Below are 71,932 nucleotides of genomic sequence, written 5' to 3'. Positions count from 1 at the left end.
CACCCACTTGTACTGGTGGTGCCAGTAGAAGTCGCGCGTGAGAAGGACGTATGTCTTCTCACGTCTGAGATGTCCCGCAGTCGGGGCATCATGATTTTCGTACATGATCCTGAGTCGCAGGTCATGATCATTCTGCACGACAACGCGGATCGCGTTGTCGTCGACTGCATTGTAAAGCCGTATTCCGTCGTGCACTCGAAAGCGGAGTGCACGCGCTCGAAGGTGCTTGGGCAGCTTCTGACGGGACTTGTCAGAAGACGCTGCGCCATAGGCCAGCAAGAGCTTCGTGTCCGCGTCGTGCGCGTACGCGACCTTCACATCGTCCAACGGAGACGATGTGGGTTTGCTCGATTGCATGACGTCAATGGCATTGAAGTCAGCAGCTTCTGCGTAGTCCGGCCGACGTGATAACGCGTCGGCCACTACATTCGATCTTCCGGGTTTGTATTCGACCCGGAAGTTATACTCCGCAAAGAATGAGAGCCATCTCGCCATTCTTTGTAAAATGTGTGGCGACTTCACTGCAGTGCGCAGTGATGCATGGTCGGTGTAGACCACAAACGGTCTACTTCCAAGCAAATACACTCGGAACTTTGCGAGTGCGTATTTCATAGCAAGGAGTTCCTTGTCATGTACCGGATAGTTGCGCTCAGCTGGCTTCAGCTGACGCGATTGGTAGTAGACGACACGATCACGGCCGTCGTGATCGTGCTGCATCAACGCGCATCCGATCGCGAAATCGGATGCGTCACACACTACGTGAAATGGGCGATTTTGGTCAGCCACTGCCAAGATCGGCGCCTCAGTCAAGCCCTGCTTGACTGCATTGAATGCCTTTTGGCAATCGGTTGTCCACTTCCACACAGCTTCTTTCTTAAGAAGTTGTGACAGCGGGCGGATTTTGCCCGCATAATCCTCCACGTACTTGCACAAGTACGTGGTCAAGCCAAGGAACTGCCTCAGTTCCTTGCCAGTTGAAGGTGTTGGCCATTCGTTAATCACTCTGACCTTTTCCGGGTCAGGGCGAACGCCATTTTTCCCTACGAGACATCCGAGGACGGGTATCTCGCTCACCCCGAAGATACACTTCTTCAGGTTCGCGTAGAGCTTATGTTTTCGCATAAGCTCAAGTAGCTTTCGGAGATGCGCCCGGTGCATCTCAATCTCGGTCTTCCCGTCCACAGCCCGGCTGTGGATGAACACATTGTCGAGGTAGCTCGTCGCGCAGTCGCGCACTGAACGCAACAAGTGCGTCACGCACCTGCTGAAAGTCGCAGGGGCGTTCTTAAGCCCCTGTGGCATTACTAGCCATTCCCAGAGCATGCCGCTTCGCGTGCTCACTGCAGTGAGAGGGATATCCCTCTCACGCATTAGGATTTGGTAGAATCCATCTCGCAAGTCGAGACCACTGTAAACGGTGCTCCAAGCCATCGAATTGATGATAACATCTTTTCGCGGTATCGGCGTCTGCGCCGGTACCGTCGCATCGTTCAGCTTGTTGTAGGTATGACTGATGCGTCATCCGTCCTGTGGCTTTTTGACACAGAACGTCGGAGCACTGTGCGGGGACTTTGATTCCCGCACTTGTCCTGCTTTGCGACGACTTTCAAAGAAGTCGTCGATTGCTTTTACTTGCTCTCGCGGCAGTGGCCACTGCCGCGTGACACAGTACTTCGTGCCCGGCACGAGACCAATCTCGTGCTGTATACCCTTATCCTGCGGAAGCTCCGCAGGAATCTCTTCCGGGAGTACGTTTTTGTACTCCCTCAACAATTCGTAATAGGGACTCGACTTAAGCGAGTCCCAGTCTTGTTCCTCGAAGCGCTCTCGCATCGCCTTCGCACTCAGAGTGTTTTCACTCTCAGTGGTACTTCCCATGAAGAGCTGCCTCAGCGCCTCACTCTCGCTTTCCGTTCTTTCGCTGTTCGAAAGGACGCAGATCTGCTCGATGCACCCATCGTGCAAGTCGCGCATGAAGCGCTTCCAGATCATGACTGGAAGCGAAGTCAACTCCGACGCCGTCGTCGGAGGATTAGCGAGTTCCATTTCACGATACTGGAGTCCAGTATCGGTGCGCGTCAAGACGCTTAGCGTCTCGACGTCCGGCGTCGCCGCCTCAGTCTGTTCAGCAGACAGTTCTTGTAGCGACTCGGTCCCGGACCGAGACTTGCGCAGCGTTCTTCGCATGCGCCGTCGTCTCGTTGAGCGGAGCCCGGCTCCGTTCTTGTGGCCCAGGCCCGGCCGTGGACAATCGATCGCCGGCGGGCCCAGCCCGGGTGCGCGATATCAAGCCCGGCTTGACCGCATGGCGCTTCGTCGAGCAGCTCGGCTGCACGACAACATGCAAATTGCGTCAGTGCGGTACGTTTGCAACCGTGCGCACTGTTTGCAGCGTCAACTCCCGGAGTTGACCCCTTTGTCACCTCGACACCATTCATTGGCGGAGCCCCTCATGACCGAGGGTGCGTCGTTGTCGACCTGACCTCTTCGGGTCAGTGACTGTCCCTTACACGCTTGAACGTGGGTATTGGTTCCCGGAACCGACACATCTTTTTCTTCTGACGTCGGCAGCATTGCCGACGTTGGTCTCACTTGTGCGCGCCCTCGCGCACGTCTTGGGCACTCCGGGACAGCAGCATTAAGCGCTGTCTCGACTGGTGAGCCGCGCGCACCTGCTGGTGCGTGTGCTGCGGTAACATGGCCATTGTTCTCTGTTCTGCAGTCGCGACCGAAGCGCACGCTCGTGCGTTTCTTCCAGTCTATTACCGGATCATGCCGTGCCAGCCACGGCATGCCCATTACCACGTCGAACTTATCGTCCAGGTCCAGGATGATAAAGTGTTCGACAAACACCCGTTGTTTGTACGAGAAGCGCACGTTCACAACGCGCTTCTCGGTCGTCACGATGGCACCTGTTGCCAATCGAACTTCCAGTAGACTTTGAGGTACCTCTACCTCCTCGAAGTCGAGACTGGGCAGGCTCCGCAGTCGAACAAAATTGCACGACGCGCCCGAATCTATCAGAGCGCGAAGAGAGTCGCTCGCTCTATTCGACATTACCTTCAAGATGACTAGGATCGGCCTGTCATTTTGTTTCTTGCAGTGAGAGCTAATCTCACTGGGGTTGCAGTCCTCAGTGTCGCGTGCCAGATGTCGGCACGCGTGACTGCATTACCAGTAGGGCGCCCCGCGCCTACTGGATGTTCGCGTTTTTTTGTGGCCACCTCCAGGGGGCATGGGAGCTGTGCACTCCCGTGCAAAGTGACCGATCCTTCCGCAACGGAAGCATCGCACATTGCCTCCCTGCTGCTAGTAGCCAACAGCCGTTGCATACGAGAGGTCCATTGGTTCCGGACCTCCCGTCCTCGCTACCGGGCGCGGTTGCGACCTCGGTACGTTTACATGGAGTTTAGGCTGCCGCAGGCTAAACTCTTCTTGCATGGCAAGGGTGATTGCAGCTTCGAGAGTACTCGAGTACTCTCGGAAGAGATGGGTCTTCACGGGCCCATCTCTAAGTCCCTTCATGAACGTGACCACCTTAGTCGCCTCGTCAATTGGATTAGTCACGATATTTGAGACCAAGTATCGTGCGCGCTGCGCGTAAGCATGAACGTCACGCTTACCCTGCTGAAGGTCGAGAAACTCCGCCCTCGACCGGAACTCGTTTTGCGGTGGGCTCAAACGCTTGTCTGAGCTCCTATTTGAATACTTCGTACGTGCTGAAGCACGTAGGATCGGAGAGACGGCGTCCATACGCCCAACTCCTTGCGCGTCCGCCAAGGCAGGACATGGTGAACGCGACCTCCGACAGCGGGTCGACGATGCGTCGAGCCGCTATGGCTGTGTGGAGCTCGACAAGCCGCCGGAGGAGAGGCTCGCCCTCTCTTCCCACGTAATTGCTTACGCTCAACTTTAATGGTTGAGCACGCGGTGTCGTCCCTGACGACGCCGTCACTGAGGAAGCAGCATCACGCTGCTCCTTCATGATGAACCCTAGAGCAACACCATGTTGCTCCGTCGGCGATAGCGTACGCAGCATCGTAGCTGTCGCCGCTTCTCCAATGACTGTTGACAGTCGCTGGAGGGCTTTCCACTCTGGGTCAGACAGGTGGGGACAGTCAGCGCGTGCGACATGCGTTGCACGGCGTGCTGGAGCTCTCCATGGGCACCTCCGTGCTCACGTGGTTCTCGGCTCCGCGTTCGTACTCCTCGTACGAACGTCAAGCAGTCGGTCGTTGGACAGACTACAAAGTGCTACCAGGTGTAGTGGGTCTAACTTGACTCACTACTTTAGCTTACACGTTGCGCAACGTGTATGAGGAAGCGTAAGTACTTCGTAATTACTTAGGTTAATTATATTTGAATACACAAATATAACTTAAGTAAGATAGGATTCCAAGTAGCTAGTTTAAGGTAAAATGAGAACTGTATTGTTTGTAAATTGATCTTCCTCTAAAATCTGCTAAAAACTGTTTATCATCTATGAAAGGGTTGACAGCGGCTGGCTGTCAGAGCCCCGCTAATATGCATGACTCTGATTGGTAGAAAGATGCTGCTTTCTACCAATAGGATCTTTGGGTATGTGTGGACCACTCATTGTGGTGGTCCACTTCAATGTATCCATTGGTGTGACTTACACCAAAGTGAGGAAGTATCTAAAACTTTTATCAGATATTTTATCTGTTAAAATCACAAGTGGCTTCTAGCCACTTGTGCGTGTAACCCCGTTGCATTACTGGATAGAGGAAGCTCCTGTGAGTTGCTATCAGGTTTGAAGTACTTGTTAGAGCATGCCTGGCTGCAGAACCTCCATATTCATCATCTTAGTATAACTTGTAGTGGTACGAAAGACACGGATTGCGGTGCTACCTCTTGGAAAGCTAGGCCGTAGCCAGAGCGGCGGCAGTGGTATGCACTTGTTCACCGCATACACAACATGGATACGTCTGTGATAGGTCGCCCCAGTCGTAATCAAGCACTGCGCACATCGTGGGTTGTTCGGGGGGGGGGGGGGGAGAGAATCGGGAAATGAGAGATCCGCAAGGAAGGGGGGAGGCCAGGACACCCCACTTCCGTGACCTTTCAAGATCTTGGGGGGAGTGATATTACATGTAGTAGAGCTAATAGCTCTACTAACGTCATGTCTTAGTGCTATTATGCACATAGCATTACAGGTTTCACCGCTGAATCTGTAAAGGTGGGACCAAAAAGACTGCGAGGTTACAATATCTGCACACGTTGCGCATAGACGCTAATGTACTGCTTTTTAATGAAGAATGTTACGGATCGACATAGCAGAGTTTGCGCTACATACGAAGAGAGACATTTTCCAGCAATGATCTCACTAATTCAGTTCATCTCACGCGGCAAATCTTGCCTTAAGGAATTAGTACAGGTTTCCCTGCTGATTCTGCAACTGCCATCAGCTATCTACCGCGAAAACATAGTGTGGAGGAGGTTGCAAGTGCACTCAGTACATACTCTGCAGGAAGCGCAAATATTGATTGCATGAGTGTACTATCTCTGCGATGTAGATTAGACGACGCATTCCAGATCTGGTGGGGAATACTGTACGTGCATTTTCTGACGGGTTTGGATGGATACATGAAGCATCTGGTGACAGCCCGGTGTGACGTGGACGTCCGTCTGCCAATGAGATGGCAGAGGACTCCCACGTCAATTGCTAATGCATACCTTTCGGTTTACGCTGTACAGCGTAATAAAACATTGCATGGTTTATATTCGTTACATGCTATCCTACTGGTCAATGTCAAGAATAATCACGATTATGGAACGCATAAACATGGAGTTTCATGCGACCTCATTGGCTAAAAATCCTTGAGATGTGCAAGAATCAAGTTTTCGAGCCGAACTTTTGATTATGGGACGCGAGTCGCATATTTGGATCAAGCTACGCTTTGGACTAGTAGATTCTCATTGGTAGATCAGGATAAAATCAGGATCTGAGATTGATAGACTTTAGGATGGGACCTGGATACTTGTTTGCGTGTCCAGGTCGCCAAGAACTACTGGTTGTGCGGCGGCAATGAGCCGACGCCAAACTAACGATTCAATCAATCACTTTTCAACTTCCAATCTTCCTCTCAAGTGTTCGACGGGCGCCCGCCACTGCGCCCTCAAGCTTCGGGTCTTCGCATCGGTTTGTGTGACATAGTAGCACTTGCCGTGTCAAGCTTCGGTTCAAGTTCAAGAAAGGTTTACTCGTGGCCACATCGTTGGAAGCGAGTTTTACCTGTGACTATTGGAGCCAGCCACATCGTGGGGAAGCTCTAGGTTGCGAACGTGCAGCTTTTGAGGAGCACACTTCGAAGAAGTGGGTACATTATCACTCCGTGTGGCCGGTGGAAATACCACGAAGGGGCTTTGCCTCCGCCTAGATCGGATTGTACCTAACCTTCGCTGTGTGCTGGGCTTTCACTAGAAGCCGGTTTAGCACCAGGGCGCCTGCATTGTGTCTGCGAAAGCGGAACTTTGTAGAAGTATAACAGTCCTTGGTTACCCGGTGGTAGTCCCTTGCCTCTTTTTCGATCTTTGGAGTCGGTCTATGGCCCGCTACAAGAAGGGTCACAACCAAAGCAGTAAGAGGAAGCATCAGAAAGCGAGTGACGTCAAAGTATCATCGACGTCCACTCCTGTTCCTCCACCTGTTACGGCGATTGACACCAGTCTTTTCTTCTCGCCAGCCGAGGCGGAGAGTTTCGCTAAACTTCAAGTGGATCTCCTCCGCCAGGTCAAAACGGCTAAGCGGGTTTTGGGCAAGTTTCGCAAAGAGACTTTCTGGATCAAGGACGAGAGCATCGAGGCCCAGGTTGATCGCCAACTTAACCTGGCGTTTCTGAACCTTTTGGAGCGCCAAGACAACCTCGCTGCGAAGCTTAACAGCCTTATTCGCCAGAAACCGCAGCAACACTAAGTTGTAAAACACTTTTTGAGCTTTTAATTCCTTTTCCGTTTTATTTCGCCGTATTTTACGGATCACTCACCGAAAGGTCCATCTGTCCTAACCCTAATGACTATGACAAGGAGTAGGGCAGCTGATAGTGAATCGCCTAACCCGCGGCAACGCCAAGTGCCACGGACGACTCAAACGGAGGCGGCAACGCCGTAGGAAGCTCACCACGAAGTCCCACCCGCCGGAACGGCAAACGTTGCACCTGACCCAATGTCAATGCAACAGTTAATGATCTGGTTAACGCAACAACAGCAAATGTATCAGGCGCAGATGCAAACGCAATTTCAGATGCAAATGCAGCAAGCCAATAACCGTTTTGAACACTTGCTCGCATCGCAAGGTGAACGACGGAAGAAGGATCCTCCCATGTATGAAGGGAAATTCGGTGAAGATTTGGAACTATGGATCTTTGCCATGGAGGAATGTTACGCTAACAAGCGCGGATTGATGGAGGCCGATACGTCCGATTTTGCGACCATGATATCCAGCAGTTTAGGTAAATCTGTGCTAAACTGGTATCGCGCATTTTCGTCAGATTGTGAAGCGGCAGGAGTTCCCAAAACATGGCAATTGTTTAAGGCGAAGCTACGTGAACGCTTTCGTCCCAAAGACTTTGAATACAATCTACGTGAGCGATTGTTTCAGCTAAAATAACACGGGACCATCCATGAATATGTGTCATCGTTTCAGGATCTGATGTCTCAATCCGAGTTGGAGATTTCGGAGATGGAGAAGCGGTTCTACTTTGAGAACGGACTTCGGCCGGAGACAGCGAAAAAGGTGAAGGAGCTCAGTCCAAGATTCTTGCATGAAGTAATTGAGATTGCAACGAATTTCGAGTTTGCTCACTATGGAGGACTCTCGGCAAAGACCACGGCGAATCACCAGCCTTCTTCGAAAGCGGCATCATCTGTGAAACCAGCGGCTAACAATACAAGCAAGCCGCTGGAGCGAAAGCTGTCACCGAAGAGTGGACCAAAAGAGGATTGGCGAAAGTCAGCCACTTGTCATAATTGTGGACAAGTCGGTCATATCAAGCCGCAATGCAAGTCCACCAAGGAAAGCAATCACTATGTTGGCGGATCATTCTACGCCATTTTGGAAGTGAAAGCTTTAGCCTACAATCAGGAGGAGGCAGCGATTGACGTCTCAATATTCGTCGACAATGGAAGCAACCTCAACAGTGTCACTGAAGATCTAGCTGTACGACTTCAGCTGGACATCAAGGAGCATCCTGACGACATGATGACAGTTCGTCTAGGATACAACCAAACAGTGCAAAGACCAAGACGTACCGTCGAAATGATGTTGCAGATTCCGGATTTCCCGGTGACGTGTGAAACGTTTACGGTCATGCCTGTCCCGGAGGATAAGGATGTGCTTCTCGGAATGAAGTGGCTTCGGGAGAATAACCCGGACATCGATTGGGAACGTTTACTATTGCGCCCGCGTACAAGGACTGAGGAACCCCAGGCTCTTCAATTGGTGGTACCTAACAGACCTCGAACGCGTATGATCGGAGGCCGTCGTTTCAAGAACGCAAACCAGAACCGCGAAATCTTCCATTACTACCGTCGCCATGGTCACAAGGGTGCGTTCGGTGAAACGAAACTGATCACAACGAAGCAATTTCTGAAGGAACTCCGCAAAAAGAAGGATATCGAAGCTGTGTTTGTTGTCAATCCACACGACTCAGAAAAGGCTGAGCGTTTTAAACAACAAGGATGGGAGGCACTTGTGAACAACCCCGCATATGAAGTTTTGCTCAAGTATCGAGATACTGTGTTTCGCACTGAGCTGCCAACTACCACACCCCCTGACCGCGAAGGGATTGGACACGAAATTCAACTCCAGCCGGGAACACAACCGATTTCGGTGAAACAATGGCGCCAAAGCCCGGAGCAGCGAACGGCGATCCAGGATTGGACGAAAGAGATGGCGCAGGCAGGTATTATTCGACCTAGCACCTCTGCATTCAGCGCTCCGACGTTCTGCGTCAAGAAGCCCGTGGGTTGGCGCATTGTGCACGATTATCGTCAACTCAATAGTGCCACCATTTTGCCAGCGATACCGATGCCGAGAAAGGAGGACACATTTGATGCGATGGGCGGTAGTTACTGGTTCTCCTGCATGGACCTCTTGTGGGGATACTATCAGGTTAAACTTCGTGAAGCTGATATTCCATTTACTGCTTTTTCGACGCCCGATGGGCTGTTTGAGTATCTTGTAACCCCGATGGGTTTGAGCGGTAGTCCGGGCACATTTAACAGGCTGCTACAGCGAGTGTTCAGTGACTTGCGCGATGTGATGCGCATCTATTTTGACGACATCTACGTTTTTACGCAAGACAAGGACGTGCAGGTGCATGCCGACGCGTTGGACAGAGTGCTTCAACGGTGTCAAGAACAGCAATTGTACGTAAAATTGTCGAAGTGTCAGTTCTGCGTCGAAGAAATCCCCTGTCTCGGTGACTTTGTGGGTCGTCATGGTGTTCGAATGGACCCTGACAAGTGCGCGTGATCCGCGGCTGACCGATTCCACGTACCAAGAAACAAATGGAAAGCTTCTTAGGTACGACGGTCTACGTCTCACGTTTTTGCGCCGACTTTGCACGCTTTGCAGGCCCACTGCACGAAAGTACTAAGGGTTTACGCCCAAAGGAAACGTTACACTTGTCTAAGCATCAGTTGGAATGCTTCCATGAACTCAAACGCCGTCTCTCCACCCCTCCTGTACTACAACTTCCTGATTTCGACAAACCGTTCGGTATTCGTATGGATGCCTCGAATTTTGCCATAGGGGAGTCTTGTTTCAAAACGAGGGAGGGTTGGAGCATCCGATTGCATACACAGGACGCAAAATGAAACCAGCGGAACTCAACTACCCTGTTCGTGAGCAGGAGTTACTGGCTATCATGCATGCCCTTCGTGTGTGGAGAGTTTACCTTCTCGATCGCCCATTTACCGTGGAGACAGACCACAAGAGCATCGAGACTATATTGACGCAAAAGACAACCAATCGTCGTGTTGCGCGCTGGTTTAACGAGCTAGCTGAATTCCAACCGCAGTTCAAGTGGATTCCAGGAGAAAGTAACCAAGTATCGGATGCAATGTCCCGAAACCCACTCTTTGAGCATAAAGCCGCTCAGGTTAGTCTCAGCGAGCTCATCGACGCTGCTCGAAACCGTGAAATTGTTACTAGTATCCAAACGCCAAGTGCGACTGTGACGCACTCGGCCAAACAACTGTACTCTATCGACCGGAGAGTTCAGGAGTTGTTGCAGAGTATTTCTAGTGGTAAAGAGGTCCCACGCTACTCTGTGAAGAATGGATTGTTATTTTACCAAACGAGAAATGATGAAAATGCTCGACTGGTAATTCCGGATAATGAAGATCTGAAGAACCGTGTTATTTGTGAAAACCACGATGTGGTCACGGCAGGTCACCCCGGATACTTTAAGACATACTTGGGTGTCCAGAAAAAGTATTACTGGCCCAAGATGTCGAAATACATTCAACGCTATGTCAACACGTGTGAACGTTGTCAGCGGAATAAGGCACGCCAAACGAAGCCACCCGGACAACTACAGTCTTTGGAGATTCCAGGAGGTAGATGGGTTGATGTGTCGATGGACTTTATGATTGCACTGCCGAGCACGGAAACCGGAAAAGACGCCATTATGGTTATTGTGGACCGGTTGACGAAGCGTGCGAAGTTCATCGCAACCAATACGAATGCGACAGCAGAAGAGACTGCTGCGCTATTCATGGTCAATTATGTGAAAGACCATGGCGTGCAGAAATCGATCGTTTCTGGCAGAGACTCCAAATTTACGTCCAAGTTCTGGCAAGAAGTGATCAAGACTTTGTAGACGACCCACAATTTGTCGTCTGCCTTTCGCCCACAGACTGAAGGTCAGACCGAACGTACTAATAAGTTTATTGAAGATTATCTTCGGGGTGTTGTGAACCCATTCCAAAATGACTGGGATGAATATTTGCATCTCGCTGAACTCGCGTACAATAGACGTGTTCATTCCTCAATCGGTATGTCACCGTTTGAGGCTGATCTGGGTTATGTGACCTATATGCCAGATGATGTGGCTAGGGACCCGGAATTTGAACAGTTGCACAAATCGGCGCAAGAATTTCTGCTCAAGCAAGATGCAATTTTGAAGATGGCACAAGATGCAATGAGTGAAGCACAAACTCGTATGAAGTCTTACTACGACAAGAACAGGCTTGCTCAAGACTTCAAACCTGGAGATATGGTACTCCTAGATGGACGAAACTTGGGCATTCGTCATAAAGGCTTCGCACAGTCAAAGAAGCTCGCACCGCGGTTTATTGGACCTTACCCGGTTGTGAAACAAATTCATCGTGACTCATACGAGCTGAAGTTATCAAAGGGTCTCAAGTTGCATCCCGTAGTTCACACCTCATTGCTCAAGCCATATCGCAGTGACGAATCACGGAGCCAAAGTGTGAACAAAGTGGTTTTGAATGACGGTACAGAAGGTCAACTTGTGCGCGAAGTCATTGATCATCGTAGCAAGAAGAAGAAACTCCAATACCGGATTTGGTGGCTTGGTGAATCACGCGAAGAAGCAACGTGGGAACCAGTAGAGAACCTGAATCAGATTTCAGGTCTCATTGACAATTACTGGGAAACGAAGAAGAGAAAACCAGCTTCGAAATAACGGGGTCTTCTTGGAAGGGAGGTCATGTGACGTGGACGTCCGTCTGCCAATGAGATGGCAGAGGACTCCCACGTCAATTGCTAATGCATACCTTTCGGTTTACGCTGTACAGCGTAATAAAACATTGCATGGTTTATATTCGTTACATGCTATCCTACTGGTCAATGTCAAGAATAATCATGATTATGGAACGCATAAACATGGAGTTTCATGCGACCTCATTGGCTAAAAATCCTTGAGATGTACAAGAATCAAGTTTTCGAGCCGAACTTTTGATTATGGGACGCGAGTCGCATATTTGGATCAAGCTACGCTTTGGATTAGTAGATTCTCATTGGTAGATCAGGATAAAATCAGGATCTGAGATTGATAGACTTTAGGATGGGACCTGGATACTTGTTTGCGTGTCCAGGTCGCCAAGAACTACTGGTTGTGCGGCGGCAATGAGCCGACGCCAAGCTAACGATTCAATCAATCACTTTTCAACTTCCAATCTTCCTCTCAAGTGTTCGACGGGCGCCCGCCACTGCGCCCTCAAGCTTCGGGTCTTCGCATCGGTTTGTGTGACACCCGGGTCACCCCAAACAAAATGAACAAAATTTGAATGAATTATTTATTTTCCAGGTCAGACTTGCAACCAGGGTTTGGTAGCACTGAGCATATTAGTGCTACTATCGCAATAGTTCTTGCTTGGTGAAAAGTGGAGGGAAAATGTCTACTGGAGGAAAGCGACATGCAAGTGCAAGTAGCTAGTTTGCAGGGGTAAACGAAGTGTTCATAGGGAACATTAGTAGCAAGATTGGGAACATAGCGGCAGGCTCTATTCATCAAAAGCCACCATGCGATCGCCATCGAAAAGAGCGTACACGCGACACGAGCGGATAGACTGGGCAGTACGGGCGTTTGGCCAGCTTAAGGACCCGTCGCAGGCTGCGGTCTACACGGTGCTCCGCAACGAAGACAAGCTCTTCATCCTCGCCAACTTTCGACATGAGACATTCTTAGCCACTAATCGAGTAACTCAGTACATGTGCATCTTTGTATACAACTATGCAAGCTTTGCTGTCTCTGTTGGTCCGACCTTTCCAGATTTACCGAGGAATACGGTACATGTATCGGGTAGTATTATGTAGAAACACACGCCCATTGCAGTGAAATCACGCAGAGGGTGGCGACTTCATTAAATAGACGAGGCGCGCCAGCGAGGTCGTCTAGCCGCAGCAACCCCGCGCATGGTGTCCGCGAAGCAGGGCCGCGCGATATTTGCCCAGCGCCGAGCCTTCGAGCCGCACACTGTACTGGGCCGAACGTACGATCTATAAATCACGAGCGAAGCTAACAGCGGCGGAGCCGAGGGGTGCCCAGCCAAGCGTAGCGCGGCTGATCCGCTTATGAAGCACGTTATCCGTCCAGCTACTACATGTCCAGTGTATTAATACAGTTTAGCCAAGTTAAGAGGGATTTGTTGTGCGCTCCTGCAGCATGTTTGTGCATTTTTACAGTTCTTTCCAAACCCGTAATCTTCAAAGCCGAAGATAACGACAGCCAGCTCAGCGTCAGCGGCTCAGCTGGTCTTAGTACATGTAAGGCGGGCGCATGTACATGGACTTCCTCATTCTGCAATTCGCGCTCCCAGGAGTGAATAGAATAATCAGCAAGAACCATGCGCCTGCTCCATCTCCTGCTGGCCGTCGCTATCTCAGTGACTGTCGTCAGCGATGGTATCACGACCGCTGCGGCGGAGTCACTCCAAGACTCGGATCACAGCTATCAGATCGTCACCAGAGCGCTCGCTGGCGATGACACGGCTTTAGAGGAGGAGGAGAGGAAAGCGGGAGGAGGTCGCGGTGGAGGTCGCGGTGGAGGTCGCGGCGGAGGAGGGAGATCCATAAGTCGAGGGACATCTCCTCTGTTCTACGGACCTTACACCAGCATTGGGCTCCTGTTCCCCAACGAACGCTCGCACAGCAAGACGAAGAAGAAATGCGACAACGTCACGAACTGGTGGAAGCGGCTTTTCGACAAGAGCGTCGAGAAATGTCCGAAGGAGGGCGAGAAAGTAAATGCTCGCCTACTTCGGGCTTAACCTTTTGTCTACAGCGGTAGGATAGTGAGTCCCCCGCGCGTACGAGTCAGGTCAACTTTGACAACACAGTTTGAACGCTACAGAGCGCGAACAGAGAAACAAAATACACGAAGAGAAAGAGGAAACCTGGAGAATACTTTGCTTTTTCTTCGGTTGATTCAAGCTATGCGTCACGTCAACATTGCTGCCGAAAGAAGGACAATTTGATAAAAATCACCAAAATCTTGTTTTGACAAAACCAGAGATGCAACCGATAAACGGCTTGCTACAGTGGAAAGACAATTACTTAGAGAGCTAGATACAACTTAGAGATACTTGAAACGAGCAAGGGTCGCATCAAAAATCCCTATCCCAGTTTCCTCAAAGTACCTCGAAAATGTAGGCATAAATCGTCAAATCTTGGATTTCGTATCTATGTATCGTCTTTGCCGTCCATACGTAATTTAATACAAACTTTCATATTAAACTATCGAAGGCCGCGCGTACAGGTAGGATTGTATCCATGCTATACTACCCATACCAGAGGTCCGCCAATACAGTCTTATATTGAATTGGATTCACTGTTTGCCAGTAATAAAAACAACAATTTCAAGCTAAACAATAATAAAAATTGCCGCAATTTATATTGTATTGGTACAGAAATGATACAACTTATATCAATTTACAGAGCGATACCGCAGTTGAGATCGCAATTTTGAAGAGAGTAGGCTCAATCTATCGGTGCTAACTGGGAGTTGAACCTCGTCATCAACAGGTTCAGGGAACCCCAGGCGGCAGACAACTGTACTGATCTCGTCACTATCAAGATCAAACTCGGTTGATCGGCGATAGAGGTGTTGTTAGTGTTGCCAAATGTGCAGCTCAAACGGGGAATGTGCGGGCTGATCGCACGCACAGACGGAAATAGTTATCGTTCCGGAGACGCATGGCTGTGTGGATGCGCCACAAAATGAGAAGGATCTCACGAAGTTGGCGCCATTCGTGATGGACATCGCGGTCGGACGGGAAGATCAGCAGTTTCCACCCCAGGGAGCATCGACAATCTGGAGCTCATGGTTCTGCCACAACACCTGGCCGGGGTCACACTCGAAGTAGCAATGCGTAGCAGCCTCTATAGCCCGGCATCCAGGGCGCACACAGTGCTGCGCCAGCGGTGATACTACACTGGCCTATAGACTGGAGGAGGTTTATTGGCTAGACTTTTGGTAGTTGCCAGTGGGGGCACTTTTTACAAATTTATTGCCAATAATTGGATCAATTTTATATTGTATTAAGGTCGGTGAAGTCCAGTAATAAAAATAATATTGAAAAAACAGATTATTTATTGTATTGTACTATTTTTTTCAACTTCTGACCCGTACGCTTTCCTGGCCTGGAGACAAAAGGAGCCTTTTTAAGTAAGCTGCTGCAGAGACGATTGTTGCTTTACGCGAACTGAAGAAATAGCAACACTATCGAATAGGGCGCGGCAAGTCACACCCGGCAAGACAATCACCTCACTCGGGGTAATTCGGTAACTGGATGACTCCATCTCAAAAGTTATATCGTAAAGCATACGAGCATCCAAAATAATATGTATTAATACCGGAATAATATTAGAATTCCGGCCGGGTACTGAGTATTAGGAGGGAGGGGATCCATCACCAGCGTTTGGGGAAATATCACCAGCGATTTAGGGAACATCACCAGAGATTTGAGGATCATCACCAAGATTCCAGAGGGGTAAAATCACCAGCCGTTTAGGGTTTCGACACCAGCAGGAGGGGTTTTATCACCAGAGTTGTAGCGTATGTCACCAGCAAACACAATCAATATGTTTGGCAGTGTTCTTGGAAGTAACTACCAGGTAGGTACCATGCGAAGATGTACTCGAGGCACTCTTTAAAGCTCAGTTTTATGATAATAGTGATACGTGCATTAATAAGGCTGAAGTAGTGCCGTCGGGCCAAGCGATGCTAAAATCGACGCCGTTTTGTCTGTTCATATGTCTGGCGGAGTGTGAGCGGTTCTTGGGCCAAACAGGGTTGCTATTGCTATGGGAAACCAATCCCGTGGTATCTGGAGCAGGTTCGGTTGGGATCGACCGTATCGTAACGTCATAATTACCACCAGAGTTTATTGTAGGAGCAGAACGATGTGGAAATTGTGTTGATGCGTGAAAGGGGGGGGGGGGGGGGGGCTCGACGATCATGACAAGTTCTGAAGCGATTGCGGTAGGTGTAAACGTGAGAGGGAAACTGCTATGGTGGCTTGCACTGCCATATCGTAACGAATGTGCTTGCGGTGGCCTCACATACATGCTGGCAGGAAGGCCGTCTACGTTTGCCACTTCAGTAAAAAGTTGATTGACCCCGCTTTGTTTCCAATTGCACGGGAAGGGGATTTTTGGTGGGGCCCTTGAGCCACTAACCTGTTATGCGTCTCAAAATGTTGAGTAGCTCCATGTGAGCGTGGTGGAAGCGGTGGTCTGTATTTCGGACCGTCTACAGTGCTGAGCGCAGTGTCCGTGATCGATTGATGTACAATTCTCAGGGAACTGCTCGTATTCTGTGGCCTAGAGCCCGGTTTACGAGAGCCTTGCGTGGTGCCGCTACCACGTAGACGTTGCTTGCATACAATTGTTAGCTCTTGGTCTGGCATACCTGGACAGGGAAACTCGAGTTCATGGGTGCTGTGAATCATGTGGATACACATGGCAAATTTCGCGTTGAATCGGCTAGTACATGCCCGTGTGCTCCCGTCTAATATTCGTCTGTTCTCTAGTATATCCAGCCACTGCATAAGTCGAACATGAATGGATTTATATGGCTCATTTTTATGTCTTGCTTCCTCCACGTAAAAATCATCAGTTTCCAGACTTGCGGCATCGTCGTAAGGCGAGCGCAGGCGATATCGAACTTGTACAAGTTGGGCCGTGTAGTGGGTCTAACTTGACTCACTACTTTAGCTTACACGTGTGCCACGTGTATGAGGAAGCGTAAGTACGTAGTAATTACTTGGGTTAATTATATTTGAATCCACAAGTATAATATAAATCAAATAAAAACACCAAGTGAGAACTGTATTGTTTGTAAATTGATCTTCCTCCTAAATCAGCTAAACCTGTTTATCATCTATGAAAGGGGTTGGTAGGGGCTGGCTGTCAGAACTCCGCCAATATGCACGTCTCTAATTGGTAGAAAGATGCTGCTTTTTACCAATAGGATCTTTCGTATGTGTGGCCCACTCATTGTGGTGGCCCACTTCAATGTATCCATTGGTGTGCATTACACCAATGTGAGGAAGTATCTAAAACCTTTAACAGATATTTATCTGTTAAACCATAAGCGACAATTGTCATGCACAAGTGGCAGTTGTCACTTGTGACCGTTGTCATGCACAAGTGACAGTTGTCGCTTGTGACCGTTGTCATGCACAAGTGACTGTTGTCACTTGTGTGTGTAACCCCGTTACACCATCCCCCCGTTTAGCTTAGGCGTGTCGGTCTCGACACGTCAATTAATATTGACTGCTTGTCAATTGTTTGTGTTAGGGATTTCCGTGATCATCCGCAATGAGCACGACCAAGCTGAAGACCGCCATTGCAACAGAGGGTAAGCTCTCTGTTGCTGAGTACCATGCGCGGTAGGGCGAGGTGCGCCGCTACCACGGGAACATACAACACGGTGTCTGTGTACGATTCTTCGATGTCGTCCGCGTCTGTGCGTCGACAACTCTAAGCGAATTTCTGTTGCTTACCGTGATCGGGTAAGCAAGCGCCAAAGCACTTCGAGTCCTTCTCGAAGTGGCAAGTATTAGCAACTCCACGCTGTTGCGGTGGAGGCTGGTGTCCGTGCGCCGTGCGCACTGTCCGTCCAGGTGGCGGTGCATATTAGCAACCGCGACCACAACAGGTATACTATATGTATACCTGAGAGCTTCAATGATCTCCGTGCTAATTATCTAGCACGCGAGTCGTCAGGCGTTGTAGATTACTACAGCGCTCGCACTACCTTCTTGCTGGTAGTGCGTGTTGGGTTTCGTATTCCTTCACCATGTCCGGAACGTCTTCCATCAGGACGTTCCGTGGTTCCCACGTGTCGTGTTGGGGAGGGAAACCTCTCCAGCGAATGCGAAAACAATCCAGCCCTAGGATTGTTTTCCTATGATCAACAATTCGCTGGACGATCCAGCGAATTTCTCCGCGTGCGTCTCGCAGCGGTGGCGGAGGTGGTGGAAACACACCCCGATGGTCAACGCCGTGTTGACCTTCATCTCGTGTTGCTCCACGACCAAGTGACGGTCGTGGAGTACCTTCAGAGCGCGGCGGTTGCCGCTCTGTTCCTTCGTGTCCCGGCTGTGGCGGTCTCCCAGACCGCCTTGAACGTACCGGTCGGGCTGTAGGCCCGACTGTATTAACTGCTCTAGCGCGTAGTCGCGCTGGAGAGGATGGTTTCCCCTGCCGAGTCTGTCTCTTCGGGTCAGACGAGCCACTTGGCTCGTGCTGGAGGTATGGCTTTAACCGCCCGACATAGAATGTCTGGTGGAGCCGCATGCTAGACGGTATGTCTAGCGTGTATGCGTTACCGTGGCGTGCCATCACCGTGAGTGGCCCGATGAAGCGCGGAGCAAGTAAGCTTGCTCCGAAATCGGAAACTGCATGTTTAGGCAGGTTTTGAGTTGATAACAAAACCAATGAACTCACTTTGAATTCATTTGTGTTGCCCCTGCCAACATTATCGACGTTCAGCTTCTGTCTATCCACAGAAGTTGCAATCGTGTCCTGGACAAACCGAATTACGGCTTGTCTGTGATGGATGAAGTCAATCGCATCCGAGCTGAAGTCATTCCGCTCGCTCCAGTATTGGAACGAGTGAGCGTAGCTCTTCAAAATATCGACGAGCATGCGATTCACGCGCTCGGTTCGACCGTCCGTCTGTGGACGATCCGCAGTCGACATTGAAAGCTGGCTCCCAAGAAGTGTAAACACTTCTTGCGACAGGTGCGCTGTGAAGCGCGGGTCTCTGCCCGACATGATGTCGGACGGCATGCCATGGTGTTTGAACACCATGTCGACGAACAGACGGGCTGTCTGCTTCGCGGTCACCTCTGCCGGCACCGCAGCAAGATGTACCATCTTGCTGAAGCGGTCGACGAAGACCACAACACCGGTATTCCCTCCGCTGTCCGGGGGAAGACCAAAGATGAAGTCCAAAGACATGGACTTCCAACACTCCGACGGAGTCGGTAGTGATTGTAAAGGAGTCCGCGCGAATGGCGCAGGCTTTACGCGTTGACATACCTCGCAAGCACGGACGTACTGGCGCACCCACTTGTACTGGTGGTGCCAGTAGAAGTCACGCGTGAGAAGAACGTATGTCATCTCACGTCCGAGATGTCCCGCAGTCGGGGCATCATGATACTCGTATATGATCCTGAGTCGCAGGTCATGGTCATTTGGTACGGCAACGCGATCCGCGTTGTCGTCGACTGCATTGTAAAGCAGTAGTCCGTCGTGCACACGAAAGCTGTGTGCACGCGCTCGAAGGTGCTTGGGCAGCTTCTGACGGGACTTGTCAGAAGACGCTGGGCCATAGGCCAGCAAGAGCTTCGTGTCCGCGTCGTGCGCGTACGCGACCTTCACATCGTCTAACGGAGACGATGTGGGTTTGCTCGATTGCATGACGTCAATGGCATTGACGTCAGCAGCTTCTGCGTAGTCCGGCCGACGTGATAACGCGTCGGCCACTACATTCAATCTTCCGGGTTTGTATTCGACCCGGAAGTTGTACTCCGCAAAGAATGAGAGCCATTTCGCCATTCTTTGTAAAATGTGTGGTGACTTCACTGCGGTGCGCAGTGATGCATGGTCGGTGTAGACCACAAATGGTCTACTTCCAAGTGAAGTTGATACACTCGGAACTTTGCGAGTGCGTATTTCATGGCAAGGAGTTCCTTGTCATGCACCGGATAGTTGCGCTCAGCTGGCTTCAGCTGACGCGATTGGTAGTAGACGACACGATCACGGCCGTCGTGATCGTGCTGCATCAACGCGCATCCGATCGCGAAGTCGGATGCGTCACATACGACGTGAAATGGACGATCTTGGTCAGCCACTGCCAAGATAGGCGCCTTAGTCAAGCCCCGCTTGACTGCATCAAATGCCTTTTGGCAATCGGTTGTCCACTTCCACACAGTTTCTTTCTTAAGAAGCTGTGACAGCGGGCGGATCTTGCCCGCGTAATCCTCCACGTACTTGCACAAGTACGTGGTCAAGCCAAGGAACTGCCTCAGTTCCTTGCCAGTTGAAGGCGTTGGCCATTCATTAATCACTCTGACCTTTTCCGGGTCAGGGCGAACGCCATTCTTTCCGACGAGACACCCGAGGACGGGTATCTCGCTCACCCCGAAGATACACTTCTTCAGGTTCGCGTAGAGCTTATGTTTTCGCATAAGCTCAGTAGCTTCCGGAGATGCACCGTGTGCATCTCAATCTCGGTCTTCCCGTCCACAGCCCGGCTGTGGATGAACACATCGTCGAGGTAGCTCGGTGCGAAGTCGCGCACCGAGCGCAACAAGTGCGTCACGCACCTGCTGAAAGTCGCAGGGGCGTTCTTAAGCCCCTGTGGCATTACTAGCCATTCCCAGAGCATGCCGCTTCGCGTGCTCACTGCAGTGAGAGGGATATCCCTCTCACGCATTAGGATTTGGTAGAATCCATCTCGCAAGTCGAGAGCACTGTAAACGGTGCTCCCGGCCATCGAATCGATGATAACATCTTTTCGCGGTATCGGCGTCTGCGCCGGTACCGTCGCATCGTTCAGCTTGTTATACGCATGACCGATGCGTCATCCGTCCTGTGGCTTTTTGACACAGAACGTCGGAGCACTGTGCGGGGACTTTGGTTCCCGCACTTGTCCAGCATTGCGACGACTTTCAAAGAAGTCGTCGATTGCTTTTACTTGCTCTCGCGGCAGTGGCCACTGCCGCGTGACACAGTACTTCGTGCCCGGCACGAGACCAATCTCGTGCTGTATACCCTTATCCTGCGGAAGCTCCGCAGGAATCTCTTCCGGGAGTACGTCGTTGTACTCCCTCAACAATTGGTAATAGGGACTCGACATAAACGAGTCCCAGTCTTGTTCCTCGAAGCGCACTCGCTTCGTCTTTGCACCGAGAGTGTCTTCACGCTCAGTGGTACTTCCCATGAAGAGCTCCCTCAGCTCTTCGCTCTCGCCCTTCGTTCTTTCGCTGTCCGAAAGAACGCAGACCTGCTCGATGCGTCCATCGTGCAAGTCGCGTGCGAAGCGCTTCCAGATCATGACTGGAAGCGAAGTCAACTCCGACGCCGTCGTCGGAGGATTAGCGAGTTACATTTCACGATACTGGAATCCAGTATCGGTGCGCGTCAAGACGTTCAGCGTCTCAACGCCTGGCGTCATCGCCTCTGTCTGCCCGGCAGACAGTTCTTGTAGCGTCTCGGTACCGGACCGAGACTTGCGCAGCGTTCTTCCCCATGCGCCATCTTCTTGTTGTGCGCAGCCCAGCTCCGCACGGTGGTTCTTCTGGTCCAGTCCCGGCTATGGACAGTTGTTCGCCGGCGAACCTTGTCCGCGGGCGCGCGGTGTAAAGCCCGGTTTGACCGCATGTTCCTTTGTGCAGCCGGGCTGCACGGAAAGGTGTTCCTTCGCCGGCAGACCCTGTCTGCGGGCGCGAGATATCAAGCCCGGCTTGATCGCATGGCGCTTCGCCGTGCAGCCCGGCTGCACGACAGCATACAAATTGGGTCAGTGCGGTACGTTTGCAACCGTCCGCACTGTTTGCAGCGTCAACTCCCGGAGTTGATACGCCTTTGTCACCTCGACGCCATTCATTGACGGAGCCCCTCATGACCGAGGGTGCATCGTCGTCGACCTGACCTCTTCGGGTCAGGGACTGTCCCTTACACGCTTGAACGTGGGTGTTGGTTCCCGGAACCAACACATCTTTTTCTTCCGACGTCGGCAGCATTGCCGACGCGGGTTTCACTTGTGCGCGCCCTCGCGCACTCCTTGGGCACTCCGGGACAGTGGCATAAAGCGCTGTCTCGACTGGTAAGCCGCGCGCACCTGCTGGTGCGTGCGCTGCGGTAACAGGGCCATTGTTCTCCGTTCTGCAGTCGCGACCGAAGCGCACGCCCGTGCGTTTCTTCCAGTCTATTACCGGATCATGCCGTGTAAGCCACGGCATGCCCATTACTACGTCGAACTTATCGTCCAGGTCCAGGACGATGAAGCGTTCGACAAACACTCGTTGTTTGTACGAGAAGCGCACGTTCACGATGCGCTTCTCGGTCTTCACGATGGCACCTGTTGCCAGTCGTACCTCCAGAAGACTTCGAGGTACATTTACCTCCTCGAAGTCAAGTCTCGACAGGCTTCGTAGTCGAACAAAGTTGTTCGACGCGCCTGAATCTACCAAAGCTCGAAGAGAGTCACTCGCTCTCTTCGAGTAAACCTTCAAGATGACTAGGTTCGGCCTGTCATCTTGTTTCTTGCAGTGAGAGCTAATCTCACTGGGGTTGCAGTCCTGAGTGTCGCGTGCCCGATGTCGACACGCGCGACTGCATTACCAGTAGGGCGCCCCGCGCTTACTGGATGTTCGCGGTTTTTGTTGGTCCGCGGCGATGCCTAGCATCGCCACGACGGCCACCTCCAGGGGGCATGGGAGCTGTACACTCCCGTGCAAAGTGACCGATCCTTCCGCAACGGAAGCATCGCACGTTGCCTCCGTGCTGCTGGTAACCAGCAGTTGTTGCGTTCGAGAGGTCGATTGGTTCCGGACCTCCCGGCCTCGCTACCGGGCGCGGTTGCGGCCTCGGCACATTTGTATGGCGTTTAGCCTGCCGCAGGCTAAACCCTTCTTGCATGGCAAGGGCTATTGCAGCTTCGAGAGTACTCGGGTACTCTCGGAAGATATAGGTCTTCACGGGCCCATATCTAAGTCCTTTCATGAACGTGATGACCTTGGTCGCCTCGTCAATCGGGTTAGTCACGATATTTGATACCAAATATCGTGCGCGCTGCGCGTAAGCATGGACGTCATGCTTACCCTGCTGAAGGTCGAGGAACTCCGACCTCGACCGGAACTCGTTTTGCGAGGGCTCAAACGCTTGTTTGGGCTCCTCTTTGAACACTGCGTACGTGCTGAAGCACGTAGGATCGGAGAGTCGGCGCCCATACGCCCAACCCCTTGCGCGTCCGCCAAGGCAGGACATGGCGAACGCGACCTTCGACAGCGGGTCGACGATGCGTCGAGCCGCTATGGCTGTGTCGAGCTCGACAAGCCATCGGAGGAGAGGCTCGCCCTCTCTTCCCACGTAATTGCTTACGCTCAACTTTAATGGTTGAGCACGCGGTGTCGTCCCTGACGACGCCGTCACTGAGGAAGCAGCATCACGCTGCTCCTTCATGATGAACCCCAGAGCAACACCATGTTGTTCCGTCGGCGATAGCGTACGCAGCATCGTAGCTATCGCCGCTTCTCCAATGACTGTTGACAGTAGGGATGGTTTTGGACGACTTCTAAACAGTCCAAAATGCTTCCAGAAAATGTCCGAAATTCCGTTCAAAATCCAAATTTGTCCAAATTATCAAATAGCATATTCTCAACAAGAGGTCCGAGTTTTGACACTGGTGAGGCGCACAGCATTCATATTGTCCGTCATGTACTTTAGCAAAAGAGGGGAGAGGACGCACTAAAGCATAGTCGAGACCTGCGCTCCTGCCAACGTTACAACAACGAGAACGACGAATACGGCGGCGTGATGGGGAACCGAGTTGACCGAGGCGATCAAGTACTTGGCCAAGCTGCTCGCGCAGATCTTGTCGCTCGAGAGCAAGGTACCCCCCCAGCCATAGCTCGTACACGTGCACACGCAGCCGCTGGGCAAGGTGGCCGTGGTGCACTCCAGCCGCGAGTACCGCGATGTGCTCAAGACTTGTGGGCTCGCGTTGCAAGACCTCCTGAAAGGTACCTCCGATGCTATGAAATCTGTACGAGTTGGTGCTGCTGCGCGTCGTTGCGCGTGGGGACGACCGCCCGCTGGTTAGCGACCTGGTGCTGTGGCAGCAGGAGCACTACTGCAGCGCGCTACTGGAGTGGATACAGGAGGAGAGCGAGCGGTTGACAAAGTAGCCCGAGCCCAAGCAGACCCGGCCTTCTGGGCAATGATCCAGAGTCTCGTGATGGCTGGTAGTGGCCCGAGCGCTGCGACGGTGCTGGAGACCCACTCAAGCTACAAGTCGCTGTTCTCGTGCGACGCCAGTTCGCTCACAGGCATGTCCGTGAATGTGGCGTTCCACGTTGTGCAGAAGCTGCTGCTGTCCATGCTTCGACACGCAGGAGCGGACGGTGCGGAGTGAAAGACCTGGATTGACTAGTGCCAGTACTTGCTCAGCACGGATTTATACATCAAGCCGAAACAATGCTACTAAAGCTGCGGGAGATATTGGCAGTCAAGCAGGAGGCGTTGAAGAGCCACGCGACAAATTGATATGAGTTCATGATGTCGCGGCTGTCCCTGGACGAGTCCAAGACTTTCGCGCACCGAGTTTCCTGTGCCCAACCGCTTCCGCGCCTACCACCTCGAGGAGGAAAAGATACGCAAATTCGACTGCATTATCCTGGTCATCATGCCGTACGACATCAAGAGTACGATGCAGGACATCACTACGCAAGGCTTTTCGGGGACGGCCGCGCACCTTACAGACCTGCTGGGAAAGGGCAACGCCATCGCGGCCGACGAATTGGTATCGCTGGCTGGTCGCATCTTGCGAGAACGTTTTCTACTGCAGTACGCCATGGATATTGGCGCGAACAGCGGTATGTGGCAGTTCCGTGTGCGGTACTACGAGTACCACCCCCAAGTTTGCTACCCGATGCGTGTTGACGGACGAGCCTCTGTAAACGGATTACAAAATGGAGCAACTTCTTGCATTGTGCCATGGGAAATGGCTGCTGATTCAAACTCATCGGTACATTACACTTCAGAGAGCGCAGTAGTGCACGACCAAGAAGCAATACGCGTCTAATTTTCAATGAATGCTGCGTGGAAACCACCTCGATGACTTTGATGCATTTTGCGACGTAGTTATGCAAGAATGCAGCGACACAAACTCCCTCACTGTGTTGCACAACGCAGTGCGGTTTATGCTTAGTCGCCAATTGCCTTTTCGATCCGCTCTAGTCTGACTGGTTTCAGACCTTGTGGGTTGCAGGCCTGAATCGCTTTGATGAGAAGACTGACGTCGCGAGAATATGGTCAAGCAGATACAAGACAATTTGCGTCATATTGCTTGATGAAATTTTATGATTCTGTATCTACACTCTCGGGACATGACTGGTGGCGTGCAAGGTCTAGTTCATCCTTCTGGAGCGCGCCGTAGTTGATGTAGACAAAAGCCAGCATGTCGACCTTTTCCACAGACAGTCGGTTTCTTCTCTTTGAGTGAATGTGGTCAAAGATACTCCACGCTCTCTCGCTTGCTGCTGAAGAAGTCGGTATCGCAAATACAATGTCAGCTAGCTTCTTCAGAAGAGGATATTTTCTCTGGCTTTGTGCACCCCAGTAGTCTCGCGGGCTGGATTCCGCATATTTTACTCGTAGAGCTTCGCCACCACTCCGTTTCAAGCTTTTGAAACTGAGAATTTCAGCGGGTAACGCAGCAACACTCGTGGAGGATATCAATCCGAATCGTTCGGCCAGCATACACACTTGATCGTCTACTTGCTCGTCGTCAGAACCCACGAAATCGTCGATGTTCATCGACGGATCCAGCAAGAATGCTACTGCCATTGCGTTTGTGTGGACGTATCTCCACCGTTTCTGAATCTTCTCGCGAAAAAGACCTTGAAGATGATCAAGACTAACCGGGGTGAGATTTGTGTTGGCAACATCGGCTTGTGAGGCCTCACCAATTGCTACTCCGTTGTCCGCAGGGGGACACACGTCGCTGAGCGCCCCAATGCCAGTTAGAGTTTGCTGTTGTGCAGAATCATACTCCTCGTAGTCGCTTTCGTCTGATTCATTCTCCGACTCGGATGAATCTGGCTCCTGTTCGGGGGACGCCACACCGTACACGGTGTGATATCGCAACCACCTAAACCATCGATAGATCCCTGACACAAACCCATTGTCAGCCTCCAGAGCACAAAGCGCCTCGATTATGGGATCAAATAGTCGAACTATAGTTCTTAGGCTGTTCCAGAAGACATCGTCACGAACCAACGCAATCACATAGAGAAGTTTATTCCGGTTTGACGCAGTTCCAGGATATCGGTCCATGAACCGCTCATAATCGGGATTCAAGAAAAGTTTCTCCAGCGTCTCTCGGCTATTCAACACATTGCGAAGACAAGCATGCGCCGAATACCACCGCGTTGGGACTGGCAAAACCAGATTTCTGGCGTTGGAACCCGCGTCTCGTAAGCCTTGCTGTAGCGGCTTGAACTCGTCATAAAGTGCCAAATGATCCCGTACAAAGCGAGTGAGAGCCACGGCTTTTGATAAAACAGCTTTAACGACAGGAAACTTGCTGATGTCTTGCATCAATAAATTCAAAACATGGGCCGAGCATCCACCACTGATTACATTTGGGCGCCTACTCTGAACTTGGTTCGTCGCGGTTCGTATGTTCTTTGCATTATCAGTGACAACTCCAACCACTTGGGCTGTGGTCTCGTGCTCCACTTCTCCAATTACTTTGTCAATTTCTCCCGCAAGATAGCGCGCGGTATGTCTTTTTGACCTTGTCGACCATGACGACCAATAGAGCGAAGGCAACCCGGGTGCAACTACCATGAAATTAATAATGCTTGAACCGTTTGTATCCGTCCATCCATCAGTAACGAGTGACACGTATGTGTGAGAATTTATCATCTGGATGACCTTCAAACGAATCTCATCCCTCACTCGTTTTAACAGCACCATACTGAGCTTGTACCTCGACGGTATTTTGACAGAGGGAGCCACCAAAGCAATAAAGTCTCGAATACTTGAGCTTCCACAAGAATGAAAGGCAGTGCGCAGACAAAAAACACTCGAGCTAGTGCCAGATCAAAAGCATCTTGATCAATATCATGTAATGCAGGCTCCACATTTGGTTCTTTCGTCGTCGCTGGTACTGGAACCGATACAGGTCGTAGTGAAGTTTGAATAGCTATAGGGACGCTAGGGCACTGGTTAGGCTTCACCAAGTAGTTCAACAAGTTCCCACTAGGTTTACCATTTTTCTTGAGCGTACCGCAGTAGATGCAACGCCTGTGTTTTTTGCCGTTTTCGCGTTCAATGGTGTAGTGCTTTCAAATCATGTCACGCGGTCGCCCGGTCTTCAACGGTGAAGGCCTAGATCGCCTAGACGATGCTGGAGTACACGGAGTACGGGGAGTACGGGGTGGTCGTGTTGGAGTTGACAATATTTTTGTACGAGGAGTTCGGGGTGACCGCACGGGGGTTGCTGACCTGGATGATCGAGCCGGAGTCGATTGACGGGGCGACGCTACAGGAGCTGGTGGTGTGAGCGCGTACGCTGAAGTATGTGAGCCTTGCTGAGGTGAGAACATCACCCTGTGCGCGACTGCCGGGGATGTCAAGACGTTCCTTGACGAACTTGGCTCTAGATTTTCTCTTCGATAAGGGCTGTAGCGATTAGATCTCCGTAAGACGGAGCCAGGGGGCGATCGCAACGCCCTTCTTGATGGGAAGAATCCAGCAGATCATGAGGAGGAGGCACCGGCGATAAGTTCGCTGGCAAGTCGGCTGCACTTCGTTGTGATGTCGCCATGGTGAAGCTCTTTTCGCACTGCTAGACGTTTATGGGTTCGCGGTAGCTTCCAAAGATCCTGGCACATTGACTTTTGGACTTTTGGACACTTCAAAACGGTTTAAAACGTTTTGGGACATTTAAAACGTTCTTTACTCTTCCAATCCAAAACCATCTCTAGTTGACACTCGTTGGAGGGCTTTCCACTCTGGGTCAGACAGGTGGGGGCAGTCAGCGCGTGCAACATGCGTTGCAGGCGTGTTGGAGCTCTCCATGGGCACCTCCGTGCTCATGTGGTTCTCGGCTCCGCGTTCGTACGCCGCGTACGAACGTCAAGCAGTCGGTCGTTGGACGGACTACTAAGTGCTACCAGGTGTAGTGGGTCTAACTTGACTCACTACTTTAGCTTACACGTTGCGCAACGTGTATGAGGAAGCGTAAGTACTTCGTAATTACTTAGGTTAATTATATTTGAATACACAAATGTAAGTTAAGTAAGATAGGATTCCAAGTGACTTAGATTAGGTAAAATGAGAACTGTATTGTTTGTAAATTAATATTCCTCTAAAATCTGCTAAAACTGTTTATCATCTATGAAAGGGTTGACAGCGGCTGGCTGTCAGGGCCCCGCCAATATGCACGTCTCTAATTGGTAGAAAGATGCTGCTTTTTACCAATAGGATCTTTCGTATGTGTGGCCCACTCATTGTGGTGGTCCACCTCAATGTATCCATTGGTGTGTCTTACACCAATGTGAGGAAGTATCCAAAACCTTTAACAGATAACCTATCTGTCAAATTCACAAGTGGCTTGCAGCCACTTGTATGTGTAACCCCGTTACAGGTCCCATCCTAAAGTATATCAATCTCAGGTCCTAATTCTATCCTGATCTACCAATGAGAATTTACTAATCCAAACGTAGCTTGATCCAAATTTGCGAGTCACGTCCCATAATCAAAGGTTCGGCTCGAAAACTTGATTCTTGAACATATCAAGGATTTTAAGCCAATGAGGTCGCACGGAAGTCCATGTTTATGCATCCCATAATCATGATTATTCTTGATATTGACCAGTCTTTTTACGCTGTACAGCGTAAACAGAAAGGTAATCATTAGCAATTGACGTGGGAGTCATCTGCCATCTCATTGGCAGACGGACGTCCACGTCACAATTGACAACCTACGTGCACGCGGGAGATATCGGGATCTACAAGTCGTTCAAGGACAAACTGTCGGCCGTCATTGACAGCTGGAAGAAGTCTGATGCTGTGCTCTACACTCGCGGAGGAAATCCAAAGCCGCCATCGATTGAGACCGTGGCGAACTGGGTGAACGTCGCTTGGCGCGATGTTACAGCTGACGTCGTGGAGCGCTCGGTGGCAGCAGCTGGGTTTTCTCCAAGATTTGGAGATTGACATGTGGCGAGACACAACGTTTACGGCGAGCTCTTTTGCTCAAAGTAGAAGGAGGGCATTGGAGAAAATGTTAACGACGTGAGCGACAACAGAGGTGCTCTTAGTGAGGACTGTTTCAATGAGTTTACGATTTGGGACAGCGAAGAGTCTGTGTTGGACTAGAATTAGTGTACCGATCCAATTTGAGTATCTTTTGGGAACTGAAGGTATAATACAGGAATTTTGTACCGTATACAAATTGGCATTATCCGTTATATACTACACTAGTATATTTAATATAATTGTTAAAACAATTGAGTAATACTTGCGAAACATTATAATTGTTCAATTCTGTATGAAGGATCCAAGCCGCCAGTCTAAATTTTGACAGGTAGCGGATGGTGCTGACGTCTGATACCGTTCTGAGGCAGCGCTGGGGCTTTCGGACGCCGTGGAGCAAGGCACTGGAGTGCTGCGTCCACTACGGGTGGGCTGAACGGGAGGAGGTGGTCTAGGACGCGCCCAAGCGGCGGCTGGAGGTGGAGCTGCCCACGCGCAACGAGGTGCACCGCCACTAATGGGAGGAGCCGCGACCTCTCTATTCCGATGAAAAGGCCTTCCAAAAAGGATATCAAAAACTACAGGAAGCCTTGGCTTTATTGTCCGCCTTGGTGCACGTGGGCCAGGAATGATGGAGGTATCTCCTGAATGTGGACTGCTATACGGTGATCAACATCGATGGGCAAGAGGTCTACGAAGAAGAGATCTCCGCGCGTTTCCTCTTATTCCTGATCGAAGACAACATAAAGAGGACTGCCGCGCCATGATTGCCAGGCGATGTTTAGGGTCAGGATAAAACACGGATTATTTGGTTAATGTTACTTGGATGTTGTGCTAACAGGTGACGCTTGAAGTTGGATGTGGGAGTGTTCAATTAGGCATTTGAATTTTGCTTTTTTAAAAGTAAAAAAACAGGTTAAAACTTCGATGGAGCTTCAAACACTGGTGACACTTTGAAATCCCGCTGACTCCTGGAAAAGGAACATTTTCCACTGCTCCTGCAAAGGCGAATATGTTGGACAACACGTCTCGATTGATCATGCATGCACATAGCGCATGTTTCACCTTCTTGTTCGGTTCCACCGGCGATATAATACTTAATAACGCAAGCTTGCTCTTCTTCGGAAGCGGTCGATGCTGCCAGTGAGCAGGCATGGGGTCGTGCTTCTTGGATTCGTCGCGGTATAGATATCCTCGCTGCGATACGACCACCTCAAGATATTCCAAGTTCGAACTCATTGCTAGCATGCGCAACACAGTGATCTCATCGTAGCATTGAGTCTCAATACCGGCTCACTATATGGACGCGCACCCGCCCAACGCGTTTGACAAGCGAAATTTCAGTATCACCCAAGGCATCCATTAGCGGTCCAACGTCGTCCCAGTTGCAGTTCATCGACGGGGGCTGCTGCTTGTCTGCACAAAATTTGGTAAAGTCCAGTCGGACCATCACAAAATATCCGCAGAGCAACAATTCCTCCAAGTTGGGCAGCTCCGAGCAATGAGATCGTTGTCCATTCCTTGTCCTGGCTTATCCGGTGTCAACGACCTTGACGTCGCTGCGACAGCGTCCATGAAGAGGCCAGTTGAATCGAAAGATTGAAGCTTGTCAAACGCGAGTTTCAGTGTATTCACGCCACCTGAGCCAACAAGACTCTCATAAATGCCCCTTGGAGCACCATGTTAGCGCGACGTACATGATAGTGACCATACCCAGGTACAAGAACATCCGCCCACTCACTCGTTCCATCCTTACTAAAAGTGCGAAATGATAGTGTAGACGTTGGAAACATCCGGCCGCATGAGACCGTGAAAGTTGGTGGTTTTGACTGTCAGACCGCCATCGAATTGGTGCTTCGCTTTCGGTTTGACGTCGCGTTCACAAATTCAACGGCGGGGGCGATTAAGTAGCGCTTATTCCGGGTGACAGGACGGTAGAATGGCTGAAAACACTTCAACGTCAGCATCCTAATCGAGTCGAGATTGCAGCGCCGAGTGTGGTCGAGCCCTGTCCGAGAACAAGGAGTACGCTATCCACTCCCACCACTTCCTGCTATTTTGCAAGTAAACTGGGTTATCGGATACACGGATGATGAGTTGGCTTGCAGTCTGCTTAACGCATACAGTTCTGCGGGGTGCACCAACGCGAACACCCCAGCCGAGCGTACACCAAGGCATTGAAGCAAATCGCGGCGGTAGCGGAGAACCTCAAGCCTGGAAGCACTGGAATCGACATTGAGATCCCAGTTCAAGTCGGATTTCGAGTCATGGATTTCATGTCCTACGGGGTCCTGAGCAACGTTCTGGAGCCGCTGGAGGACGTTCGGGCTGCTGAATTGGCCATCCGAGAGGAATGGGAGATGTACGAGCACAATCCCAAGAAGAAGAAGAAGGTGGAGCCCGGTAACTTCAGGTGCACTTCTGTGCTGGGACCGATGATCGCGGATTTCCACGACACGCCGATTTCCGTGGAGGTAGTCAAGAAGATGCAAGCGATGGTGCAACACAATGCCCGCTTCTCGCAGATTAATCTGTGGACGCACGTAGGTCGTGAGCTGGATGTAGTGGAGGAAATCTCCAGCCTGTCCAGGCTAGCAGCTTCAGCACCAACGGGTCGCAGTCAATTACGGCAAACGTGGTGACTGCGACAACAAATCGTGTGCACACGAAAAGCAAGCTGAGCATAACGTAAAAGTGATGACCAGCCAGAAATCCAATTCTCATAACGACAAACTTGATGACTAGCTAGCGATAACCTAGATTACAGTAGCTGCGGCTTCACTAGCCACAGTACTAGGAGTACCTCGTGTCCCATTCACTTTGCTATTTGCCTTTGGCAATACACTACGGCTAAACTTCCGGGAGCCTCGCCGTCTCCCCCAGCGTGCCTTCGGTTTCCCTTCAGACACTACAAAGAGTTCTTTAGCAGTACCTGCTGTACCAAGACCAACATGACCAAGCCTAGGGCGCAATGCCCGAACCCACCTGACAACGATGCAGAGCGCTCGTCGGCCCCCTTCTTCACTCCCATTCTGCCACCGAGAATCACCAGCACGTCGCACTCTGCCTTGCTGAGGTGGCGGAAGGAACGTCGCGAGTACGAGGACACTATTAGCAACCATGCGAAGGGTGAGACGGACAACCTGATCGTCCCGATCAAAAGTAACTTCGACGAAGGACTGCTCAGGCAGTGGTGTCGTTTGCGGTGGAAAATGTACATGTCGGACGTCACTGTTGACATCATCCCCACCGAGGTGGACAAGACCATCTCAACTGCGAAAAATAATAGTGTTCCGGACATTGACCATTTGGCACGACAACGCGGTCCCCGTTGTCGTGGAAATTGCCGAACACCTCCGCATCGATCAAAGTGAAAGTGACGTGCATGAGAGAGTCATTCAATATTTCAAGCTGTGCCATGATATTATCGACGATCATGGGTGGCGCATTTTCTTCACTGGTGACGACGGTAGAAAACAATTGTGCTCTACCTCGATCAAGTCGCTCGAACCGAAGGCACTTAGGGAGGAAGTTGATCGGATTGCACGTTTTCAAACGCGCAAAGCGCGCGAGGACGAGGTAATTCTACTCGCGCCGTGGGCGACACCCTGGAAGTGCCGCTGTGGGCAAGACGTTCTACACGACTTGATTCTCGAAAAAGTCCTCGACCTCGAAAAGGCCTATCAAAGCCAACGACGCGCCAAGCGCGATCTGGATCGCGGGGACCGTGGCGCCGAGCGCCTTGCTATGCGTGCCGGCAGTAAACAGCCGGTCAACAAGCAGAAGTTGGTAAGATAAGCCAGCGGTTCTGGCCCACAGCCATCCACAAAAAGTCCCGTGGACCGATCAAAAACTCCGCCAGCACCATGCCCACACTGTGGCGATCTCCATTGGCTGTCCGAATGTACCAAAGCTACGGATAGTGAGAAAGCCGACATACGCAGGGAGTTGCGGTCTCAGGGTGGTGACCACGGCAAACGCGAGGTTGCTCGCCTCGATCGTCTCCGGGAGTGCATCCCGTCGGCCGAGAAGACTGTCACTTTGAACGACGTTATGAAACTACCCTACTGTGCGGACACTGGTGCAGACCGGACTGCCATTAGCCATAGGCACGTCGACGAGCTCATATTCCGCGACTCCGCGATTAAACTGACCCGGCTTAGCGCACCATAGCTAATCGTTGGGATAGCCGATCACGAGAATGCTTGCAGCACATCGGTGAAACTTCGAGTACTGTTGAACTCCGCTACTGGGCCAGTAGCGATCCATGAGCCCATTGAATGTCTCGTTATTGACGATGACGAGCCCGGATTCATTCTGCGTCAAGACCTGCTCACACAATTGGGTATTGACGTCGACCGACAGTTATAACAGCTCGCGGAGCGCGAGACTGACGGTGATGCGGGTGTGATGGATGACGATGACGGTGTACCTGTCTCTGACTCCCCTCCAACAGACGATGACCTTCGCGAAGCCGTTGAGCGCCTTGCGCAAATGGCGCTCCAACACGGATTTCCGCCGCATTTGGAGGAGTGCCTTCGCGATATTGCGACCAAACACGACATCTGGCGTACCGAACTGGGCAATGATCCTCCGGCCCGCGTTAAACTGCTCAAAATTCGTCTCAAAGACGGGGTCAATGCTGTGAAAAGAAAGCCACGCAGGTATCCACCTGCTGTGCGAGCATTTCTACGCGAGTTTAACCAGAATCAGGTTGAACTCGGCTGGGTTTGTGAAAATCCGAGAAGTCGCTGGGCCAGCCCAGTGTTACCGGTTCGGAAGCCAGGTACCAGTAACGATGAGTATCACCAAACCTGCGACTACCGACTTGTCAACGGTCTAATCGAAGCATCGATTAGTTCCATGCCTCACATGAGTGCGTTACTAGAGCACACAAAGGACAAGAAGCATTACGAGCTGTTCAATCTCCTCCAAGGATTTGGGCAGCTTTCTCTAGATGAGCTTAGTCAAGAGTTGATGTCATACAGTAAGCTACCTCTGTCTTGCCAGCTACCACCTCTACCTTGCCCCAATCTCGCACCTCCAGTGGTGAGGCCTTCGGTGGCTAACGACGACAGCCCGGCTACTTATGCAACGTGCAATATATACTGACAGGCAGAACTTCGCTATCGCCGAAAATTGTCCCAGGTATTGCTTGCACGTGCGCTCGACCCTTTGCTTCTCCTTTAAGCCCAGAGAGGCTATAGCTGGTTGGAGCTGTCACTATGTAGATCGTGCCACGTGCGCGCACAGCTTTCGTGTTCTCCCTTCCGACGGTCTTCTACCGAGGGACCTGTCGACGAATGTCACCAGTAGTACGGCGACTACGGCTTGCTTCGGCTTCAGCTGCTTCCGCACGACTTCGTTCGACAGTGGCTTCTTCACTAGCGCTCCTCTAGTTGACTCAAGTAGATGCTCGCTCAGGAACTCAAGTATATTTCTTCGTTCACTTGCTGCTGCCTGTACCGGCAGGTACGATGCTTTGGTTGGCGCTTGCTTCGCAGCGCACGCTCTTCCGCGTCTTCGGCTTGCCACCGACTCCGCAGATCTTAGACTGAGCCGTCTTCTGGGTTCGCTATCCTTGGTCCTGGCTGAGCGTACCTTTTGGGGCGGGCGATCTTCGGCAGCGACGTTTGCCAACACGCCTCAGCCACACAATTGTCAACCATACAGACGATGTCATGGCGGTCTGCACTCGCCGTCACCTTGCTCACCCCTTCTGGTATCTTCGCGCTCGCTGGTGCTGCAATCTTTCCTCGCCGTCGCCTGCCGTCCTTGATCCGTTACGCCACTATGCTGCTGTATCCTACGGTCATCGTCGTCAAACACCACATTAAACACCACATCAAACATCACCTGTTATCCGCTGTCCATTGTTGACGGTGTCCTTCACAAATCAGCGTCACCCTAAAAACCACTCTGCTAATCTCTCCCCCTAGCTCCATCATCGTCCCCGATGATGTTTCCTTTCGGTGGTCGGACGTTATTCACCCCCTCTGTGCTATTGGCTGCTTCGGGAAGCTTCGGCTACTGTTGGTTCGCCTCGCCTTCGTGGCACATACGTCCTTCCCGCCAAAGTTGCTCGTATTCCTGTTGGTTAATCCAGACACATTCAGGTTTTCCGCTGCTTAGCCGACTACCAAGCCACTTCGAACTCCAATACGTAATGTCCGGAACGTGTACGGTAACGACGGCGTCGACACTAGCAGACTCGTTCATCGGGTCGGATTCGCATTCGCCTGGGGTTGACGCTGCCAACCTGTCCACGCCTCGCAGTCCTCCACCAGCGAAAACGTAGATATGCTCGTCTTCAGGCTGCGTGAAAGTTTCTTGTTCGCCTGTTCTCGTTGGTTGCTGGGTGGATATGGATACGGGCCTTGTGTCGAGGGTGCAGCGCTGCTTCTCTCGTCTTGTGCGCCTTCGCCTGGTATTTGTGCTGGGGTATGTACCTCAAGTACTCTGCCACTGGCTCGGGGCCCTTCAGGATCGACTGGTTCACCGATACTGTGATTGTGTATGTCTACCCGAGGGTACGGTGTTTGTCGCAACTGCGATCTCGTGCGTCTGGCGATGCTGCCACTGGGAACGTCGTATTGAGGCCTGTCACTGAACGACTCAGCAGCATTTCCTCGCGATGGGATTCGTCGTTTCTTTGACCGTGATCTGGCAGTACTACCGGTATCACCATCATAATTTGCGGTTCCGCTCTCTTGATGCTTTGGACGTTTGTTTATTTCCGCCGGCGTGACGACAACTGATTCTGACCGATGGGAGTCTACTGCGACTGGGGCACGGAAGGGCGGCTCGGCTGTGAGTACGCTTGGTTGGATATTAGTTAGCGATTGGCTTCGCACCTGGTCTTGCTGGTTGTCTGTTAAATCTTCGCCAAGGTCGTCATATTCTGGTTCGACTGGTTCTTCGCCTTGCCCGGGGTCAAGTTCAATAAGGTCTCCAGCTGCGTTGGCTTCCTCACGCAGGTCGAGCGCGATGTCGTTGGCCATTTTGTCCAACAAATTGGTGTTATAGAAATACGGTAATAAGAACGAGCAATACGTGACTAGTGCGGCTCCTGACTCTAGCATTGTTATTTTGTAGTTGTCACAACCAGCCGGTTCTATCACTTGTGCTGGACCTCGCCACTGGAGCTGGAATTCGCCACTGGTACCGGAATTTAGTGATACCATCGCCTTTGGACGGCCTGTAAATCCAAACTAACTGTCCTGGAACATACGAAGCCTTCTGTTTGACACGCCTCTGATAGTAGTAGATGGCTTGTCTCGACTGCTCCTTCTCCAGGGCCTCTTTAGCCAATGTTCGTGCTCGCTCGAGGTCATCAATTAGCAAGTCATGATATGCTTCAATAGTCTGTGTTGGGTGAACTAGACGAGTCTTGCCCAGCAATTCACTTGGGGTTCGCAACTTCCTCCCCATCATAAGCTCGTTTGGCTGGTAACCATGTGTCGTATGGATTGATGAGTTATACACATAGCCAGCAGCAGGTAGAAAATCGTCCCAGTCATCATGGCGATCATCAACGTACAAGCTGATCATATCATTCCGTGTCCGATGGAAGCGCTCAACCAGTCCTAATAAATTCGGGCTGTATGGAACCGGGGTCGTTTGCTTGCTTGCATCAATTGGAGGAGCTCGTCTATCGCCTTGCTATTAAACTCGACTGCTCCGTCCATCATTACTTCACGCATGAGCCCCAAACCTAGTACAAATCTCTCCATTAAAAGCTGAGCGACATCTTTTGCCGTATGTTGCGGCACTGCAACTGCGACAGCATAGCGCATAACATACTCAATGTCAACAATAACGTATCGATTCCCACGCGGGGTTACTGGAAGGGGACCCGCGACATCGATAGCCCACCTATCACATCTCCTGTGCAAACACTGCGCAGCGGTGGCACTACAGCCGTTGATTTAGCTTTTATGGACCTGCAATTTTGACACGCTGCTACCCGCTGAGATACACTTTCACGCATACAAGGCCACCAATACATACGTCTGAGCCGCTCGTAAGTTGGCGGGTCTCGCAAATGGCCTACCCAGATGCTGTCATGAGTTTCTTTAACAGCAAGTGGCAAATATGCTGCCGGTAAAATAATCCTATCTCCATCAACGCAAGCCAAGTAGACACGATCATCATTGTGTACTGTCACAGGGCGTCCTGGGCAACACCCACGCCTCTTGAACATTTGCACCATCACTGAACTTTCTTGCTCACGTCTACTGTCATCATCAGTGAACTGTACGACACCCAGCTCAGCTGCTTCCACTCGCTGCACCTTCACTAATCCAATTACATCTCCAGCTGCGTCGTTAATCATCTGCGCAGCATGCTCGTCAGTAATTTCGGCGTCATGTTTTTCCACTAGTCTCGCAAAAGTGAGTCCTTGCGGTGTGCCCAGTAAAGAACCATTCTTTTCTTTATCCCTGCTGTCAGTAGTTCGATCCACAGAGATCTCACCACAGCAGACGTTTTCATGAGTGGTATTGACATTTGCTTTCGACCTGGTAGTTACCTCCAAGATCTCCATGGCCCACGCAATTGCATCTTTCGCTGCACACTCAATCCGGTCTCGCACAACGTTGGTTATCATGCTAGCTCTAGAGCTTGTTGCAGCATTACTTGTGTCTGTGCGTGTGTTGTCCGGGTCATCGTGGGTTATTACTTGTACTTCCCGCTGAGAAACGACGGGTCGACCTACTATTCGGTGGACTTCAGCAACTACTTCCACAACTTCCGTATCTGTGGTTCGATCAGTGGCTAAGGCTGGCGTCTGCCCCTCACCGACGGGAAGACTTCGAGATAGCGCATCTGCAACGTGATTCCCTCGTCTAGGGCGATACTGGGTATCAAAGTCATATTCTTGTAGAGCTAACGACCAACGAAGCAGGCGTCAAGCCGAATCTTTCGCAGTGAGCAACCATTTCAGAGACACATCGTCGGTCACCACAGTAAATTTACGCCCATAGAGGTGGGGTCAAAAAAGCTTGACAGCCCACACAACTGCAAGACACTCAAGTTCAGAGACACTTTAGTTCGCAACAGTAGGGTTGTTCACGCGGGATGCGTAAGCTACTGGTTGGTCACTCGATCCTTGGTCTTGCGACAACATGGCACCTAATCCTGCTCTTGATGCATCGGTCGTCAACTTGAAGGGAAGATTGTAGTCCGGGTATATCAGTACATGATTCTGCAGCAACTGTGCGTTAGCCCATTCAAATGCTTCCTGCTGCGCCGCACTCCACCCCCACTTGCTAGTCTTACGCAAGAGGCGAGTCAAAGGCGTCATTAGTGCCCTAAAATCACGGATAAATCGCATGTAGTATCCGGCGAGGGCTACAAAGCTACGCACTGCATCTGCATTCGAGGGAACGTAGAAATCTTGCACAGCCTCTTCGAATCTCCCCAGAGGTCGAACGCCATCCGGCGATAATCCATGATCCAGATATTCCATACTTGTGGCTGCGAAGCTGCACTTGCTTACGTTGAGGCTCAGTCCTGCTTCTGCCAAGCGTTCCAGTACTACCGCGAGTTCAACCACATGTCGTGCCACAGATCCTTTTGGAAACACTGACATCATCGAAGTAGACTAGGCAACTGATCCATGTGAGTCCTCGCAAGACACAGTCCATCAGCCGTTGAAATGTGCTGGAAGCATTGCACAAACCAAATGGCAATCGGCAGAATTGGAGTAGTCCTCGCCTCGTAATAAATCGTGTCTTTGCTTTGTCTTCAGCTGCAACGGCTAGCTGCCAATACCCAGAGTGCAAATCAAGTGACATATAGGGCTCGCTGCCATTCAAAGCTTCGAGTATTTCATCAATTCGGGGTAACGGGTATACATCCTTGATTGTAACAGCATTTAGAGCCCGATAGTCAACACAAAATCGTACAGCTCCATCTTTATTCATAACCAGCACGACTGGGAATCCTCATCCACCTTGCCCTTCTTCGATAACGCCCTGCTGTAGCATGTCGTCCACTTCTTTGTCAATAATTTCGTTCTCAACTACAGCTTGCCGCCGACGTCGGAGCATAATTGGCGCTGCAATACCAGTATTTATGTGGTGCTCGACCGTCATCCTTGCAAGTGATGGACAACCAACTTTTTTTTTCTACGATGCCAGCATATTGACGAAGTAATGCAATCACTAAATTACGGTCTTCAGTCGCCATCTCTCCAATATCAAGGTCGTCTTCATTGGACAGAGGTGCAGCGTCAGCTGTGCGTAATTTCACCACCCACTCTATCACTCTCTCACGTTCTAACTGCCCATTTAACGTCACCAACTCCATTGCATCATCTGTGGGTATCCATCCACGAACCGAGTTCAGCTCTGGCGGGCAGTTTCTCTCGCTTGCCTTACAGGTTAAGAACTGCAACAGGTGCCATACCATTTCGCACGGTTCCAACGGTAGGTGCCAGAAACAGAAGACGTTTGTGTGTGGGTTTTGGCAGAAAAATGCCGGTCGTTCCATCCACCGCGCCCACACTAACACGCTGAACGCTATGAGTATTTGCTGTGAGCTTCACAGTTTTGGCCATACGTACAGTAACAGCCCATTCATCTGGCGCAGCCACCAAAGGTGTTCCTCTTACACAAGTGAAAGGCACGATCACTTTCTTCCTGCATTCATCTTGGTATTTGAGCTCCCGCTTGCCAAAATCTAGGTTCACTTGGTGCTCTACCATCCAATCTTCTCCTATGAGCAACTTGGCATCATGAGCGTCGACAACCAGTGCTTTGACCACCACTGTTTGCTGATACTGCGTTGTTCCCCTGAATTCCCATACTACAAGCACACGTGAACGACCTCCACCAAACCCTTCAATTATATCTACAGGCCTTCTCGAGTGACTCAACACCCGAACTTTCGCAACCCCGCTCCGCCCACGCTGTACCGGGCACAGGTGTCAAGCCTGGCTTCCTGTTTGTGATGCTTCCCCATCGCTAGTACTATCGTAGGAAGACTGATCGGAATACTGCTACCAACAGCACGAAGTTGAGCGAGGCGTAGTATTTTGCTGTCCTCGCCTTCCACCACTTCTGGGTTACTGTACACGCCCTGCCGCTCGTAGTGATACGGATATGCGAGGTCACCACCACTCACCGCTGCATCCTGATCCACACCACTTGGCGTCACCACATTTACACAGCGTGCTTGTTTATGCTGCTGCAGGCGCCATAGACGTCGAACTGCTTTCTTTATTGTTTCACCTCCTTCTTCACCTGCAGCCTTACGACTCTTATCTCCGCAAGCGTTCCACTCTCTTCTAGGGATTTTGGGTCGCGCGCTTCAAACTCGGCCACTCGTGCTGCCCATTCTGCATCAGTGTCGGGTCTCATAGGCTTATCTCTCGGTGGCGCGGAACGCTCGCGCTTTTGGTGGGGCAAAAGCATATTGGTCTCGATGAATGCTCCACGATTGATCACCTTCACTGCTACTTCTCGCAGTCGGGCCACCGTGCGCTGAAGTCAGCTCGTTGTTGACGGGCTGTCGTACTATCGTCACACTCTCGTAGCTCAGCTGCCAGTTGACATACGACAACATGTGGTGGTTGAGCACGAGCTTCATGACGTTCACGCAGTTCGCCGACTAGGATTCCCTGTACGCGAGCCATGTCGTTTTCAGCAGGGGGTGAGGTCGCTTAGCTGCTGCTGTTGCTCCACCGCCTAACATCACACGAGTGTTGAGCAATGCACTCAGCGGTACGTTTGCCGCACCCTGTGTATACTGTTGAACCGCTTTGTAGTTGGCTCGATCTGTAACGGGGTTACACGCAAAAGTGGCTTCAAGCCACTTGTGAATTTAACAGATAGGTTATCTGTTAAAAGTTTTGGATGCTTCCTCACCTTGGTGTAAGACACACCAATGGATACATTGAAGTGGACCACCACAATGAGTGGTCCACACATACCCAAAGATCCTATTGGTAGAAAAGCAGCATCTTTCTACCAATCAGAGACATGCATATTAGCGGGGCTCTGACAGCCAGCCGCTGCCAACCCCTTTCATAGATGATAAACAGTTTTTAGCAGATTTAGGAGGAAGATCAATTTACAAACAATACAGTTCTCATTTTACCTCATCTAAGTCACTTGGAATCCTTTCTTACTTAACTTATATTTGTGTATTCAAATATAATTAACCTAAGTAATTACTAAGTATTTACGCTTCCTCATACACGTTGCGCAACGTGTAAGCTAAAGTAGTGAGTCAAGTTAGACCCACTACACCTGGTAGCACTTTGTAGTCCGTCCAACGACCGACTGCTTGACGTTCGTACGCGGTGTACGAACGCGGAGCCGAGAACCCCATGAGCACGGAGGTGCCCATGGAGAGCTCCAATACGCCTGCAACGCATGTTGCACGCGCAGACTGCCCCCACCTGTCTGACCCAGAGTGGGAAGCCCTCCAACGACTGTCAACAGTCATCGGAGAAGCGGCGATAGCTACAATGCTGCGTACGCTATCGCCGACGGAACAACATGGTGTTGCTTTGGGGTTCATCATGAAGGAGCACCGTGACGCTGCTTCCTCAGTGACGGCGTCGTCAGGGACGACACCGCGTGCTCAATCATTGAAATTGAGCGTAAGCAATTACGTGGGAAGAGAGGGCGAGCCTCTCCTCCGATGGCTTGTCGAGCTCGACACAGCCATAGCGGCTCGACGCATCGTCGACCCGCTGTCGAAGGTCACGTTCGCCATGTCCTGCCTTGGTGGACGCGCAAGGAGTTGGGCGTATGGACGCCGACTCTCCGATCCTACGTACTTCAGCACGTACGAAATGTTCAAAGAGGAGCTCAAGCAAGCGTTTGAGCCCCCACAAAACGAGTTCCGGTCGAGGGCGGACTTCCTCGACCTTCAGCAGGGTAAGCATAACGTCCATGCTTACGCGCAGCGCGCACGATATTTGGTATCAAATATCGTGACTAACCCGATGACGAGGCGACCAAGGCCATCACGTTCATGAAAGGACTTAGAGATGGGCCTGTGAAGATCTATCTCTTCCGAGAGTACCCGAGTACTCTCGAAGCTGCAATAGCCCTTGCCATGCAAGAAGGGTTTAGCCTGCGGCAGGCTAAACGCCATACAAATGTGCCGAGGCCGCAACCGCGCCCGGTAGCGAGGCCGGGAGGTCCGGAACCAATCGACCTCTCGAACGCAACAACTGCTGGTTACCAGCAGCACGGAGGCAACGTGCGATGCTTCCGTTGCGGAAGGATCGGTCACTTTGCACGGGAGTGTACAGCTCCCATGCCCCCTGGAGGTCGCCGTCGTGGCGATGCTAGGCATCGCCGCAGACCAACAAAAAACGCGAACATCCAGTAGGCGCGGGGCGCCCTACTGGTAATGCAGTCGCGCGTGCCGACATCGGGCACGCGACACTGAGGACTGCAGCCCCCAGTGAGACCAGCTCTCACTGCAAGAAACAAGATGACAGGCCGAACCTAGTCATCTTGAAGGTTTACTCGAAGAGAGCGAGTGACTCTCTTCGAGCTTTGGTAAATTCAGGCGCGTCGAACAACTTTGTTCGACTACGAAGCCTGTCGAGACTTGACTTCGAGGAGGTAAATGTACCTCGAAGTCTTCTGGAGGTACGACTGGCAACAGGTGCCATCGTGAAGACCGAGAAGCGCATCGTGAACGTGCGCTTCTCGTACAAACAACGAGTGTTTGTCGAACGCTTCATCGTCCTGGACCAGGACGATAAGTTCGACGTAGTAATGGGCATGCCGTGGCTTACACGGCATGATCCGGTAATAGACTGGAAGAAACGCACGGGCGTGCGCTTCGGTCGCGACTGCAGAACGGAGAACAATGGCCCTGTTACCGCAGCGCACGCACCAGCAGGTGCGCGCGGCTTACCAGTCGAGACAGCGCTTTATGCCGCTGTCCCGGAGTGCCCAAGGAGTGCGCGAGGGCGCGCACAAGTGAAACCCGCGTCGGCAATGCTGCCGACGTCGGAAGAAAAAGATGTGTTGGTTCCGGGAACCAACACCCACGTTCAAGCGTGTAAGGGACAGTCCCTGACCCGAAGAGGTCAGGTCGACGGCGATGCACCCTCGGTCATGAGGGGCTCCGTCAATGAATGGCGTCGAGGTGACAAAGGCGTATCAACTCCGGGAGTTGACGCTGCAAACAGTGCGGACGGTTGCAAACGTACCGCACTGACCCAATTTGTATGCTGTCGTGCAGCCGGGCTGCACGGCGAAGCGCCATGCGATCAAGCCGGGCTTGATATCTCGCGCCCGCAGACAGGGTCTGCCGGCGAAGGAACACCTTTCCGTGCAGCCCGGCTGCACAAAGGAACATGCGGTCAAACCGGGCTTTACACCGCGCGCCCGCGGACAAGGTTCGCCGGCGAACAACTGTCCATAGCCGGGACTGGACCAGAAGAACCACCGTGCGGAGCTGGGCTGCGCACAACAAGAAGATGGCGCATGGGGAAGAACGCTGCGCAAGTCTCGGTCCGGTACCGAGACGCTACAAGAACTGTCTGCCGGGCAGACAGAGGCGATGACGCCAGGCGTTGAGACGCTGAACGTCTTGACGCGCACCGATACTGGATTCCAGTATCGTGAAATGTAACTCGCTAATCCTCCGACGACGGCGTCGGAGTTGACTTCGCTTCCAGTCATGATCTGGAAGCGCTTCGCGCGCGACTTGCACGATGGACGCATCGAGCAGGTCTGCGTTCTTTCGGACAGCGAAAGAACGAAGGGCGAGAGCGAAGAGCTGAGGGAGCTCTTCATGGGAAGTACCACTGAGCGTGAAGACACTCTCGGTGCAAAGACGAAGCGAGAGCGCTTCGAGGAACAAGACTGGGACTCGTTTATGTCGAGTCCCTATTACCAATTGTTGAGGGAGTACAACGACGTACTCCCGGAAGAGATTCCTGCGGAGCTTCCGCAGGATAAGGGTATACAGCACGAGATTGGTCTCGTGCCGGGCACGAAGTACTGTGTCACGCGGCAGTGGCCACTGCCGCGAGAGCAAGTAAAAGCAATCGACGACTTCTTTGAAAGTCGTCGCAATGCTGGACAAGTGCGGGAACCAAAGTCCCCGCACAGTGCTCCGACGTTCTGTGTCAAAAAGCCACAGGACGGATGACGCATCGGTCATACCTACAACAAGCTGAACGATGCGACGGTACCGGCGCAGACGCCGATACCGCGAAAAGATGTTATCATCAATTCGATGGCTTGGAGCACCGTTTACAGTGCTCTCGACTTGCGAGATGGATTCTACCAAATCCTAATGCGTGAGAGGGATATCCCTCTCACTGCAGTGAGCACGCGAAGCGGCATGCTCTGGGAATGGCTAGTAATGCCACAGGGGCTTAAGAACGCCCCTGCGACTTTCAGCAGGTGCGTGACGCACTTGTTGCGCTCGGTGCGCGACTTCGCACCGAGCTACCTCGACGATGTGTTCATCCACAGCCGGGCTGTGGACGGGAAGACCGACGTAGAGATGCACACGGTGCATCTCCGGAAGCTACTGAGCTTATGCGAAAACATAAGCTCTACGCGAACCTGAAGAAGTGTATCTTCGGGGCGAGCGAGATACCCGTCCTCGGGTGTCTCGTAGGGAAGAATAGTGTTCGCCCTGACCCGGAAAATGTCAGAGTGATTAATGAATGGCCAACGCCTTCAACTGGCAAGGAACGGAGGCAGTTCCTTGGCTTGACCACGTACTTGTGCAAGTACGTGGAGGATTACGTGGGCAAGATCCGCCCGCTGTCACAGCTTCTTAAGAAAGAAACTGTGTGGAAGTGGACAACCGATTGCCAAAAGGCATTTGATGCAGTCAAGCAGGGCTTGACTGAGGCACCGATCTTGGCAGTGGCTGACCAAGATCGTCCATTTCACGTAGTGTGCGACGCATCCGATTTCGCGATCGGATGCGCGTTGATGCAGCACGATCACGAGGGCCGTGATCGTGTCGTCTACTACCAATCGCGTCAGCTGAAGCCAGCTGAGCGCAACTATCCGGTAGATGACAAAGAACTCCTTGCCATGAAATACGCACTCGCAAAGTTCCGAGTGTATCTACTTGGAAGTAGACCGTTCGTGGTCTACACCGACCATGCATCACTGCGCACCGCAGTGAAGTCGCCACACATATCACAAAGAATGGCGAGATGGCTCTCATTCTTTGCGGAGTATAACTTCCGGGTCGAATACAAACCCGGAAGATCGAATGTAGTGGCCGACGCGTTATCACGTCGGCCGGACTATGCAGAAGCTGTTGACGTCAATGCCATTGACGTCATGCGATCGAGCAAACCCACATCATCTCTGTTAGATGATGTGAAGGCCGCGTAAGCGCACGACGCGGACGCGAAGCTCTTGCTGGCCTATGGCACAGCGCCTTCTGACAAGTCCCGTCAGAAGCTGCGCAAGCACCTTCGAGCGCGTGCACTCCGCTTTCGAGTGCACGACGGAATACGGCTTTACAATGCAGTCGACGACAACGCGATCCGCGTTGTCGTGCAGAATGATCATGACCTGCGACTCAGGATCATGTACGAAAATCATGATGCCCCGACTGCGGGACATCTCAGACGTGAGAAGACATACGTCCTTCTCATGCGTGACTTCTACTGGCACCACCAGTACAAGTGGGTGCGCAAGTACGTCCGTGCTTGCGAGGTATGCCAACGCGTAAAGCCTGCGCCATTCGCGCGGACTCCTTTACAATCACTACCGACTCCGTCGGAGTGTTGGAAGTCCATGTCTTTGGATTTCATCTTTGGTCTTCCCCCGGACAGCGGAGGGAATACCGGTGTTGTGGTCTTCGTCGACCGCTTCAGCAAGATGGCATATCTTGCTGCGGTGCCGGCAGAGGTGACCGCGAAGCAGACGGCCCGTCTGTTCGTCGACATGGTGTTCAAACACCATGGCAATGCCGACCGACATCGTGTCGGACAGAGACCCGCGCTTCACAGCGCACCTGTGGCAAGAAGTGTTTACACTTCTTGGGAGCCAGCTTTCCATGTCGACTGCGGATCATCCGCAGGCGGACGGCCACACCGAGCGCGTTAATCGCGTGCTCGTCGATATACTGAAGAGCTACGCTCACTCGTTCCATTACTGGAGCGAGTGCTTATCGATGGCAGAGTTTGCCATCAATAACTCAGTGCATGCCTCGACAGGGCATACACCGTTCTACGTGAATGCCATGCGACATCCACGTCTACCGAGTTTACTCGGAATGATGGCTCCAACTTTAAGTGGAGGAGGATCTACGACTGCAATACAGCAGCCGCAGAAAACCGCTGACACTTGCACAGTGTCAGCTGCAACAATGGACAAACCACATGAGTCTGCACAGGGCGCAGACTCCTCCAACAACAAGGACAAAGACCACGGGTCTGCGCAGGGCGCAGACACCGCAAAGAACCACGCACAGGCCGGGCCTATAGCGGAGAGCGAGCTGAATGACTTCAGCTCGGATGCAATCAATTTCATCACCAAAAGACAAGCCGTAATTCGGTTTGTCCAAGACACAATAACAGCTTCTGTTGATCAACAGAAGCTGAACGCAGACAATGTGGGCAGAGGCAACACAAATGAATTTAAAGTTGGTTCATTAGTTTTGTTAGCTACACGAAAAAAATGCCTAGACATGCAGTTTCGGATTTCGGAGCAAGCAAGCTTGCTCCTCTTCATGGACCGTTCACTGTGTTGGCACGGCACGGCAACGCATACACGCTAGACATACCGTCTAGCATGCGCCTCCATCCGACCTTTTACGTCGGACGGCTGAAGCCATACCTGCAGCACGAGCCATCTAGCTCGGCTGACCCGAAGCCTCGGCAGGAGCCGAGGCAGAAGCGGAGGACTTGGCCTCGGCGACGAGCAGCCTCTCCTCCAGCGCGCGGACGCGCTGGAGCAACCCCTTCATCTGGGTCCCCAGCTCGACCTGGATATTCGAGGCGGTCTGCGAGACCGCCGCGACTTGGGCCTTCTGGTTCGCCAGCTCCTGTTTCAGGGCGGCGAACTCAGCGCCCTGCAGACGCTCCACGGCGGTCACCCGGTCGTGGAGAGGCGCATACTGATCAGCCCGGGGCTGATCATACCCGGGGCGTGTTCCCACCCCCGCCACCGCCGATCCGTGACGCCCGCGGCTCAACCCGCTGGATTGTTGAGCGGATTGTTGACCATAGCATCCCGAAAACGAACCCTCAAGGGGCTCGTTTTCGTATTCGTTGGAGAGGATTTCCTCCCCATCGAGATACATGGGAGCCGCGGAACGTCTTGCTGGAGGACGTTCCGGAAATGGTGAGGGCGTACGAGGAGCAGTACGCGCTGGCACAGCGGAAGTAATACGAGCGCTGCGATCATCGCCAGCGCCCGAACCCTCACGTGCTAAGAACTTAGCACGGAGCTCTTTGAGACTCTCGGGCACACGGAACGACGTGTACCCGTTCAGGTCGCGGTCGCGGTCGCTCAAGCGGACCGCGCCTGGAAAGCACTTCGTGCACTGAAAGCCCTCGGGCACAGCGCACGGCACGTTAGCCTCCTCCGCAGCAACGCGGAGTTGCTCCAACTTTCCACGCTTCGAGTACGTCTCGAAGCGATCACGCGCTTGCTTAATCGGATCACGGTAAGCACTCGGCTTCTTGTTGAAGTTCTCAACAACGGCGTTTCAACTTTGACAAAGTGCCTGCCATTCGGGCACTTTGCTGCGAGAAGATGTCTTCTTGCGTTGAAACCATCGGAGCTCATGAAAGAGTCCGATGTAGTAATCGCGCCTTTGATGCGTTTCCTGATCAAAGTGCAGCTCAGCAGCCACAGCGTCATCTTTGATGGCGCTGCATACGTACAGCGGTACCTCATTCGGAGGTACCGAGTTCCCATACCGGTCCGCGATCTCGGACGCAGACGGCATCCATGGATCGCGCGCTGCAGCTGCAGCGCGCGGAGTACTGAGAGCCCCAGCGGAAGCGAGTGGGGTATCGCTCTCAGTTCGCGAACGCTTCGAACTCGAAGCGTCCGATTCGTCCCCTTCACGCGAGCGAACGTTCTTGGCGTGAGGGTCGAGCGATTCGCTCGACACTGAGTCTTTACGCTTTGAGGGCGAGTCCTCCTCGCCCTCCATGTCTTCATCGTCGTCGTCGAAGTCGACGACATCGCCGTACTTCGCCTTCTGACGCTCGAAGTAGTCGTCGATGGAGAGATGACTCCCCACCGACTTTGCGGACTTCTTCGGAGGCGCGCTCATCGTTGAATGAGCGCGGATTTCTTCTCCAAACGCGGAGAATTGACGAATGGTCAATTCCGAAGATTGACGTGCGGAGACCCCGCGCGTCTAACCTTAAGGGGGGGGGGGTGTAACGGGGTTACACGTACAAGTGGCTATAAGCCACTTTTGAATTTAGGTACCTCCACGACCAAAGGAGACTTCGTACATATTCAAGTGTGTGTGTGTGTGGGGGGGGTGTTCGTGTCAAGTACGTCGAGAACGGGAACGAGGTCTTTGCGTGGGCTTGTTTGGCTGACGAGGCGTGTCGGACGTCAGGAAAAAACCTGTTCAAGCTCTATGCTGGCAAAACGACCATGGCCATGAAGCACCTCCAGAAGATTCACAACGCTGGTTCGCCGAAAACGGAGGCAGCGACCGTCAAGAAGCGCAAACACGACAATGATTACAGCCACCTGTCATCGTCCGTCCTGTACTCAAACAACCCAATCCGGCTAAACGTGCTGATGACCACTCTCATGATTGTAACGGGGTTACACGTACAAGTGGCTGCAAGCCACTTGTGAATTTAACAGATAGGTTATCTGTTAGACGTTTTGGATACTTCCTCACCTTGGTGTAAGACACACCAATGGATACATTGAAGTGGACCACCACAATGAGTGGTCCACACATACCCAAAGATCCTATTGGTAGAAAGCAGCATCTTTCTACCAATCAGAGACATGCATATTAGCGGGGCTCTGACAGCCAGCCGCTGTCAACCCTTTCATAGATGATAAACAGTTTTTAGCAGATTTTAGAGGAAGATCAATTTACAAGCAATACAGTTCTCATTGTACCTAATCTAAGTCACTTGGAATCCTATCTTACTTAACTTATATTTGTGTATTCAAATATAATTAACCTAAGTAATTACGAAGTACTTACGCTTCCTCATACACGTTGCGCAACGTGTAAGCTAAAGTAGTGAGTCAAGTTAGACCCACTACACGTTCTGCCGCACCTGCGGCGGGCTCGTTGGCTATGGCGTCGTCGCCTACACTCATTTCTTTGGTCTCGGCACTGAAAGCGGTTTCATCCCCGTCCTTCGCACAACGATTGGAACTTGTCGATGTCGCTGCAATGCTGTTGTCCTCACCAAATAGCTTGCTCTTGAGGGTCACGGTGCTTATCGTGACTTCTTTACGTGGCACGCCCTGAAGTGCTTCTGTTCCACCAACATCTTGTAATCCATACCCCGGACGCTCTTGTCTTGCATCTATTCGATTCGTCGGCACCACGGCGATGATTTCCGCTGCAGCAGCAGGTAAGTTGCGATTCCTCGCATCTCCACACGATATATTCGGCTGTACTGTGGCGATAGTTGCTGCTTCGTCTTCACTGCTTCCATCGTCATCTTTTTCTCGCTGAACTGCATGTTCTGATTGACGTTGTCTTCCTTCATCTCCATTCTGATGCCGCCCACGATTCCCCCCCCGCTTGAACGTCTTCAAGCATGCTCTCCCCCTTGGTCGGTGCATGACCCGTTGGCACGATTTTGTCTACCACTCGGCTCGTTGCGGGAGCAGCTGGCGGATTCCAACGAGAGTGCCGTCGTCTCCGCTTTGCTGCCCTTTGTTTATTCCAGTTACTCGGAGTTGTTTCTTCGCTGGAGTGTTTGTCGTTTTCCGATAGTAGCGTCCCCACCTCTACTGCCGTGCAGCGTTTCCCGGAGACGACTGCGGGTGCTGTTGCTGGCTTGGACTCTGGTACGGAGTTGCAGACACAGTTGGCCCACTTGGCAGCCATGCTCTCCGCGCTTGTCGTTCTTGTACATCGGCGATTCTCCCGGGACACTCGCGACACCAGTGGCCGGTTTCGTTACAATAGTGGCAGTTCGTGTTTGTCTTCACGCCTGCTGCTGGATTAGCGCTTCGTTCTGGTCCTCGGCCCACCCCATCGTTACCACCGAAGAGTCCTCCTCCTCTTCCAGCATAAATACCACCGTATCGGCCTCCTCCACGTCCGGCAAAGTCTCCACTGTATCGACTTCCTCCTCTTCTCCTCATCCTTTACCACCACAGCATCGGCTGCCATGGCTTCCAGCTGAGTGAATGCTTCCATATGGCTGTCTACTCCTATAACTTCCACCTAATGACTAGTACGCGTTGTTGTCATGGATCAGCGGATTGTATTCACGCGACCAGGTCGGTGCCGTCGCAACGTGCGTGCTAGAGGCGAGTGGAGGCGGCATCGACTTCTCTTCCTCCTCCGCCTTCACCTCCAGCGTCTTCGCGACCTTTGGCTTGGCCTGATTCGTACTGGTCTTGGTGGCAACTGATTTCGGCTCTCCAGCGGTAGCGGCTGCTCTTGCTCCGACAACGATAGCTTGTAATGAGGCTAATGGGAGCGAGTTCTCCTTCTCCAGACCCCTCATGGTAACCAGTTGCACCCTCTGTCCTTTGCGGTTATATTGCGCAGCTTGTTCTGCTTCGACCGCCCCAAGATTCAACCCCAGCTTCGTCCAATCGAGTAGATCGGTAGAGATCACCGCAGGCATCGCTTGGACTGTGGCTGATTTTCCTGCACTATCCAGCATTCGACGTTGCTTGTACTTCTTCGCGGCCAGCTAATAGTCGTTGATTGCTCTGCCTTCTCCATAGCGCCCGCAGTTGTCGATCGCAAAGCTAACTGCTTGCTCTAGCGTCGGCATTCTAGCTGAGGTTACTGTCTGGGACGAGATCGGATTGTCGAAGCCTCTCGCAAAGGCATCCACGTAGAATGACGGCGCCACACGAGGGTGACCAGCTCCTAACTCGGTAAGGCTGTTCGAGTAGTCCAGCAAAAGTTCTTCAGGTTGTTGTCTACGCGCCATTAACTTGTTTTGTATCTCCCATGCTGTTTCGCGACTGCCATAGGCCTCACGCAGCTTGCGCTCCAAGTACAGCAAATTTCTGCGCTCCGGGGGCGTCTTCTTGTTCAGCGCGCGGAACCAAGGTTTGGCCGGACCTTTTAAGTGTGCAGAGACGCCGTAGTACACGTTCATGGGTGAACATTCCTCGCCATTCAACACAAACTGATACTGCGCTGTTATTGGTACCGTCTCCAGTCACGATCCGACGTCTTCGTTGCCTTACCAGTAAAGTCATCAATATACCGCTTGTTCTTTCGTCGTCGCGGTTCTGCTTGGGGCATTGTTTGTGGTGGTGGCGTGGGAGGTGGTGGCGGCGCTGCTGCTGCGGCCATGGACGCTGGGGACAGCCAACTGCAATGCGATGGTCCGCTGCTGCTCTGGCTTCAAGGTGTCCCACCAGTGTCGTTCTCTTTGGCTGAGGCATCGTGTCGTGCTCGCCCGCTACCCGCTCGCTCGCCATGACGCCGTGCGTCTCCTCCACGATTCGCATCATCTTCGCCCCGAAGTCCGGCGTCACGTCGATCATCACCATCAGCATCATTGTTGTCGCTGTCTCCTCCATCATCTCCAGGATCACCTCTGCCAGCACCCACCGTGACTACCGTGGCACCCACCTCCACGTTATCTTTGCCGCCATTGTCGCTGGGTCCACCGTCACCCTGGCCGTCCGCTGTCGCTTGCTTCTCCGGCCTAGTCCAGCGTCATCATCATAGTCATCCAGCTTCATTCTTGTACTTCGCTTCCGCGTTGCCGGCCCGAGCTGCGTGTTATCTGCTTGCCAATTATGTGCTCGCGTCATCTTCTCTTTGCGTTATCAATCTCCAACACTGAATACTCCGCTTTTTTATCCTTTATCCTTTCTCTCCAGATTTCCGTCTGCAAATACCAGCACCACTCCACGTCTATCCACACTTTCGTTTAGATCGATCACCCCGCCAGGAAGATTCGCAATCCTGTAGTACGCCTAAGCACCACACAAGCGGCCCCCTTGGCTTTTTCTTCTACTTCAACTACCGGGATTCGCATGTGTCTTGCTTCTCAGCCGCAGTCAGGTCAACGCTGTATCACGGACCCATTAGTTGCGCTGCGGCACCTGTGCCAGGTGCTACGCTTTGTGCCCGCGGGGCACAGCCTTCGTGTTCTCCCTTCCGACGGTCTTCTACCGAGGGACCTGTCGACGAACGGGACCAGTAGTACGGCGACTACGGCTTGCTTCGGCTTCAGCTGCTTCCGCACGACTTCGTTCGACAGTGGCTTCTTCACTAGCGCTCCTCTAGTTGACTCAAGTAGATGCTCGCTCAGGAACTCAAGTATATTTCTTCGTTCACTTGCTGCTGCCTGTACCGGCAGGTACGATGCTTTGGTTGGCGCTTGCTTCGCAGCGCACGCTCTTCCGCGTCTTCGGCTTGCCACCGACTCCGCAGATCTTAGACTGAGCCGTCTTCTGGGTTCGCTATCCTTGGTCCTGGCTGAGCGTACCTTTTGGGGCGGGCGATCTTCGGCAGCGACGTTTGCCAACACGCCTCAGCCACACAATTGTCAATCATACAGACGATGTCATGGCGGTCTGCACTCGCCGTCACCTTGCTCACCCCTTCTGGTATCTTCGCGCTCGCTGGTGCTGCAATCTTTCCACGCCGTCGCCTGCCGTCCTTGATCCGTTACGCCACTATGCTGCTGTATCCTACGGTCATCGTCGTCAAACACCACATTAAACACCACATCAAACATCACCTGCTCTCCACTGTCCATTGTTGACGGTGTCCTTCCCGAATCAGCGTGACCCTGAAAACCACTCTGCTTACTATACCTCACTGACTCCAAAACATACACTTCTCGCCGGGTGCCCCAAGGCTGCTGCGACGCTGCTGTGCATTTCCAGCAGTCAATGGAGCAATGTTTTGAGTCGCTTTTGTACAAGTATCTTATTATCTGGATCGATGATCTATTACTCTTTGCCGATGATATCGACACGTACTTGTTGAAGTTAGAGCAATTCGTTAACTTGGTGGCGTCATTTGGGCTGAAGTTCAGCGCGAAGAAGAGCGGTTTGTACCAACAATCTGCGAGATGGTGCGGTCGTATTATTAACAGCGACGGTATTTCCCATGACCCAGAGACTCCCTGTGTTCAATGCCGCTATCGGTCACTGCCGGGCAGTTGCAACAATTTCTTTGTGCAGCTAACTGTGTGCGAGAGTCTATAGCAGAATATGATCGTGCTGTCGAGCCGCTCCAGCGGCGACTTGATGACGCCCTCCGCAACAGCAAACGCACATATTGTGTAGCTGCTGGAGTTTCGATTGAGTTGTCTGGAGTAGAGCGAGATGCATACGATCACGTGCAGAATTTACTTGCGATGTCCACCACACTATCCCTGCCTGATGATGCGGCTACGACTTGCGTTTTCACCGATGCCTCCGATATCGGCTACTTGGTCATCCTCACCCAGGTGAAGGACTTCGCCCCAAAGATTCCAATCATGACACAGAAGCATCACTTGTGCACGTGCTTGAGTGGAACCTTCCATGGCTCTCAGCTAAACTGGACCGTTATTGAGAAAGAGGCCTATCCTATTGTGGTGACCTGTGAGAAGCTAGATTATCTACTGCTGCGCGCAAGACCGTTTCGACTATTCTGTGCCCTCCGAAACATAATTCACGTATTCGCTCCTCACACGAGCACCAAAAAGCACATACGCGGAAACCTTCTTCGATGGGCACTGAACCTAATGACCTACCGCTATATTATCGAGCACGTTGACGGAAAAGCCAACGTTTTGGCCGACATACTCTCAATGTGGGCAGGCCAGCCAACGACTGCGATCAAGCTGAAGCGTTTCACTCAAAAGAAGACGAAGAAGCAGCGACCATTGACGAAGTCGCCCGACCGGCAAACCCTGCGGCCCCTAGACGACGATGGTTTCACGTGGCCGACCCTGGACGAATTCAGGGCGGTACAACAGCAACACCAGGCCCCTGCAGGTGCAGTTCGTGACAAGTACCGTGTGCTACGAGTTGATCAGCGAATCTGGGTCCCTCGAGCATGCACAGACCTCACTCAGCGGCTCTGTGCGATCGCCCACTGCGGGGCCCAGGTCCACGGCGGAGAGCAAGCCATGGTGAACCACCTGCGTCGAGGTTTTCACATCCCTGACCTACGGAGCGTCGTACACGCATTCGTGTCGACGTGCATGTTGTGTCCACATGTAAAGGGAGGAAAGGTGATTCGTCGTCCGTGGAGCGAAACTATTGATTGCGACGAACGAAACGGAATCCTACATTGGGATTTCGTGTCCTTAGGCGAATCATTTGGTGTTAGTAAGTACCTATTGGTGCTGAAGGACCACGCAACGCGTTTCTGCGAGCTGGTAGTGTGTGATGCAGCGGACAGTGCTGTCGCCACTGCAGCCATCCTCGACTGGCATAGCCGATTTGGAGCCCCACCAATATGGGTGAGTGACAACGGCAGCCACTTCAAAACGAAGTGGTGGCAGAGCTTTCCAGAAGGCTCAAAAGTCAGCAAAACTTTACTTTGGCGTACAGCCCTTGGATCAACGGATCTGTTGAGCGCGTTAATCACGACATGCTTCAGGTGCTATGAGTCATGACGCTAGAGTACAAAGTGTGACGAAAGATTGGGTGTATCTAGTACCATTAATTCAAGCCAGCTTGAACCATATGACACTACCTTCACTCGGCAAACGAGCAACTGTAGAACTATTCACTGGGCTATCATGTCCGTCACCCCTCGCTGAATTCTACCACCCCGGTGACCATAAGTTGGTCACACTGCCGAACAACACGGTGGAAATTGACAATTATCTGGCAGAGTTGCGAACCAGCCTGTGCGTAATGCTTCAGCCCATCGCTGACCAGCGCCTCAAACAGCAACTCCTCAACAAGAAAAAAGAGCGAGTGGGAGAACATGGTAAACTTTGACGTGGGTGACTACGTACTACGCTCACGCGTCGATGAGAAAAAGGGCAACAAGCTCCTCGTCACGTGGCAAGGGCCGTACAAGGTGGTCCGAGCGGACGGTCACTCCTTCCGAATCCGTCATTTAGTGACAGGAGATGAGTTCGATGTGCATGCATCACGTCTAAAGTTCTATGCGGACAGTAGGCTTCACGTTACCAAGGAAAGTTCGAGCACGTGGCATCCAAAGGCATCATTTTGGCCATTAGTGAACTGAGAAACTATCACTGGAGCACTGCAACCAAAGACTATGAGATCCTAGTCAGCTGGAAGGGCTTGGAGTCTGTAGAAGACTCGTGGGGGCCGCTAACAGCTCTAGCCAAAGAAGTCAAGATTCTACTTGATCAATATATTCAAAAGCAAGACACCAAGGTGCGCAAGTACTGGAAGGACTACCAGTCCAAATTTCAATAAATTTGGATGCATACTGTTGCCAAAATGAACTTTTTCTTCAATCCCTTCCTGGATTATGCTACCATGTAGCGAAGCAATGTAAAATTATTTTGCACCGCTTCCGACCCCAAACGGTCCAATATTAACTCCGAAACGATTTGGTAAGTTCAACGTCAACACGTTGCACCTGTAACACTTCTTACATAGCATATGCATGGGTACAACGGCCCGTTAAACCTAGCACATAACCCGGTATAATTGACTAGTCGAAACCACGTTATCGCCACTAGCTAGACCAGGCTTGGCGGCGGTTTAGTGGAGGAAATCTCCAGTCTGTCCAAGCTAGCAGCTTCAGCACCAACTGGTCGCAGTCAATTAAACAAACGTGTATTAATATCATCGATGAGATCTACCTGCTTGCTATCACACCTCCTCATTCAGCCCGCCAGGTTCCTCATCGGCTCCGAAGCGCTGTCAGTTGGCAGCTCGACTGCTGTAGGCTCCCCATCCTCAGAGTCATCAGCAATGTCATTTGGTATCTCAACCGGCACAGGTAGCTCAATTCGTTCGCGTGGTAGGCGGCGGGCGCGCCCACGAGGAACGTCAGCAAGACGCTGTACATACTGTGCAGATAGCGTCTTAATGACACCCACAAAGCTCCCCATACTAGGGCGAGGCTTAGGAAAGTGACTATTGAGCTCCCTATTAAACCTTACAAGAGGATTATTCGTCCGCGCAATGAGCTCGTTGTTTAGGCCGGCAACATTCCAGACACTCACATCGTAATACGCCAGCCACATTCGCTGAAAATACCCCCAGAACTCTCGCCACTTAGCTTTCGAATAGGATATCCAAGCCTCACCGCAACGCTGGCGAATTTGACGCTTGACCCACTTATTAGCTTGCTCTGTCAACTATGCTCAACGACAGTCAGCATGTCACTTAGTTTTCGAATACTATATCCCAGCCTCACCGCAACGCTGGCGGATTTGACGCTTGACCCACTTATTAGCTTGCTCTATCAACTATGCTCAACGACAGTCAGCATGTCGCCGAAGCCACGTGTCATAGCGATGCAGCACTCCTCCTCATGAATTAGAAACCTCTTCATAGCGCGTCTGAACGCCAGCTTAAGGTGAAATAGACACCCTAGCACAATTGCGTTGGGAAATTGCGTCTGAATGACTTCAATTAAGGGCCATTTTCAACCGGGGCATACGCTCGCATGCGCCGGAAAGAGAACGTTGGATTGGCTAGTGGTCCCCTCGGGCGCATGCGCCGACGAATATAAACGAGACGACATGCGATTATTTAGTCGCATGCAATTTAGGGGTTACTTGGGCGTGTAGGGTAAGGTGGGGTAAGGCGTGAAGAGCAGCCAATGACGCGACAACAGTTGTCTGCATGATGATCTTAAATCGCCACAAAAATATCTCCTTGAACTATTCAACAGCATGGTATTTCCTGTGGAAAGCGAAGAATTTGTAGAGGTTCTGTTACCACTGTTGACCTGCTTCATCGCTCAAATCGTGCAGGAGGAAAGTGACATGCTCGTGGTTCGTGAGCGTCTGGATTGGGGCCTGCACGCCCAACGTTTGTTGCTCAAGGGGGAATTAAACCAGTACTACCGAATGAGCTCTGCTGGTTTTGAGCGCTTGCTTTCTTATGTCGGTGCTGATTTGGCAGTTTACCTACTACAGTCCGCGAGGCGCGCACGTGGAGAGCAACCAATATCGCCGGCCGCTATGCTTCAAGCCTGTATTAGTTGGCTTGCTGGTGGTAGCTACCATCACATCCGTGTCATCACGGGCACGTGTAGGGCTGGTTTCTATAGAATAGTGCATGCTGAGCTACGTGCTATCAACAGTAGTGTACATCTTGCTATGACATTCCCTGAAACGGGCGAGGATATGGAATTTAGTGCGACTGGCTTCCGCGCATTGTAGTCAATAGGCAGTGGAGGCGTGGAGGCGTGGAGGCGCGGCTACCCCATCCGCCTGCATATCACTCGATCCCCGCCGAGTGCGGGACTTTCCACGGAGGCCGGAGACAACCAATATCTTGGACGAGCAGCCACTCCGTGGAGTGGTCCGCCCTACCAAACCGCTCCCTGGTGTAGGATGGTTGGGTGGGCTGGAGGCCCCAAATGTCGAACAATGCCCCATAGTGTAATGAGGGGTATCAGAACCCGGTCCCGAAATGGGTCGGATAGCCACAGGCATCCCCACCAGAGCAAGCCTCAAGCCTGGTGTGTGGGTTCTGGCGGCTTAAATCTCTATCCTTCGATATCCACAAGGCTTCTACCAGCAGCATCAACCTGGCGACAGGTGTAAGGACGTCCTGTCGTTTAGCCCATGGTACCGATGAAGAAAGCCATCGTGCCACGGCAACCTTGGCGCCAATGAGAACAGCGGTAGGAAATCTTCCTGGACGACGCCCACTCGCGGGTGTACTTGAAGCCGCGAAAGTACCGCGTGGCCTTATTTTGCCGTACTGGCCCCTCGGGCGGCTTGATAAGACGCTGGACAGCGTCCTCACATCACCGGGGAGTTCGGCGTTGCCCTCGATAGATTGAGTAGGTGCCTGCATGTTACCGAATGAGTGTTACTTCGTAGCGGTCCCGCAGGGACCACCGTTCCACGTGGTCGCCTCAGGGCCGTGCTTTTTCAGATCTCGCACTCGATCATTTCAAAACCTACATCTGTTCACAAAGCAGATCTGTAGCGTATATGACCCCAACGAGATTTTACCAACGACGACCTAGATTACAGTAGCTACGGCTTCACTGGCTAGCAGGAGCCGCAGTACTAGGAGTACCTCGTGTCCTATTCACTTTGCTATTTACCTTTGGTAATACACTGCGGCTAAACTTCCGGGAGCCTCGCCGTCTCCCCAAACGTGTCTTCGGCTTCCCTGCAGACACTACACTGGAGAAAAAAGTGCACGAGGGGAGAGCCGTCTTTAGTCAGCTCATGGCGTCTGTTTTTGACAGCACTCGTCGTACCCGGTGGTGTAGCAAGCTGAGTGGTCTAGGGCTCGTCACGTACAAAGCGACGGTGGCGGAAAGGCTGCTGTGGCACCCCAAGCAGCGGGTGCTTGTCCCCGACCGTCCCGGCGGATTTTTCGAAGATCCCGGGGATTTTTACGACGGAGGCAACTGGATCCAGTTAATCCGCGAGACTCTCGCGCTGCTGGCAGCAGTGGAACACATCGACCACGTTGCGTGGAGATTTCTATTGGAGGAGCACTGCGAAGTGCCGCTGGATGAGGAAGGGTTCGAGATTTTTGAAGATAAAATCGCAGTTCGCTTCGAGCTGATCCAAGATTCGCGCGTCGAGCGTGACCTGATGACTGCCCAGAACCTCAACCGCCATAAAGTCATCGCGTACCAGGCCCTTAATATCTTTTGCGGGCTATCGCAGCGCGAACGGGTGAGTCAGGCATACGTGACGTACTTGTCTAGAATCGCAGCGATGGGAGCTCAACCAGGTGGGGTGGACATCTCGATCCCAGTCCACGTGCACTTTACTTCCGGCTTCGTTCAGATGAGCGAACTTGTCCAATGCATGAAAGCGGAGTCGGATATTAAGCGACAGTGGCGTGCATACGATGAACAACCCCTGCGTGCTGGGGAGATGAGATGTAGTTTCAAGCTGGAGCCCATGATCGTGGAATGTCTTCACACTGTCACTATTGGTCAGGATGTGTTCAGTACACTGCTAAGTGTCATGCGCAGGAATACTCGCGTTAATCACGTGGAGATATCTCTTCACATGGAATATATAGGAGGCATGCCTATTGGGCAGCGGATATTCGCGCACTTGATGAGATTGGAGGTTGCAGAGTCAACGGACTAGGTTAGGCTAGATAAGTTGGCGAGGAAACCGTAGTTTCCCAATGTCGCAGTAAGTAAAGATAGAATGCCACGGGAGAACGGTGGGCGCTCATCGAGGGCGCACACTCTCGAATTCACCTCCCCGCAGCTACAATCGCAAGCCTTACCCCTTTCGGACTATCCGGCCCGCCAAAATGGCTACGAGCTATTTCTATCTACGCCCTGGTGTCTTCAGCGCGGTCGGTTTCGCGTACGGGAAGGTAGAAGGAGCTGGAATGCGAGGCGGCAAGGTGAAGGTGAAGCTCGTGCTAAGCGGCCGCTAGGCGGAAGAGCAAGCGGAATCGGTTGACATGGCAGAGGCAGATATCGCACCAAGGGCGGTAACACCCGAAGAGGCACTGGATGGGGTCGGCACGTTCGTCGTAGGTGTCATTTGCATCTCTTGGGTTAGGCCCGGTGGTGCCCGCGTCTGGTACTACGGGTTGGTGGTGGGGTATTGTCGCGTTGGGCCCGAAGAGTGTTTGTCGTTGAAGTGGGTGCGAGTGTTGGTCCTGTCGAGAAGCGCGGTAGTTGTGGTCGATGTGCGGGGTAGACGGTTTATTTAATACTGAATTGCTACTGCTAGCCTAACATGCATGTCTCGCTGTGCTCCTACGCGAGCACGGGGCTCTCTTTGCGTATTTCTGGGGTTTTCATTGACTATGTGCTACCCTGCGTCTTTTTGTTTTCTTTTCATTTCTTTTCTACTAAATTCATGTTCCATGCTTCTTTTTCATGTTTTTCCTACAAAATGCATGTTCACTGTGACGGCTGACCCTCTCGGGTAGCTGCCACAGGAACTTCAAGCCTCTGGCCGCGAGCAAGCAAGCCAGAGCCTTTGCGCCGCATCGCTCTGGCTTGCTTGCTCAGCAGGCCAGAGGTGGGCCTGACAGGTATAAGTGGTGTGCTGAACCCCACCATGGGCTTCTCGACGTGAAATTCGGGGGAACGGATGCATCCATTGTGTATGCTGCAAACTCAACCCAAGACATAGCCGTACATATATACGCGCTACAGCCTTGCAGTGGCCAGAGCACTAGCCTTCTCATGGCTCCTGAGATGAAGCAGCAGCACACGAAGGTCTACAATAAATTCAATGGTTTCGACTGGGCTGCGGTGCGCGACCCGACAGCACTTTTAGCCGACGGTGGAGGAAAGCCTTGTGAAGAAGCACGGCGTCTACCCCTGCTCGATATTATGAGCTTCGAGGTTTCTCAGGTAACGGTCCACCATATACTAGACTATGTCTTTTATAAAGAAGGTGGTCGCTCTCATCCTGCTGGAGTGACATTTGGCGATACAATCTTCGATGAAGTCGATTCCGAAACAAGTGCAGTGGTCGCCACAGCATCCCGAACAGTAGCGGCTCCATCGGGTACAGAAATGATGGTCTCAGGACTCTGAAGACGATGGCCGTGACATTGAGGATGATAGGCAAAGTTCCGGTGGAGAAGGACCACCAGAATCAAAGCGCCGGCGGCGAACCGAACATGGAGCCACCTCGCACAATAGATAAGCGCAGGCTTCGACAGGACATGGTTTGGCGGGGCTACGGGTAAACCCGGAAGTTGATCAACTGATCTCGCTCCACCGAACGGGAGCTGGGTCGAGTAACTTATCTCAGATAGTGGTTAGTCGCGGTGAAGATGACTCAAGTAAGACTCAGTTTCGACCTACATGTATGTAGACGACAGTCCGTTAAGCTCTGGTGAACGGTAAGTATGCGTCTTTCACGACGCAGCAATTTGTGGAGTTTGTCCAGATTCACTGAAGGAAATTCAACTTCTTTTCACACCCTGCTGTCCTTCGCGGTCTGTTTGGTTGGGATTTTGGTACACGTGGGTTGTCGATCCTGCATTTTGCACGAGTGACGGAGTGGGAGAAGCGAGAGCGCGTTTGACAGAGCGATGTGAGTAATTTTTCGAATAACACTTTGCCCGTGCCACAGGAAGCGACGGAATTCCCTACACTAGTAGGCGCTGTGAACGTTCTTAGTAATCTCACTCGGCAATTGTACCAGCCGACGGTGAGCGAAGCGTTGGATGCCGCATCGGCGTTCCTTGTGGAGTTACGCGTCAGTGAGCCACCAACGTCAGCCGCAGTGCTGGCCGAAATCACGGCATGGATAAATGACCGGCTTGAACTCTTCCGAGTTTTTATCGCAGACGAAAGTTGGACACAAGTCACCGGCATCAAGGCTCACTTCAGCGCGTCCCACGAATCGTTCGTACGGGTGCACCAGTTGATTATTCGGCAGGACATTGTCTCCGCGTTGAAGCTAACAAAATCTAGTTCTAATCGCATCGACCGAGCTACAGGCACCGACAAACGCGTTTTCATCCCGCAGGAGATTCGGAGGGCGCTGCCAAAACAGGGCAATAAGCAGATTTGTTTGCGACTTCTTTCCGCTCAAGGCTGTCGTGGAAAGAACGGCAACTGCATTATCAACACACTCTGTCACTTCAAACCAGCTAATCTGCCTGAAGCCGTTCGTCTATGTATCGTTGAGAACTACGGGGGTCTCGCAGCGGACATGCATTTAAGGTACCGGGGGGGGGCTTATGGTCCGGTCCCTCCGTCGGCGAAGGACCCAGTGGTACACGTGCATCAACTCACCGAGATGCTACAAGATGTCACGGGGCGTCAACACCCTGCAAAGAATACGTACTCACAATTGCGAGCGGCTCCAGCACCCCACAAAGCCGAAGCGCCATCTGCAAAGTCAGTGTACAAGGGGGTGTTTACCCTCGGGCCGCTCGATAGGCTCGTGCCGTCGAGCCCGTCCACCCTCGGCCCACTTGACAGGCTCATGCCTTCGAGCACGTCCACCCTCGGGCCGGTCGGCAGGCACTTACCTTTGAGCGCCTACGACAATTTCATTTTCGGTCAGCGAAATCGCGTTGCGATCACGCGGAAGGTTCGTCAGCGCCTGACCCAATTGCATCAAGAAACCAGTGGCTCCATCCTCAACGAATCGCTGCGGCAGCAAGGGCTTCGGCCTCCGAACCGCACACCTACTTCGGTCATGCACAATGGTCGTGTAAAATATTTACTAGACCCACAAAACCAAAACACATGCGCGATTATCCGGCGTACTGGGATGTAATTACCGGAGTTTGTGCGACTGCTTCGAGGTGTCTCGACCAGTGACTCTCGGCCGAATAAAGCTCTCGAGGAGTACAAATGCTGGGAGGCCTGGAATAACTATCGCTACCGGACGCGTTGGCAGCACATTGTATGTCATGGCGTAATTCCTTCTAGGAAATCGTCGTTCCAACCGCAGCCGGCAGCACCACCGAATCGTGGGTCTGCTAAACGTGCACTAAATGCAATCATCAAGCATCTACGAAAAGGTCAAGTCTCGTACCGGTATCTCATTCTGGACATTAATTTGCTCCCGTTCCTACATCACGGCATATGCAGTCCCTTTGGAACAGTCCACAAAGGAGAAGTGGACCTCTCTATTGATGCCCGAATAATTCACGATCTCTCCTTCCCTCCTAGCGAGTCGGTGAACGATTACACAGAGCCAGATCACGAGGTAGATGTTGGGTACGATGGCCCAGACGCCCTAGCTAATCGAATTATGGATGTAGCCGGCGAATTTCCTACGATGCAGCGAATGATGACCGGCGCCGTTAACGGGGCCTTTCGCAACATCCCGATGTCTGCTGACCACGTAGGGCGTTTTGCAGGTACAATACCGGTACTTGGTGTTTTAGTCGTGGATCTATGCTGCCCGTTTGGGTGGAAGAACTCTCCTTCCTCGTACTGGATAGCGGGAGCAGCTATTGGTCATCTGTATGCCAGTTCAGCCCCGGTTTGGCCATTATAGCTCTCTGAAGCGAGGGACAATGTCGATGCCAAGACGTGGTGTGACGACCACGTCGCTATTGAACCCAACATTGGATCCAGGCTGGCTGAGGCTGAACTTGCACTCCGGTCGGCGATGATGACAATACTGGGCCCTGATGCCTGCAGCGAGGAAACATGTACAAGTTGGTTCCAAACGGGTCGAGCATTAGGCCTAGATTAGGATTTGCCAGCTCAAACTGTCTCGATGCCCCAAGCAAAAGTGGCCAAAGCGCTATTGCGACTTCATACAACGATGGGCCTCACCAAAACTACACAAACAGAACTACAGAAGCTTCTAGGCAGCCTTCTCCACGTGGTAACTTGTATTCGTGCTGCATCTCCGTTCTTTCAGCGTGTTGCAGATTTGGCACGAAGTGCACCACGCTTCGGATATGTCGATTTGTCCACTGAAGCCAAGGATGACCTGAGGTGGTTCAAAATCATCATACCAATTGGGAGGCTGAACGCTATTCCGCTGGCCCGATTCACTTGCCGTCGCGAGCCGCACTACCACATTCAGGTGGAAGCAAGTGATCAAGGGTATGTGCCTTGTTCCCGGCAAAGAGAGACTTTCTGCAATTAAAATTCACTACAGAGGAGCAGGTGCTGATTCAGCGCTGCAACGACACAGGAGACAGCACCTTCTGCATCAACGTCCGGGAGCTAATGAGCGTTGTATTCGTTTCGCTAGTGTGGGGCTCCGCGTGTAAAAGCTCGGACGCCGAAGCGGAAACGCATGTACGATTTTAATCGACAACACTTCCGTGGTGGCATGGATTAACCGCTAGTCCAGTCGCAACACTTTCGCTCAAATGTTGCTTCGTATCATGGCTATATGCGAAGTCCAGCACGGGTTTTACTCGACAGCCTCTCACGTCGCTGGTGTGGATATTATCATGGCAGACGCAGGCAGCAGGGTGTGGTTATCGCCGTCTCTAGCATTCACATTTTCTAACTTAAGCTCTGGATGGACACAGGTTCAGACCCCAGACGACTCGCGAAATCTCTCGATTCTCTGGGGACACTATTGCGAGCGGGGGCTCTAGCCCAATCGTCCAGAAAGCACTATTCACGCGCTTGGGAGCAGTGGACCGCGTGGTGCAACATGATGCACTTTAACCCATGGTTGCCTCCCACTGACGTCGACACGAATGCAGAACAGCTCGGCGCTTTTGCTGTTTATCTATGGGTGTACGGTATGAATCGCCGACACATTGGCAACACCTACTCGACAATTTGAGCAGAAAATTGTGCGCGGTGCGCTGGTTCCACCGTAATACGGCGGGCTATGATCCCGCGGTGAACGCCAGCCACGCCATTCTACTGTGTGGCATACGCCGCTTCACTGACCCGGTCATCAAGCAGCAGCCCATGACCGCGCGTCTTCTTCGTTCAATCTTCACCCTTTTTGATTTAACACGGCCGCGCGATCAACTTCTGTGGGGTGTGCTCCTCCTTGGGTATTTCTTCCTGCTTCGACGCTCGGAATATCTCTTCATCGGAAATCGAATCCACAACTCCATCCTGCAGCTCTCTGCAATTCAATTTTACGATGATAACGAACAAGTCGTGACTCCTAAAAGAGCCAAAGTAGTAGCAATCACCCTGTCAGGAGCAAAGAACACTCAATTCGGACGAGAAGAGAAGAGATACCATTATAAGTCGAGGGATACGCTGATCTGTCCTGTTAGAGCGGCACGTTGGGTCCATAAGGCAGCGGCTTTCTTCGGGACGCGAAAGATGAACCTGTGCTGAAGATGCGGCGTGGAGGTATCACGTCCGACGATGTCTCGAAGGTAGTCAAGCAGGCGGCGCGAAGCGCTGTACTCGATCCAGCGCGGTTTTCTACCCACTCAGTATGCATCGGTGGCGCAATAGCGCTGCTCAACTCCGGCGCAGATCGACTCGTCATCAAATTGCTTGGTCATTGGTTGTCTAATGCGTTCGAAGAGTATCCGGTCGTGTCTGCGAAGGGCTCGGCGGATCTTTCGCGACAAATGTGCTGAGTACGCGTGAAGGACTCACAACCTGGAGCAAGTCGCATCGTCCATGTCATCCTGGGGGTAGCCGCCACGCCACGCCCCCGGTGTGGAAGGGAAATGAAAAGATCATTTGATCCAACTCGACATCGCTGGAAAAAGGTTATGGCGAACGATGCGCAGGTGTTGCGATCGGCAAGCCCAGAGACGCCCCAGAGACAATTAGGCTCGTTGTACTTGGCTTGCTTTCTCACGTTGCCAGAGCTAGCTTTGGAGGTAACGTTCTCTGCAATAGCTCACACCCAGTCAACCCAGAACCTTTACACTGGATCTGCAGTTTTGTGAACCTGCGCTCTATAGCGCTGATAGGGGCTTCTGGTGGAAGTGGATCGAGAAGCTTGTATTGCTGTTGTTGATTCATGGTGTGTAAAGCACTTCGCAAATTACGGCCTTTGGCGCACTTGGATCCAAGATCTTCTCCGGCGCCTCTTCTGAGGATCCCCCTTCTCGGGCGAAGTACCCCCTTCGTGGGGCTGAGAATGGGGGAGGAGGAGATCAAGGCGTCTGGTACGAGCGGTGACGTGCCAGGCGATGTCCGCCAGATACTTTACTGCCGGACGCGGCACCAATTTCAAGACCAAGGCGCGTTGGACAAGGCGGGCCCTTCGCGCTCAAGATGAACAAGACTCGCCAGCACACGAGAGACTCGGCAGCCTCTCGTGTGTCCCCCGAATGTCACCTACCTAAGCGCGTGGGACCTGGTGAACCCCGCGCGTGAGCATGGTTTGGAATCCAAGGACTTCCTCGTCTCAGCGAGCTTCGTCGGGGTGGCCGCTTGAGCGACGTGGCTGGGCGAAAGTGAATTGCGTGGAGCGCGCGAGTTCCGTTGAGATTCAGTCTCCGGTCTGTGTATGTCCCCAGCTTCGCTCTTGGCGGCCGTGCGACTAGTTCTGCGTTTGCGACGTCTTCTCCAAGGTTAGCAAAAGAGCCTCGTTTGTCAATTTCGGCGATCTGAAGATGGCAGGACCAGGCAAGACTCGTTCTAGACCGGGTAATTTCCGACTTGAGTAATCGGTTCCGGCCTCCGGGCCCTCTGCCCCCTGTCCCCGCGCAGCGTGTGTTAGCTCATAGCAACCGCACAAGCCATGTTAAAGGTACGTATTTTTTTCGAGATAATACAGCGATGGGGGCGCAGTCAAATCATGTTCGAGTACGTGTTAGCTAGTCGAGCTCCGTTTTGGAACTGGACAAAGCCCCCGGGCGTGGTGGGCTGGGTTTGCTTGCTTCTAGCACGTTGAAAATCTGGAAATGACTGCAACTACACTACGTAGAGCTAGCGGACCAGTTCTTGCGCTTGACTGTGGAGGACGAGTTGGTCTCTTCCGCTCGTACTCGCCTTCTTATCTCGGAAAAATAGCCTTCCCTCAAATTAACTCAGGAAACCACCCAACTACCCCCGGACACTTGATCAACGGGTCCGCGTTCCCTCCTGAGTGCCCCAACCAGTTCAAGCTGCTTCGTGAAAGCGTGTCGACTTCGACGGGCTGTTGGAAAGAGGAGTACAAGGATTGAATTGACCGTAACGAAACAATGGTGACCGACTTCTCAGCACCACCAAGAAAATTGGGCTTCAAGCCCCAAGCATGAGTACCAAGACAGCCTTCAAGGCTCAAGAAACATTGACGTCAACGTTACAATCGCGATTCTAGTCCATGATGGCTACCGGCAACGCAATAGGCTCCGCCTACAGAAAAATCCAGGACTCTATAGTTAAAAAACACACACACAAATAGAGGTTCTCTGACCCCCCCCCCCCCATTCATGGTGTGTAATGCCTTAGCCCTTCAGCTGGACATGTTCAACAATTTATTTGCCTGATCATAAAATTCAATTATTTTTTATTGCTGGTGGTATAATTACTGTCCCGATGAACAACAGTACTGTCTCCTGCTGGCTATTTCCACTGCAACCGACTCCAGGCTCGAGATACAGCAAGAACTCTGGCGACCGGAGTGCTTGCTGGACCTGAGTCTGGTCCCGACATGAGACTCTCAAGTCGAGACCTTTTGTATAGTCTGCAGTACAGACCTTGTTGTCAGCAACTGACACGAGAGTGGCGCGGTTGACTTCAAACACGTCTTCCCTGCAGCATGTCGAGTATGTCGTGCTCGGCGCGCAAATCTAGGATTAACTCGCAGCGAACGGGGATTTTGTCTTCTACTTTTAATGTCCCTATCGCCTCAACGGCACTCCACAGCGTTTCTCTACAGCAGTAAGTATCTCCACGCGTCGTAGTTCATTTGTTTGACAGCTGCCAGCAGCGCGAGGGATTCGCGGATCGAGTGAATCTCGTTGTCTCCATCGTAAAAGTCCCCAGGCGATTTGAATAATTCAAGCACGAGTACTTGAAGCACCCGCTGTTTGGGATACCACTTCAAGCCTTCTACCGCTAGATCATCGTCCGAGAGTGAACCCGCCTGCGGGGCGCATCAAGGGTGCAAGAAGTCCCAACACATGCTCAGACAAACTGTTGGCGGAGGCATGTGCACTTGTTGTAAAGTGGTATCAGTATATACAGTGCTACCCTGTGATTTAATACAGTGATACAATGGTACGCAATCAAGGAGGAAATTTCTCGTTCAAAGATTGTTTTTACAGTCAAACCTGTTTATATGAGGCCCCGTTGGTGGCCATCTACAACAATGACTCATATAAAATGGACTCAGTTAAAAAATATGTGGTGCACGTAAAGAAATCGCGCATAATTCGCTGGCGCTTTGCCTTCACCGTAGTCTCCCGAACCAAAGCGGTCACGGTCTGTAAAGCTCTTCGTTCTCTATCAGTCTGCTCTCCGCATTGAAGCAGAAATGCAGACAGCTCCATGCAGTGTCTCAGAGCGATGGCAGGTTGAGTTGTGGGTTCCTGGTCCTCCTCCTCCTCCTCCTCCTGCTCGTCCTGCGAAACTGCATCACTTCCTGCTGCTTCGTCCATTATCACATCTGGCTCGTGCGCAGGCACGTCCTCGTCCACTGCCATATACTCACTAGCGCTCACAGCGCCCTCCCACTTCGATAAAATCGCTGCCAAATCCACGCAGCGAGCATGAGGTTGTTCATGCCAGGATTCTGCTTGAGCTTTAGGTGCACTTGGAACTTTTTGTTCTAGCGTCAGACAGGTGCGAGAAGACATTGCGAGGGAAGGGGGCTTGCGTTGGGTATTGGGCGTTGAGCAGTGGGGGCTTTGAAGAGTGTGTGGTCGTGAACAGTGTGAATCAAATAAACAGGTTAGACCTAATTTGGTCCTCCAAAATGTGACTCATATACCTTGTATACATATAAACAGCGGTTATACAAAAACTAAGTAAAATATTTGGTAGCAACAAAGCTTACATCAAATAAATGGCAAGGCTCAAATAGGGAGGATCATATAAACAGGTTTGACTGTATCTGGCGAGATCGCTAACAAAAAAAAAGACAAGGTATTTAAATGCGTGTTTCCGTGGGCTGCCGATTAAGAAAACATTGGTTTGGAGTTGATTCTCTACAGTAAAGCGGTATGTACTAGCTATATTCTCGCAATCAAAACGTCATCCAAGCCGTGAAGTTTTCGATATTTTGATATCAACAGATAAAAACAGCGCCATGGATCTTCATTCATCAACACTATCAGACAAAAGAAGAAGAAAAAAAGCAGTTTTTGATATTATTGCCGGCCTTCAACTTTGATGAAACAAGCACAGCTGAGCAATAATAATGTTGTTTTTTGCGGCGGCATCAACATCTTACCCTTTGATTCCATAGTAATACATGACCCAGAAAATGACGAAAATGCCGAACACGGCAAGGAAGCCCACCCCGACCTTGACCCAGAGATTTATCAAGGGGTTCTTCCACGTGCCCGAGGACCTCATGGCGACGGCTCCAATTTCCTTGACGTTGTTCGTAGTCAACGACTTACCCTTTATTTGCTTTGCCATGTGCCTGATGACAGGGAGCCCCATCAGGTACTCACGGAGCCCCTTCTTCCTCTCCAGCTCCTTGACGATCTGGCCGACCTTGGGGTTGTCGATGGCCTTGACAATACCCGGACTGTTCTTCACGGCGCTGCTGATCTTGGGGTTCTTCCGGAATAAATTGGTCAGGAAGCTGGGCATCTTGAAATTTATTCCTCTCTCTTCGTCCTCTGCAGCAGTAGCAGCATCGACTATCGCCGCGTTGCTCTTGAGGTTGCGGCGAGTGATGCCACCGTTCACAGCGTCGGTGGCTCGGATGGTATTCTTGGCGTAGGTGACGTCCGACGCAAACGCTGCGAAGGCGACTACGACGATTAAGAGCAAGTTCCGCTGGTACATCGCGCCCGGACGCTGCGAGACGTTCCAAGGTCTTATCAACGCTGCGGAAAGGGGAGTGCGCACGTGGAGGTCGGTTCGAAATTGAGTCAGTGCATATTCATACCAGTACAGCAGTTTGTGGTCTCAACCGTGTTTACCTACATGTCCAGGTCGCCTTGTAACCGTAAGCGAGATGTTACACGTTCCTTGGGATGGTGAGTCTCCATACTGGGGCAGAGGACAAGTCCACCAATTGCACGTCGATGGGGTTGGTTAAGTTGCAGTGAGCCTCCGCCAGCTCAATTCAGTCATGTACAATAGCACGTAAAATTGACCGCCTGTCAACTAGCATGTCAGCTTGCTCAATTTAACCCCTAGGTTCCCAACGTCGTAAATTACGACATAGCTCGAAAAACAGTAGAGTTTGGGTCGGAACGAATCGGACATGCTTTTATCACGTCTACTTTCGTGAGCGAAAGTGTATAATGTATTGTCATCAGAGATATGTTGTGCATAAATGAGAGGATGCCAGATTTTCAAATCATTTAAAAATGGACATGCATCGATGATTTGATGATCAAAGCCCAGCACTCATCTTTCAACGGTACGATAGTTGCACCTTTGTGTAGGAATACGGCACACATGTTACCATAAACAACACCACCACACAAGTCAAGTACGAAAGTGAATAGAATTGTTTTTTGCGATTCGCATCGAATCAGACAAATGAACAGTCAGACCGAGCGGTGAAATCCAGAACATGTGCGAGTTGTTGAATGTCGTATGGCTCCGTTAAAATGTCTGCGTCTGCGAAATCAATATTACACTAGTACACCAGTTCCCAATCAAGTTGCAAGTTTCCCAGCCAGGCTGCAAAATGTCCCGTCCGTAGGATAGCTAATTCAAGGCTGTGTTGCGACACACAAATTTTAATTCTAGGCTACAGACCAAGCATCCCACGAGCGGAGCGGGAGCGCTGCTCGCGGGAACGAGCACGAGCAGCAAAACCTGCGAGCGCGCTCGTCGAGATTTGAGCGCTCCCTACGAATTCGATTCGACAGGGAAGCGCCAATCCCCCGCTCCATACATAACATAATCAAAAATAAATTACTGGACCGGGATTTGTTAAAATAGAGCAGAGCACTTCTCCAACTGGTGCGAGGACCAAATTGGTTGTGCGACGCTATATACTTGGTCGAAAAAAATGCTCAAAAGTATTTGCATAACATTGTAGTACAGTGGTCCACTATTGTATTTATCGATCTTGCACTAAACTGGCGCATCAAATGGTGAATGTCAGAGGCCGACTGCTGGGTACAATTGAGGACGACAGCCGAGTACAATTGAGGAAGACATTAGCAGGGGGCATAACAAACAAACCTTCACTTTGTTTTTTCTCTCTGGAGACTCGCAAGTCAACTGACGCATGGATCTCCCGACAACCAGTCGACTCTACAGCTCAGCCATAGCCGCAACAAAATATGCAGACCATCGACATGAAACGCGCACCCGGACAGACTACAACAGCAGTTTTCGACGTTTCGCGGCCTTTGTCGGAATGAAGGCTACGCGGACCCGCTCAAGCATCGCTTTGTAGAATTGCCAGGTGTTGTGGCAGCCTACATCAACCAGCTCGCTGCTACAAACACAAGTCAGTGGCCTGCCGAGAAACTGCGCGCTGCTCTCACTACACGAAGCTGGAGATGCTCATGGGGGTCAACTACACGATCGCTGGGTTGTCGATACCAGATCGGACGGAACCCTGATATCTAGAGAGGTGGTTTACGCATGAAAGTTCGAAGCTCCATCACGTTTGGCGAGACACTGATTACGCGTTTACTGCGCTTACGAAATCACCACGCAACGGCTCAAAGAAACGGAACGGTGGGGCTGCTACTGCGGTAGATGGAACTACGTTCGCGAGCGTTGGTGTGAAATGGGGCTCGCCTATGTCGGACAGCAATTTCACTCAGGTGTTCAACATCGTCGCTGAGGCTGCTAGAATCAGCTGAATCCTGCTCGGTGATGAAATTTGGCTTACATCTCACTGCTTTCGACGAGGTGGCGCTCAATACCGCTTTATGTTTGCACCAGAAAAGCGCAGGTGGTCGCTTAAACTCATGAAATGGTGGGCAGGTCGGGCACCAAATGAGGAAGCTGAGACGGTGACCAGGTATCTACTAGATGACGTTTTGGACCGAAAGGAAAACGTGTTCGGTGACTCGCTAGCGCCCGATTGAGTCTCGTGCAGCGATGCAGCTCTGGAAAGAATACGAAGCATCCATTATGGAGACGCTCAAATGAATAACGATGGTACCGAAGAGATACAAGCGCATCGGACGAGCACGAGTCCGAATCCGGTATTGGAGAGCTGAAGTCGCTGCTGGAAGGTCTCCGGCAGATGGTGAAT

At 51.8% G+C, this 71,932-nt stretch overlaps 4 protein-coding genes across 4 annotated transcripts; 3 read left to right on the top strand and 1 right to left on the bottom strand.

Annotated features, from left to right (window-relative positions):
- Positions 1-23,660: 23,660 nt before the first annotated feature.
- Positions 23,661-24,140, top strand: IUM83_01984 (Nuclear pore complex protein Nup85; the record flags this gene model as incomplete). Its single annotated transcript, XM_067925879.1, has 2 exons — positions 23,661-23,771; positions 23,829-24,140. The coding sequence occupies 2 exons, from the start codon at positions 23,661-23,663 to the stop codon at positions 24,138-24,140; spliced, it is 423 nt and encodes a 140-aa protein (XP_067800829.1).
- Positions 24,141-24,410: 270 nt separating this feature from the next.
- IUM83_01983 (Nuclear pore complex component (sc Nup85)) lies at positions 24,411-31,634 on the top strand (the record flags this gene model as incomplete). The annotated part of the gene is made up of 2 exons (XM_067925878.1): positions 24,411-24,644; positions 31,119-31,634. 2 exons carry the CDS (start codon positions 24,411-24,413, stop codon positions 31,632-31,634), a joined length of 750 nt encoding a protein of 249 aa, XP_067800780.1.
- A 26,822-nt stretch (positions 31,635-58,456) lies between these two features.
- Positions 58,457-65,622, top strand: IUM83_01982 (uncharacterized protein; the record flags this gene model as incomplete). The annotated part of the gene is made up of 3 exons (XM_067925877.1): positions 58,457-58,973; positions 65,455-65,468; positions 65,530-65,622. The coding sequence occupies 3 exons, from the start codon at positions 58,457-58,459 to the stop codon at positions 65,620-65,622; spliced, it is 624 nt and encodes a 207-aa protein (XP_067800778.1).
- Positions 65,623-68,973: 3,351 nt separating this feature from the next.
- On the bottom strand, positions 68,974-69,543 carry IUM83_01981 (putative secreted RxLR effector peptide protein; the record flags this gene model as incomplete). The annotated part of the gene is made up of 1 exon (XM_067925876.1): positions 68,974-69,543. One exon carries the CDS (start codon positions 69,541-69,543, stop codon positions 68,974-68,976), a length of 570 nt encoding a protein of 189 aa, XP_067800777.1.
- Positions 69,544-71,932: the final 2,389 nt, after the last annotated feature.

The sequence above is a fragment of the Phytophthora cinnamomi genome (assembly GCF_018691715.1).
Source record: "Phytophthora cinnamomi strain GKB4 chromosome Unknown Contig0, whole genome shotgun sequence".
Taxonomy (NCBI): domain Eukaryota; phylum Oomycota; class Peronosporomycetes; order Peronosporales; family Peronosporaceae; genus Phytophthora; species Phytophthora cinnamomi.
This window is presented reverse-complemented; position numbering and strand designations above follow the sequence as displayed.